At 36.3% G+C, this 72,089-nt stretch overlaps 3 protein-coding genes across 3 annotated transcripts in view; 2 read left to right on the top strand and 1 right to left on the bottom strand.

Annotated features, from left to right (window-relative positions):
• LOC121432239 (fatty acid-binding protein Fh15-like) overlaps positions 1–304 on the top strand; it is a 4,680-nt gene extending 4,376 nt beyond the window's left edge. Inside the window, exon 3 of the mRNA XM_041630092.1 lies at positions 1–304. This exon is cut by the window's left edge and continues 267 nt beyond it. The gene's annotated coding sequence lies outside the window, so the exon portion shown is untranslated.
• Positions 305–4,809: 4,505 nt separating this feature from the next.
• Positions 4,810–22,834, top strand: LOC121431922 (myosin-4-like). The gene is made up of 11 exons (XM_041629700.1): positions 4,810–4,900; positions 7,303–7,811; positions 8,184–8,342; positions 10,337–10,486; positions 11,459–11,638; positions 13,649–13,786; positions 14,651–14,791; positions 15,399–15,515; positions 16,351–16,448; positions 17,374–17,521; positions 22,498–22,834. The coding sequence occupies exons 2-11, from the start codon at positions 7,320–7,322 to the stop codon at positions 22,663–22,665; spliced, it is 1,791 nt and encodes a 596-aa protein (XP_041485634.1). The 5' UTR covers positions 4,810–4,900; positions 7,303–7,319; the 3' UTR covers positions 22,666–22,834.
• A 3,233-nt stretch (positions 22,835–26,067) lies between these two features.
• LOC121431646 (sphingosine-1-phosphate lyase 1-like) lies at positions 26,068–69,710 on the bottom strand. Its single transcript, XM_041629244.1, has 15 exons — positions 69,342–69,710; positions 67,842–67,989; positions 67,272–67,339; positions 66,064–66,214; positions 64,700–64,773; positions 64,275–64,403; positions 63,316–63,404; positions 62,076–62,184; positions 59,453–59,551; positions 57,482–57,628; positions 55,328–55,448; positions 50,778–50,895; positions 50,009–50,155; positions 48,135–48,252; positions 26,068–26,394 (listed from the first exon to the last, which is right to left on the bottom strand). The coding sequence occupies exons 1-15, from the start codon at positions 69,381–69,383 to the stop codon at positions 26,287–26,289; spliced, it is 1,668 nt and encodes a 555-aa protein (XP_041485178.1). The 5' UTR covers positions 69,384–69,710; the 3' UTR covers positions 26,068–26,286.
• Between the last annotated feature and the right edge of the window lie 2,379 nt (positions 69,711–72,089).

Raw genomic sequence — 72,089 nt, 5'->3', positions numbered from 1 at the left:
ATGAAATAGATATATATTATTATTATGTCAATATACTAACGTCTTTATAATGTCTCTGTTCTAATTTGGATAGTTTGCTAGGCTGATTCGTTTATCTTTTATTGTTGTTATTATCCAAATATACTTCACAAACTAATCTATCCTGTAAGATTAAAATCATATTTGACTGGCACTTACAATTATTTAATTCCGAAAGAATTATATTCTGCATCTATCACTCCATTGTTTAAGCATTTTTAAAGTTCCAATTGGCAAAAGACTACATGTTTCAAAGCCATTGAAATATTGGATTTTGTTCTACCTGCTGTAAAGAATGATTTTGATCACATTGAATAAAATTTGAAATAAAGAATTTCTATCCAGCAATATTCACGTGTAACCATCGTCTTTATCATGATTGTGATATCGTGTGGCAAATTAACTTGCAGAGTGTTTTTAATCAGAATTTTGTTAATGATATTTACCAAGAGGTTTTTTAGGGTTGTTGGGGGATCATCGCTAGACTTGGCATTCTTAATTGGATGGCACTTAACAGTTAAGTTAAAAATTGACAAGTTCCTTTCACGATTGGTTACCAGCTGCAGATTGCAGGTACTTAGCAACTTTTCAATTTCAAGTGTTTTTTTTTAATTTTAGAAAGAGAGAGAGAGGGGAGAGTGGAAGAAATACTTAGAGAGGGGTAAGGGGGTCAAGAGGCATATAATGGCATGGCCATGTGCGATACTGTGCTCAGTTGTAACGAAAATGATCTAAAATGGACAAAAGTAAATGCATAATATTATGTTAAGAAAATTGAGAGAAGGCCCAATGAAAGTTTACATATCCATGCAGTGTGATTAAAACTGAAATGAATAATAGAAAGTAGAAATGAGGGAGTCACTGTGATAAACACGATAAAGAGAGAGGTGGAACGTAGACCTGGTAAATATTAGGCAAGAGGCGAGAGAGTGGGAAAATACTGATAGAAAGGTATAATAGAGAGCGATAGGCAGATAGGGGAGAGTAAAAATTGAATGGAACATATAGAAGAGAGGACGTAAAAGAGAAGGTAAACAAAACATTCTTCAGTTTGATAAGCTGATATGATTTACAAGGTTTTTTTTTACAAGTTTACAATTTACAAGCGTAATCAATACAATCAAAATGGTGGACCAAGGAGAAATGCATATCTGTACCTTTTTTAAAAACATGTTGAAATATTTCCAATATATTTTGTCCACATGATATTTGCCCTAGTTATTAATCATGAACAAGTGTGTCGGTGTACAGGGAACACCGCCCTTTTTTCAAGTACCTGGTAAAATGGGGAAGACTGAGGAGAAAAGGGAGAAATAGAGGAAGACAAATGGGAAAGAAAAGTATAAGAGCATACAGGCTTTGGGAAATGTACCTTTATATTAAAGGACAAGTCCATCCCCCCAAAAAAATCCTTGAATAAAAAGAGAAAAATCCAACAAACTGAAAAATACTTAAAAATCGGATGTAAAATAAGAAAGTTATGATAATTTAAAGTTTCGCTTAATTTCACAAAACAGTGATTAGATTAGATTAGATTTATTTATTTCCGTTCAACAATGATGCACATCCTGGTCGGTATTTGCAAATGAGGAGACTGATGACGTCATTCACTCACTATATTTTTTGTATTGTATTATGTGAAATATGAAATATTCTAATTTTCTCTATATTGTCAAGGGAAACAATTATTTCTCTCTGAACATGTGGAATTGGCATTGTTTAATACTATATGGTTCAGCCAAGGTGGTACTTATTGTCAAATATGTAAAAAATAAAATATTGTATAATTCAAACAATACAAAACAAAAGAAATAGTGAGTGACGGACATCATCGACTGACCCATTTGCATGTCGCTGAGTTGTGCATATCACTGTTTTGTGAAAAATAAGCGAAACTTCAAAATGCCATAACTTTTTTATTTTACATCCGATTTTGATGAAATTTTGAGCATTATGTTTGTTTGATTTTTCCCTATTTATTCAAATCAACATTATACTGGGGTGGACTTGGCCTTTAACCATGGTATAGTCAATTTTGAATTAAAGAAAAACGTCTTCTTTGACCCGTCTTGCTCCAGCTCCCCATATCAAAATAACGTAAGGCTGTCCACTATAGATCATGAATACTATCTTCATCAGGACTTGCGCATATATGTTTTTTAATATGTTATAATAATGCTTTGATACCGAAAAAATTGTTCAATTAATCCGTTGCCTACGGGAACCGGATGGGCCGTGTACAAAGTCTATGGGGATTTTTTTAATCTTGTGATGAGCGGGTTAAGAAAAAATAAGACAAATTCATACACTGTTAGAAAAAATAAAAGAAGTTCCTGCAGCAGAGTCTCGAGAACACCTGTAATCTTACCGAATTGCGTAATCTTACAGCAAATTGGTATTTGATGTATGGAATCTTTCAAATTTCCTTGAATAAAACACCCTTTTCCCCTTTTTAAACAGACCTGTTCTGTTAAATTGCAGAAAATTCTTGTTTTATGAATTTACAGAATGATTCTGTTATTGCTTTCTACAAAATCTTCTGTTTATTTCCTGTAAAATCACGGTTTTTTTTTACCAATTTCCTGTAAGATTACGCAATTCGGTAAGATTACAGGTGTTCTCGAGACTCTGCTGCAGGAACTTCTTTTATTTTTTCTAACAGTGTAACAAATCATTATTTTAGTACCTTTTTCTTATCCCTATACGAGGAAGAATATCCTTACGGATCACAAATGGAAATATTTGACCTAAATTGCCGAAATTGGGAGAGGGCGTGATACAAAATTTATCGAGATTTTCGAGACCCTTAATTTTACCCTCTTGATTTTTCTTTCTTTGGTATTGCTTTTCCTCTCATCTCCACTTTTTTTCTCGTTTATACTCTTCATGAAAAATCATAACCGAGGGAGACTTTCGCCCATTGTAGTACCTCCCATATAAACACAGAATTGAATCGTATTTAGCCGACTGTATGAAAGAGCAGGGGCGGTGGAACGTATTTTCGAAAAACTGGACAATCTACGCATTTTTGTAACCATGAACAGGACGAATACTTAATACTAAACAATAATTGATGCAAGCGCGAAGCGCGAGCCAACAATTTTGTGATTTTCTAAATAAAATGTATTACATTTTACTTTAAAAAGGGTATTTCATTTTCAAAAAAGGGCACATTTCATTTCTTTGATATATTTCATTAAATATTTTGCGCGATTGATCGAAATAATTTTGAGCTGCTTTGTGTAGAAAGGTGCTGTATCAGTGGTGTCCGCAGGATTTTTTAAGGGAGTGGGATTCAAGCTGAATGAAATGTTGTCACCCCCCCAAAAAAATACAAGCAAAGAAAGCGTGACCACAAATTTACATCGTTTCGTACCTAAAAAAAAATGACAAGCAAAAATAAAAGTCTTCAATAAAATTTTAGGGGGGCGGTAGGTATCAAAACAAATTTAAGGGGGTTGTACCCTGTAACCACCCCCACCCTCGCGTATGCCACTGGGCTGTATTATTTTTTTTTGCAAGATCGCTCCTCCTTGGAGAAAAAAATGAATGAATAATATTAATATAAAATAAAATAACTAAATATGATAAATAAACTAACTAATTAACTAAATGAATGGATAAAGAAATAAATGAATAAATGAACAAATCAATCCAAATATCAATTATTATAAATAAAAGGAATGTGCATTAATGCAATGAATAATTAATGCAAAAATAAAATAAATTGATTAACCTATATAAAAAAAATACTGTATATATATTTTTTACTCAATGAATTATAAATAATTAATTGAATTCAACACAAAACTACTAATTTTCCTCTTTAAAAATTAAATGAAATGTTTTGAGCAACACTATTAATAACAGCTTGTTCGAAGTGAATATGCCGATAAATTTACAGACTACATTCTATATGAAATTAGAATTGATCCGCCATGCTCCAATGATCAGCAAATTTGTCATTCAACCCTTATTACCTTTGACTCATTTTACCCAACAACTGACGCCACATATGTTTCTGCTTTTGTTTCGTCTTGACAGTCAGACGGACGGACGGACGGATGGATGGAGGGATAGATTAATAGATAGATAGATAGACAGATAGATAGAAGATAGATGGATGGATGGATTGATGAAATAGATGGATGGATAGATGGATGGAAGGAAGGAGATAGATAGATAGATACATGTAGATAAATAGATAGATACATGTAGATAAATAGATAGATAGATAGATAGACAGACAGTCAGACGGACGGACGGATGGATGGAGGGATAGAATAATAGATAGATAGATAGGTAGATAGATAGATATATAGACAGACAGATAAATAGAAGATAGATGGATGGATTGATGAAATAGATGGATGGAAGGAAGGATGGATATAGATAGATAGATAAATAGATAGATAGATAGATAGACAGACAGTCAGACGGACGGATGGATGGAGGGATAGATTAATAGATAGATAGGTTGATAGATAGATAGATAGCGGGATGAATGGATGGATGGATGAATGATGGATAGATAGAACATGTAATCTAATTGTAATGCACCTAAATCTATTCGATCATTTGATTATGTGAGGGTGTAGATCTACATATTTTCCCGACTCCGCAACATTCCCTATGAACAAGTATTTTGAAATTCGGGGATTCCCCGTCAACGCGTGACCTCGGATACCCTAGCCGTCATACCAGAAGTTTTTGTTCGGCGACAAATAATTACCGGGACGTCTACAATTACAAAATAACAATAAGCGGCTGGCAACAAAGCCTATTAATTGGTATTTTGCTGGGGAATCCCACCCATGATCCCAGCCCACCAGTAGTTCGGCGCGTATTCCGATGACACATAACCGGGTGTGTGGAGAATAAGGTAAAGTCCAATCTTCAAGCTCTAGTTTCTCGATATTTTACAGGTTTTTATGATTTCTGAATTCTGTAGCTGGTTCCTGAATACATTACTAATACTAGAGCTAGAGCCAGGTCAAGACTTACCGGTACTTCATTCAATTGTGATTGTGGAGTGCAGTGCGCGGAGCTGTGTGATGCCCGTCGACGCGGCGTCGTTTTCGCCGAGCTGAGTACTAGTAGTACAGTAAGCCTACTTTTATTATTACATTGGTAGCCCAAGTCTAGTCTTTATCCCTCAACAAGATTACGATGTAACCTTGTTCTCGTGTTACTGTTAGGACTCCCTGTGTGGTGAAATGAGGTTGACAACGTTTGGCTTATTTTCTCTTGTTCTTGGGGCCCCGGTGGGGACAAATGCTTGATTTTTTACACTGTCCTTCTTGACTTGTGAATAAAAAAAAAGATCTCCAGAATGAAAGGCCAAGTTAGTCTACTAATGAAAAATAAATCACATCTAGATCTAGGCCTATATGGAAATATTTTTTTTCGGTTTTTATTACAGAAGCTGTGATATTTAACTCTTAATGCATTGACCTGTAAATGTTGCATTATTTTACATGCAGCAGTGATCCATTATATTTGCCATAATAGACCTAGACCCCTAGGCCTAGTTTTTTTTTTATATTCTCTCTGTTTTTTTAGACAGCTATATTTTATCTGAACATTTAGAAAAGAATGCGAAGAAAACTTGTAGTGTTTGATGGGCTTTCTTTTCATGTATGGATTTATTTCAGTACTAAAAAAAGCATTGCAATTTTTGTTCAAAACTTTTTCTTCTTACATTTCCAACAAACTGTAGGCCTAGCTTTTTATCTTGGCGCTTGGCCCTGGGTCAATGGCATGATTTTTTTGTATTCACCTGGGCAATTCATCATACAAATGATTATAATTATCATTGGTATTCTGACAAACATAGACCTTACTACAGTGAATAAAGAAAAGAGAATAGATCTTTGACTAGTCAAAGAAAAAAAAGCACCTCTTTCCTACAGGTGTCATGAGTCCTAACTCCTAACAATGAGCCTGACCTTGGACTTGGTATCATTTCTGAGGACGATTTTATTTCAGTGAACCTGGGTCTGCTGTAGGTTGTATTGATATTATTACATGAAAAGAAGGTAGATAATCTCCCATAGTGGCTTTGAAAGGGAATGTATCCAAAACAAAACAATACTCAGAACAAAGGGGTGTCAATTGGGAAATAAGTGGATGTGCAGAAATGCAAACGAAGCGCCGTTACGATGTGCAATAATGCGAATGGAGTGCATTAAGAGTTTAAGATTTTTTGAAGTGTGTGTTGTGTACTCTGTAGATCTACATTTGTACATGTAAGTAGATTTCCTATCTAGGCAGGGTGGTTGCAGTCAATCTGAGGTAGACTCAATTCAATTCATGGTTTATGAAAACATGAGTCGCAGCCAGATGGCTGAATTGGTAAAGACTCATTACGTATTTCAAACATTAAAAAGCAGTAGGCTAACCTTTGTGAAAACTGACATGAGAAATATTAAAGTTAATAAGGCAAGAATATTTAGGCTAGGAAAATTAATATACATATACATACGATGAGGAAGTGGTAAATCAATAATAATAAAAACAAAATAAGCAAGTTGTAAAAGATCACTTAAAAATATATGGATATTGAAGAAAAGTGTTGATTTCCTCATTCATTAGAAAAAAACTTGATATTACAAGTAGGCATATATGGTATTGCTTTCAAATGAGTAATGGAATTATTGATTGATCATGTCTTTATTCAGATCTATGAAATATGGTATGGACTAAATCGCAAAATCAATTTGTTTTACATGCATGCAATTTGTAGATTGACCACGGACAGGATGGTTGCACTGTGCAAGTGGTCAGATTTGTTGGTTGGTTGGTAGTGCAGCTGATGTAGATAGCCTAGGTGTTTGTCCAGGCTTTATTTTAATACAAAAGTCAAGGAAAGTATTTATTTAAAATTGGTTCTTCCGCTCTCGAGACTGATGCTATCATATTTCAATTAACTCTTTGGTTGCTTGCCAAGTTTTCGTCTCTGGATCAGTTCCAAGTCTGAAGTGCCAGTACTCATCTTATCCAGCCATTGGTGGTTTTATGATAATTACTTTTATTGAAAGACACATTTGTTTGATTGTGAAAGTAGGAGTAAAACCAAGCCATGGCCATGATGAATGCGTGGTAAGGATCTTTTTCATAATTGACACGTGTAAAATACACCCAGTACTACATTGTGCTCTAAGCTCTTCTTTCTTGAATTGAATTGAATTACCATAGGTTAACTTTTAACTATTAAGCAAAATAGCAAAATTAAGATAGAAGAATTATGACTTATTTTGTTCTCTTTCTAACATGTTTATTCAGAATAAATTTTCATAATCATGGCTGACAATCAGAAAGTTGCTGTTCTCGCACCAACCGCTCCAGGAAGTGACAACATGGTCATGCCACAAGATGCCAAGATGAGAAAGGAACTGAACGCCTATGCCGTCATGGCCTACGTGGCAGTGTCTGACCGCAATGCGATGGCAGAGCAACTGAAAGGTCTGACCCACCTTACGCAAGCCGTGAACGAGCTCCAGGAGAAGCTGGCAACGGCCGAGCAGAAGGCCGAGGATCTCCAGCTAGAGGTGTGGAGAAATGAGGCATTTGTCAATCGCAGCAGGATCCAGCTCCGGGTGAAGGATAGCGAATTGGCTGGTCTGAGGGAGGAACTTAAGAAGGGAAAGAAAGCTGAGGAAAGGAGCGTGGAAGGCGACGGGGGCGGAGAGAGGTCCAAAGCTGAAGAGGATGAATCTGTTGATGGATCAGCGGAAGAGAAAGGTGAACCAGATCAGAGGGAACATGCCAGTGGAGAAACGGAGAAGCCAAAGGTACACATCATAGTTTCTTAAGTCTTGAAATAATCCAAGGCAATAATGCCATTTGCTTGGCCATGATACCATTGGCGGATCAAGGAAGGGGCACTTCTTGCCCGTGCCCCCCACCCCTCTTGAGAGGCACAACAAATATTTTAAGAGAAAAATGTTGTGCATACACAAATTCACTGAAATTACCGGGAAACTTGATATCAAATTTGGTAACCAGTTATAAAGTAATCAAAATAAACAAAACTGTTTTTTTTTCTCTCTCTCTTTCTCTCCGTCCTTTCTAACCCCCTCCCCTCTTTCTGCCTTCTCTCTCCCTCTGTTTCCCTTCTATTCTCACCTTCTTGCTTAAACTTGGACCCATCTATTTGAATCCAGTCCCCACAGCCTGGTAAGAAGGACTATCTGATGAGTCATGGTTTGCACATAGGCGTCTCAAGAGAAATTCATGAAGCTGTCGTCCAAGAAAACCTTCATCTTAAAGGTCATCTGAAGCGCCTTTTGACCGATCAAGGAGCCAGTCTCAAAGATTTAATGGTAATGCTTTAAGCCTCCATCACACTTATTCGGGATCAGCAGAAATCAAGCAAAAGCTGGAACGAAAAAAATATTCCTAAAATCTAGAAATTTTGGGGAGGAATTCACCAAACTGGAGGTGAAATTCAGTAAATTGACCAGGTGAATCCTCATACACTTAGTCAAAATGAAAGATTAGACTACTCTAGTGTTAAACTGTTTCTGAACAGGTCTGAAATAGAACAATGTTCTACTTTCACATACCTGGGCGTACAATTAGACGAGTTTCTTACATGGGATTCTCACATTAATACAACAAGTACAAAAATATCTAAAATTACTGGTATTGTGAATAATGTTAAGCATATATTACCACTCAAACTTTTATTTACGATGTATAATGCCTTCATATTGCCCCATGTTTTGTATTGTAATGTTGTGTGGGCTTCTCTACATGCTTCTAAGTTATTAAGAATATGATGCACCACGCCGTACACCGGGGTACCGTAGTACCCCGGGGTACGGCGTTGTGCAGCGCCATCTTGTGTTGTAATAGTGTACAGTTACATTGTTGTCATGTTGATCTCGGTCGTACGATTAGTGCGACAATCATGACAATGAATGGGGACAATGATCACAACGCCTATTTCCTTTCTTTGATACAATCTAATGCCAATAATAGTAAACAAATTATGTTATACTTAAGAATTTAAGTATACTTTTCGACAGCTAACTTACACAAAAGATTAGCTTTTAATATAGTCCCAAAACTCGCCCTGGTACACGCGGTGGGGGTGGTGTTATTATTGAACAGTGAAGATTAGAACAGAACATGAAAATTAGAATAAAGTTATCATTTGCATGCATTAATTGTTACATAAGATCACTAAAAAGAAAGAAAAAATCTGTACAAAACATTAAAATATACTTGTACACATTTTTTGGTAACCCAGGGTACAGCGCAAAAAATAAAATAAATAATTCAACAAAATGGCGGATTATTATTTGGTACCCCAGGGTACCAAATACTGCATCATATATCGCTTACAAAAGATATGGGCAAATACCCATTACCTAGCTTCTTCCCTACCCTTGTTTCGCCGTATGTTTTGGTCATGGTCAAAACATTCGAGGGGTATTTTCAAACGGTGTTCGAGGTAGATTTGAATGACCAACTGGTGGTCAAACAATAGTCCTTTCATTCTGGCCAATTCTGCTTGATTCGCAATAAATGTGATGGGAGCTTAAACAATTTCCTTCCCAATTATCAAGCTTTTGTTTTGATCCAAAAATATCATATTTCTTTTCCCGCTAGGCAAGTCATCTGACAAAGCTCTCTGAAGTAATCAGGCAAAATATAATAATTTGGTCTTCAAGAATTAAAATTTTGGGAATAAATAGCATAATCTAAAATGGAAAACTTTCCTCCATTTTCCATAACAAAATGATGTCCTTAGTATCAATTAGTAACAAAGAAACAAGAAAATTATATATACATACAGAAGTAGGCAAGAGATCAATGTAACTTCATATAAAGCTACACAAGGGCAGAAATTGTATGCTGAGTTTTAAACTTTGCAATCATTAGTCATGAAGTCAGTGATTTTCATTGCAAACTAAAAGTGCGAAGTTTGCAACGAAAATCACAAACTTCACGACTGAAGTTGAGTGTCATGTTTGTGATCAACCTTACTTCAGAGCCACCATAGCCTACACTTTACTATAATTTTTTTTTATATGTATTTTCATTTAACTGGATACCATTAAGTGTAAGGATATCATTATTTGTCTTCTTACCCAATTTTACTTTTTTTTCCTTCTTTTTAATTTTCAATTCCATCTTACAGGATACCATTCAGTACAAAGATTGTCATGTCTGTTCGTATACCATTTTACTACAATTTTGCGTGTATGGGTCTTTTAATACAGGATACCATTTTTGGAAATCATTATGTGTATTCTTACTGCATTTTATGATTATTTCTCCTTTTTAATTTTTCAATTCCATCTAACAGGATACCATTCAGTACAGAGAAATCATCAAGCAGCTCAAGAGAAGCTTGGAGGAGAAAGAGGAAGAGATCGCAAAGATAAAACACACTCTTGAGCAGGCCAATAGCCCCAAGGAAGAAACCGCCAAGTTGCTTCTGGAAATGGAAGGAAAGGTATGGAGTGATTCACAAAAATGAATAATTTGTCAATCTTAGTGACCAAGGTGGAACACAAAGTCTCTATCATCTGGGTGCGCTGGCATGCACCTGTAATTGTCATCCAAGCCGCAATGTTTCAGAGAATGTTTACACAAAATCAACAGATTACTACATTGTAGAAGCCACATTTTATTTCCTGAAGTAGAGCAAATGACATAATATCATGCAAAAATTATCAAATATAAACTTCTCATATTAACATTCAAACGTATTCATGGTATTGCCCCTGCTTATCTTCAAGAACTTGTCCAGATTCATAAACCCAAGCGTAATCTCCGTTCTGGCTCACAAAATCTTCTCTCTGAAATAACTGTCAAGACCAAATCATATGGGGATCGGGCTTTCCAAAAAGCTGCACCAGCGCAATGGAATTCTCTACCACCTACATTAAGATATATTACCCAGCTTGAGAAATTCAAAGTTCAATTAAAAATACACCTCTTTCAGAATGTTTGATTTAGTCACTCGCGCATAGAGACCTGTAGGTGTTATGCGTATTTTAGAAATGTATTATTATTATTATTAATAAGTCTCAAATTCTTTTGTATGTAGTTTGGTCAATTACCAGCAGGTGACATATGCAAGAAAATTTATTGCAGTTGTATGATTGACGGTCAAGATCAAAGGCATGAAAGTACTTTCTATCTTTACTTGTAGATTCTTATATAAACAAACATTAATTAACGTATAATCTGGGGGGGGTGCACTTCCATTCACGAGTGGATACCATGCGTGAACATATTCTGAAAATGCACCCCTTAACAAGTATTGACGTGTGAAACCCTACCCTTAACAAGTATTGGAAATAAAACGATACTCTTGGCAAATATTCCCTGAAGTGAACCTCTAAACAAGTACAGTACGCCCCCCCCCCCCGGGCATACAATATGCATAATGTAAATTGGCATATATTACATACACTTGCAGGTGAAAAACTCAGAGAGGACTATCAAAATGAATCAAGTCATGAACGAGGCTCTGTCTTCCAGGGTCGAAGAACTGACTAAGGCTCTTCAAAAGCTACAACGAAGGGAAGAGATCCAGATGGCACATATGAGATCACCCTTCTCCGACGGCTCGACCTTGGCAATTATGGCCGATCCCTCAGTAAGTAGAAATTGTGGTGGTGTAAACCCGGCTCACACCTTTGCAGTTTGGGCTTGCGATCAGCTGTGTATTGCTTGAACATAGACAGTTGCAACAAAATGAACGAGGTCAATATGCAGACTAATGCAGAGCCTTTGCGGATTAGCTTGGTACATGTCGTTTGAAACTTTTTCAAACATCAGCAACTGAATACAACCAGAAGCCATACAAGCAAGGTCTAGTGGCAAAGAGCAAATGCGAGCAGAAACAAGCAACAGCGAGCGGATCGCGTTAATGCTTGGTTTACCTACATTAACCTTGCTTTAGCTTGTATCACCTCGCTTTGTTGATGTAACTCTGATCTCGTGAGCAAAAGTGTGATGAAAAACAAACTTTTTGTTGCACTTGGAATTAAACATTTTGGAAGTGCATTTCAGACTTTTAATGTATTAATTGGAGCGTTGTGGCCCAGTGGATTAGTCTTCGGACTTTGAAACAGAGGGTCGTGGGTTCGAATCCCAGCCATGACGTAAATTCCTTCAGCAAGAAACTGATCCACTATGTGCTGCACTCAACCCAGGTGAGGTAAATGGGTACCGGTAGGAAGTAATTCCTTAAGAAGCTGTGTGCGCTATGAACGCCTAGCTTAGCTGGGTAATATAGGAGCGCCTTGAGCACCTAACAAGGTGGATATGTGCGCAATATAAATATCTTATATTATTATTATTAATTCAATAGAGGTTCTGTTTTTAGCCAAATTCATCAATGTACCTTTGTTTCTCTTCCACTCATTCAAACCAAATATTATCATGATTGTAGAAGTGCCGGCTACCATTTCCATGAAAAAAAAATACTGGTAATAAAAAAGCTATAGAGAAAAAAGATATGCAATAAGAAATTTATAAAGCAATGAAATTAATTGTCATAATTTTTTCATGGTAAATTAAGAAAGAATGCCTTACGTAAAAAAAAAGAGAATTATAATTTTGATTGGAATAATATCATGCCTGTCTGATGGGAATTGTGAGAAACTTGCAAATGGTTGCAATATGCAAGTCAATTTTAGTTCCTAGACCAATAACAATAATTTTGATTGACTGCAAATTTGAAATTGATTACTAGGTCCCATCTTACAAAGATTTACGATTGATCCATTAACCGATTGGATCAATCGTAACTCTTTGTACAACAAGGCCCTGGTCTGCTCCTTCCAGTAACCAGAAAAACCTTTAGTTAAACTTAAGTTAAAAAACCTTCAGTTAAATATTTATTTCAATTTGATTTATCACTCGTAAGATTCTACTTGAATTTGCAATTGATTGCAAATGTGTTCTTTGAACACCCCCCCCCCCCCCCCCCGAAGAACATTGAAGTTGGCTTCATCAAAACCTTGGGCCTGTTTCACAAAAACTTAATATGGTGACAAATTTGAAATAGCAGTGTAAAGCTACTGAAATTCCTCTTCTTGATTGGCTGAGCGTAAACTTGTTATAGTAACAGATCTTTATGAAATGGGTCCCTTGACGTTAAGAACCAACTGCACTATTCATATAAGAGTAGGGGAAACCCGGTGTAGTGGTCCACCTGCAGACCTGCGGGTCACAGTGATTCAGTTCGCTTTTCGCCTCCCATCAGGCACAGGTGACACCAAACAAATTATAATGATAATAGTAATTGACTTGTCCCCTGTCACACACACACAGGGGCAGTTCCACGGTTATGGAGTGACATTCAGAAACAGGTTTTTAGTATTCAAACAAAGATATCACCCATATTTAAATAGTTATTTGCTAAGAAATGGTACCTGACAGTAGCTGCTGAAACCCACTTTTCAAAATAATGACATTTGTTATTTTGATCTTCTGATTCTCCTATGAGATGCGTAAGAAAAAAAAAATTGTGGCTAATTATGTTCCCCTTTTGTATTCATGAAATCCATACGTGTTTTGATAGAAAAATTTGATCCAGATTTGAAATAGAGCCAATATGAATTTTTGGAAAATGTCCACTTTTGCTTGGAATTGCCCACAGGTTGATCAGGTTTTGCCGTCGATGCAGATCAAGAATCTGACGAAGGAAAACGCAAGACTGATGAAGGTCCAGAAACGGCAAGAAACTGAAAAGGAGTCATTGAGGCAGGAAAGAGATGCAGCTGTGGCTGAGAAAACTGTGAGCTTAAAGCTATATGCCAGTTGTGGTAACAATCCAATAAAATGGCCACCCAAAAGTGTTTGTTTGTATGAATAAAGATATGTGCCAAAGGACTCTTGGAAAAAGAATGTGTAATTGCTGAGAGATTAGCAAAATAAGCACGGAATTCCATAAAATGTCTGGTATTTTTCCAAGTAATATTTATACACTGTCCCACATATGCCTTTTTGTGTCAGTGATCATCAGAATTATCGGTTTTCAGCTAAAATTTCATGATTTCACAGAAGAGTTGATTCGAATGTACCAGATCTAGGTCTGTGATAATGTTGTGGTAGTTAACCTTGATTTTGAAGGCTTTCTCATGAAATAATTGCTTGCTGCAATTACTTTTAACTTCTTTACAATAATGATAGTAATAAATAATAATTTTGATAATATAATAATAATGATAATAATAATAATAGGGCAATTCCATAAAATGATCAACCTTTTTGTATGTCCGACCCCCATTGTTCTCAAGTCTTACTTCACTTTATAAACTTACCAAATTATGGTCTTTTGAGAACATTACAGACTGTCAAAAGAAGAATAAATCAGTGATAGAAATGGAATGGATAGATTCAGAATGCTATTACATGTAAGTTCTTCCACAATTTGGCAGCTCTATATCAAAATTGGTTTTGAAAAGACAATCCAACCCCCTTTAAATTTTCTCCCAACATGTAGTAGAGTTTCTGCAGCGGCTGACAGTGAAATGAAAATTGAAAATAGCTTTGGTTGAAAGAAAAGAGAATTTTGATGGAAAATACTGATTTGGGAGATACAGAATATCAATTTCATCCAAAGGTTAACAATACTTTTATATTGTCTCTCAATTTGTAGGAGATTCAGCGACGTTTAACCGCCCTCTCACACATAAAATCTGAGCGATGTTCCTCCTGTCAGAATCTCAAGGCCGCAAAAGAACGCGCGGAAGACGAGCTTAATATTACAAAGGGAGAGATGACTGCAGCACTGTACCAGGTAGGCAATGGGTCTGTGGCCTTTGGGATAGACACTGAAATCAGAAGTAAAAGGTTCAATTTCTTGTTGAAATCTTTGATGATGATGAACCACAGCATTCATATTGTGCTATATTTCTGCTTCAAACATTCAAAAGTGCAGGCTCATCCAATTAAGCTAATTACTACACATCTGTTGAAATAAGTGAGTTTTTAGAGATGATTTGAAGAGTTCAATGTTGTCAATTTCACAGAGCGAAGAAGGGAGGGAGTTCCAAAGGAGTGGAGCAATGGATTAATAGGCACGGTCTCCAAATCCCCTTTTCAAATCCCATTTCTTTTTTTGCCTGCGCCCAATGTAGCACCAAAATATAGTACATTTACAGTAGTGTACAATACATGTATTGTATATAAAGAAGAGATAATATTTCCCAAGTTCAATAATATGGAATACATTTTGTAGAACCATTATAGATTGAATTGATATTCATTTTAATGAGACTGAATGTAATTCTTGAAGAAATTCAATTTCACTTTAGGTTGAAATACATTTTGGAATGCATGAAATTGAATCTAATTCTTAAAAGTAAGTAGCAATTGTACATGTATGTAACTTACTTTAATTTCAGGTGGAAACGTATAAATCTGATTTCAAAGAGCGATGCTCAGAGATGGAGAAAGAAAAGAGCGGTCTTCGCAATGAGCTAGACACCTGGAAACGGAACTATCATATGCTGAATAAACAGGTACCATGATTTCTAATCCTAATAATCCTGGGCTTATCTCCAGTCTTGTCAGTAAACTGCCTTTTGATCATTCATAACTGAATTCTGAAAACTTAATTTCTGAATTTTTCTTGGGCTGAAAAAAAGGTTGTTGAATTGGGTTGTAATGTCGGCAAAATTTTTTCTTTTTTCATCTCATAAAAGTGATTTAATTCAATTTGGGATGTGTGTGTGTGTGTGTGTGTGCAATAATACTTTGACTCTGATGTCTCATGTGTTCAAATATTTTATTTTCTGAATAAAATGAATGATTTTCAGAAGTTTGTGAGATACATGTATAGCAAAAGTTAATGTCCACAAATTTCCAAGTATTATATCTGTAACTGATATGTTAATGAAGTCCAAATACTTTTAGCCAACTTAATATAGGTTAAAGTGATTGGTTTGACTTTTAAAATATCTGAGCTAGAAGGTCACACTTGTCACCTCTGTCTGTGATATGTTACAAGATGAAGCCCAGAAAAAATTGCGTTCAAAATAATTATTTAGTGATTCAAAAGTTGAAGTATAAAGTGACCGGAAACACCATCTTAATTTCATCCCATACACTTATGTGTACTATTTAGGCGTCTATAAAATTGTGGTTTGCCTTGTAGTTTCAGCTTTTCATTCTCAATAATGGTTGTTTTCAGGGTTTATTAGGTCTAATACATGGACTTGTACACATGTTTCATCTTGGTTTGAGAATTTTTTAAATCGGCTGTTCACAAAGTTAAACAATACCTTTAAGAGTTATGCAATCACTATTATCAATATCAAATAAAAAAAAACAACTTCATTTTCTGAATTGCATTAGATGGAACGTTTGGTGGTTGAACTCGAGAAACTGAAGGGAGATAACAGCAAGCTACATGCAGAAAATCAATACTTATCTCAGACTTTGAGCCAATTAAGGTGAGGCCAGAATCCTCTTTTGATCTCCCATGGGGACTTTTTCTTGCAAGCTAAGCTAAATCCATACCTTACCCATTTACCAATAATTCAGGATTACCAAGATGAATGTTATTCAAGAAGTTTCAATCAAGCCTCCATTTTCAACCCAAGGACAATTTCATTTCCTTGTCCATTCATCATATAGAATTGGACATCGGTATCTACGCCTCTTCGCTGGCAATGATATTGGGATTAGTTAGATTAAATGACTATTTCTTCTACCAGCTGAATTACATACAGTTGAGGCCAGAAATTTGCATACACCCAGGAAATTCAAAGAAAAGCTGACACTTGCCATGTGTATGTAAACTTTGGGTTTCAACTGTACATGTACAAACATTTATATTTTATCATACACTACACAATCTTAGTATTTTCATGATTACCCAGTTTGTTCAAGAAGATTGATTGCCAGCCGCCATTTTTCTCCAGGGGGTACTTTTACACCCTTTATCCTTTCATCAAACAGAATTTATCACACACTACCTAATTCGTATGTGAGAGGATTTATTCAAGCCCCCCTTTTCCCTCATGTACACTCTTTCCCAATTTACAAGAATAATATTTTCATTATCACCAATTTTATTCAAGAGTATTGAAATCAAGCCTCCGTATTTTTACCCTCATGGACGTGTTTTTTTCCGTTTTCATTTCATCAAATAGATTCATCCCCAAAAAACTTGAAAAACTATCTTAGATTTCATAATATCTCCTAAAATAGCCTAGTAATCTTCTCCTATGAATTGCAGTATAATTTTTGCTTGCTCTTGTAAGATTTCATATATTTTCTACTTTACTGTTTATTATATTAAACTTATGTTGATTTGTTTGACACCTTGAGCAATACTAGATATATTGATATGTGGTTATTATTACCATCCAATAGAAATGAGTCGTCGGTATCCATGCCACTGATTGTTCACCAACGGTGTCAAGATGTCAATCCATGGCAAGAGACCCGTGGATACGCCAGCAGACGATCAGAGATCGCCGTCGGAGGAAGGGACAGAAGCGACATGTCGTCACCGCAAGAGGTAAGTCACATAGACATTGTTTGAGGGTTCAACTTCCAGCCTGGGTCATGTATGAATATGTGACCCCCCCATCATCAAACCCACAATAAGTCACCTAAAATGAATTTTGAGATATTTATGAAACTAAAAACAGAAGATCCCAAGCTTTAAAATTACATATGATTGGTTAAAAATTGATCAATAGTAACCTACACAAGTACTCAATTGAATATAGAATTTCTCTCAGAGCTTCAAAGAATAATTGAAAAAATAAAATTAAAAAATTTAGTGTGCACTCAGGCAAGAAATGTGCTCACTGTGCAATCTCTGAAATGTTCAAGCAGTCCATGAAAAATAAAAAAATTATGTCAAACAAACTCTTATCTCATTTCGTCATTACTTAACAACTTCAAATTTTGACAGAATGAAGCATATTTTATCTATGGGGTGGGGGTCATACATGTGAGTGCTGATAAGATTAGATTTTGAGATCACAAGGTCAATGGTCACAGAGGTCAAGGGTCACAGAGGTCATTGTTTGAAAAGTTATTGATCTAGCAAGGGTGGAGGCATAAGCTACAACTGCACGCAATCAAGCATCCATCTACATGTGCTATTGTGCTTGTAAAATGAACTAGATTCCAACTTACAATACAAGTAGTACTAAGATCTGTCAATCAAATGATAGCTATCTGTAAAGAACCATTTCTCTTCTCTTTTTTTTGTGTGGGTATTTTAAACTACCTTGAGACTTGATAATATTTGTTATATACGCTATGTAAGCCAAGATAATCTTTATATTATATTGAATGTCTCAGAATAGAATACCAGAAATATTCAAAGAGTTTGGGAAAATATTCCCAGAATCGCAGATGATAGGAATATTTCTAGTATTCCATAAAAGAAACTAAGAAAGCCATCCAGTTATCATCTATCCCTCCCCTAGCAATCAAAAAGAGAGAAATTAGATTAAACAAGTTATATCACTTATCACATAAATATCACTTCTTAAAGGAAACCGAAACCCTAGAAGAGAGAATCCATCTTATTGGAAAGAGTAAATTGAGAGGAACAATTTACAAAAAGTTTCATCAAAATCGGTTATGAAATAAGCAAGTTATGGAAGATTGAAAAGTCTTGTTGTACTTTCTATGTGGATCCTCAAATTGGCAAACGTGCTTCAAAATGGCTGATTTTGTGGACAGCTCTCCATTTGTTTTGTACACATATTTTCAGATTTTCCCTTTTATTTTACATATTTCACATTATCACCTCCTGACCTTGACATATATGGTGTGGATTATATTTTCCCATGACATATGTTGTGCTCAGAAGGAGGCAAGATGCAACTTGAAAGATGAGGAAAATCTGAAAATTTGTGTACAAAACAAATGGAGAGTTGTCCACAAAATCAGCCATTTTGAAGCACGTTTGCCAATTTGAGGATGCCCATAGAAAGTACAACAAGAGTTTTCAAACTCCCATAACTTGCTTATTTCATAACCGATTTTGATGAAACTTTTTTTAAATTGTTCCTTTCATTTTACTCTTTCCAATAAGATTGCCTCTTTTCTTGGGTTTTGGTTTCCTTTCAGATCAAATTTGGTCGCTGACATGCGACTTGCATGTAATTCATTATGACGTCATTGAGTGTCGTGCTCTGATGATGCGCATCGCATTGCTTTCATTGTTGTACGCGTTGTATATTTCCCGCATTCGCGCAAGCACACTATACTGTTGAATATGCTCTCATATTTAATAGCAAATTTTGTACAGGAGCCTATGGGATATTCCTCGGAATTTTGGCCATTCTAGGGATACGCTCTGATACAGCACAACCAATTGATGCAGACCAAAATATGCGTTTTCAAAAGTATGGCTAAAACGCTCTATATAGGTGATAATTACTAATATTCATTATTCATCATCATCACCACCATCTTCATTGTCACAATCATCATCATTGACTACTGTCACCTAATAGAATTTTTTTTCCTACCTTAGTTTGAGTCCACTTTCTTGATACGCCTGGAAATAATTGTTGAGCTGCTCCTTGCATATTACAACCTCACAGTGAGATGACGTAAACAAGATCAGGGGAGGGTTCCATGAGAGGATGTTTTATCTGACAAATCCTGTTTTATCTGACAGTTACCATAGTAACAGAGCTCCTCAGCCGATCAAAATCAAGGAAAGTCGTCGATTCGGACAACTTGTCCGAATGTTGATGAAACGTTCCCGAGGAGGTTCATATATTGCACAGTTAGGTTGCTTTGCTAGTCCAGGCCCCACATAGGAGGCCGTTATCATTACAGCTCTGTGGAATTCCTTATGTACACGTTTTAGATAGGGATGTCACAATTTTGTGATTCAGTTATTCTAAATGCACAGGAGCAAAAAATTCCAGGGTAGAGCATGTTCATTGTAAGAGGTTAGCATGCTTATCTCGCATTGGTGCGAGTGGGTCCAGACCACGATGATGGCGGTGATGACCTGCAGAGAGGATTTCGTTAACACAGTGGTGGTGTGTAACATTCCTGATGCGCGGCTTAAGTGCTGCGTTGAACATTTCTGTGATACATGCCCCCAAAATACACATAAACTAAATTGCAGTTTTTCTCATGTCACTGAAGCAACAAGGTCTTTTAAACTAGCCCGAAAATGAGCAAGATTCCATGATATGAATCTCATCCGTAGTTTATCAATGAATGTAGATACGGTACAGGTAAACACCTTTAAAGAGAAGGGTGCATGTCCCTCATATACATGTACATGTAGACAGAGTAGGAGCAGTGAAACAGGTGTGCCCTTCATTCCTGTGTAATTGTCTATACCGGGGAACTTTTCATGAAAAGTTAAGTCTTTAATTTTCACTGACTTATTTGTTCTTAGCCAATGGGATGCAAGGATTAGTGGTAGCTTATAACAATAGTCAGTGAAAATCAGTGACAGGTTGTTCCATGAAATGTTCCGCTTGTGCATGTGGTATCAAACTACAGATCACAATGCAATAGGATTTGGAAAGCACTTGGTGGAGTAACCATCCATTCAATGTAAGAGAGTTGAGAATGAGCTTGAATTGTCAAGGGTAATGATTATCCTAAATACAATAGGGTTTAGAATGTTTTTATCAGAATAGCTTGTTTAGAAGATGCCATAGAGTACATTCCAATACAAAAGGGTTTATAGATGTGCTGTCAAGTATCAACAATACACATTGTCAATGTATTTAGGCCTGGTCACTGCAACCAATTCTTTCCTTTTGAAATTCCTATTCTGATTCTTCTTCTTTAAGAAGCATAATCACTACCATTATCTTCCTATTCATCATCTTGATCCTCATTGCTTCATTGTAACTTGCCACCACCATCTTGCACCTTATTTTCATCATAATCTTCATCACCGTCACTATCATCACCATCATAAAAATCATCATCGCTATCAATCATCATCATCACTATCATCACCATCATCATAATAATCACTATCATCATCACCATCATCATCATCACCATCATCATCTTCACCACCATCATCATCATCACCATTGACATCATCCTCCCAATCATCATTACTGACAACCATCTTCCTACTATTTCTCATTATCATCATCACTATCATCATCGTTTCATCATTGTCAAATCACCACCACCACCACCATTGACATCATCCTCCTTATCATCATCATTCCTTTTACGATCTTCCTCCTATTTCTCATCACTATCATCATCGCATGGCAGGAATTCATTCCTTGAAACACAGTGCACGTAACAGATGCACTGCTAAAGCCAGGGTAATTATGCTGCATATACTGTAGAGCGCTTAGAGACTTCTGACAAAATAAGTATTAAGCGCTATATAAGCAAGTATAATTGTATCATCATTGTCACTATCACCACCACGATTGGCTGCTAGACCCTCGATTAATTGGGCAAACAAAAATTTCGTCGGAGATCTGTTTCGAACAATAAAATATGGATTTTCGACTTTGATTATTAACACTCACCACCATTATGATCCTCTGTCTCATTATCATCATCATCTTCATTATACTCTTCCTCATCACCATCATCAAATACTACATGATTTTTATCACATAATGATATACCAAGTATTTGGCGTAGTAGAATATGTACATATATATATAACCCCTCAAAAAAAGTTCTGCAACTCAAGTTTGAGTGCTAATAAATTTCTTAGTGTGCCATCATCATATGGAAAAGTGGTATCATTGGAAAGTATGATTATTCCTCTTTACGATCATGTGTCATTTGTAATGCTAGTGTTATCATGAAATACACAGACATGATCAATATGCAGCAATGTAAAAAATGAAATGTTGCAAAATTCGTTGCCATGTCATGTTTGAGTTCTGCAACTCAAACTGCAAGTTTGAGTGCTAATAAATTTCTTAATGTGCCATCATCATGTGTAAAAGTGATATCATTAGAAAGCATGATTATTCTTCTTTACAATCATGTGTCATTTGTAATGCTAGTGTTATCATGAATTACACAGACATGATAATACGCAGCAATGTTAGAAATGAAATGTTGCAAAATGCGTCGTTTCCAATAGCGAATTTCCAGTTGTCTCGAGGATGGACCGAGTGCATTCACTGTAACCTGCATGGTGGAAATTCTATAGAAATGGAGACTCTTGTTAGAAATCAATGCATTTTGCAACATTTCACTTCTGACTTTTCTCAATGTTCAGGGTGACTGCATATTCCATGATTACATAATCGCAGCAAATGGCATGTCATTGTAAAGAGGAATAATTCAGCTTTCCAATGATACCAGTTTCATCTTTTATACTTCATTAACCAAAAAGATATCCCCAAAAACTGAGAGGGGTTTATATACATACATGTATGTATTATATAATCTGTGCTCTAAATGGACCCATTATTGTTTCAATCATTGTTGCCACTACTACTATTACTACAAGTACTATTATTGTTATTATGTTATTATTATTTATTGTTATATCCTTAGGATGCGACCGCCCCCCAGAGCCACCAATGGACAACAGCCCGACCGAGCAGCAGTGGGGGCAGACGAAGGAGGAGCAAGCTAAAATGTCTGCGATGCACCCGAGAGTTCTCCCCAGAAAGGCAACAGGAATTTGAAGATCACCAGAGAAACTGTCCAGGGAATTCGTGAATTGAAATCATGGGAGAATGCTCACTTTACATATCAATAATAAAAACAATTCACAGATAGTGGTTTCATGCATTTGAGCTACATGTATATATTACACAGGTTTGTGGGTGGACTTTTAAACATGAATGCATACATCATGTTTAAAGTCCTGAATTTAAGCTTGAAGAAAGCATTTCATTCCAGTAGATTATGGGGAAATGATGGTCATTTGTTTATAGTATTGTAATCAGAGAATTCAGTTATATGAAAGGTTTTATTTTTTATAAATTTTTAATACATTTTAGTACTAATTTGGCAAATTGTGTTCATGTTTGAAGAAAAATGTTGTTACATAAAATGCTGAAGAAAATCTATTATTTTCATCGCCATATAAAATGTCTAAATCATAGACCTATACTTCCCAATTCATTGGTATGAATTACGTACTGTAATATGATTATACTTTGTGATATGATCTTAATATGGTACCATCATGAATATACATTCATTTGATTGAAACAGAGTTCTTTGGGTTTTGGTAGAATGTTTTGCACATTACAAATTGTGGGTATTGCATCCAATGTGCTTGTATTTCTTTTCATACGATTATTTAAAATTACTAATCTTAATTTCTTTTAATCCCGATGAACATCTCATTGTAATGCAGTACTGCATGAAAATCAGAGTATTATGTATGATTTTGCAAGGTCTACCAATAGTAATTATCTATTAATTTTATGCGGAACCTTGTCAACCGTCAGAGTTGCATCTTTTCAACAGGAAACATGTCAACAACCTTTCATTACAAATAAAAATAATAATGGTAATATTGTCCATTTGTATAGCGCAGCTGCTGTAATTGCATATACTCTACTGCGCCTGATACTTGTTATATTATTATCCCGGCTGTAGCTGAGCTGCTATATAGGCGCTAAAGCATACAAGTAATAAATCCTACCGGGTACCCATTCGTCTCTCCTTGGTCGAGTACAGCACATTATGTGGGTCAATTTTAAAAACGCGCCATGGCTGGGATTGGAACCCGCGTCCCTCTGATTGGAAGACGTTGAGTCATAACCACTAAACCATGACGCCCCTCATATCATATTTCATCAGATAAAACAATGGGGAATGCTTGCAATCTGCAATGAAAAGACTTGCGATGCCTTCAGTGAAGAATTCCTGCTAAAAGACACCACTCTCTTTTGACAAGTTGCCCAACAGTACGGTTTTAACCAAGCCATTGTGGGGACATTGTGGTCTATTGGTTACAACTCTTGTCTTTCAATCAGAGGGACGTGGGTCAGAATCTCGGTCATGGCGTGTTTTCCTTCAGCAAGAAATTTACCAACATTGTGCTGCACTCGACCCAGGTGAGGTGAATGGGTACACGGTAGGATTTTTTTATTGAATGCCTTTGCACCTATATGGCGGCTCAGCTACAGCCGGAGTAATGATATGATACTAAGTATCAAGCGCAGTAGAATATATGCAATTATAGTAGCTGCGCTATATAAATGGACTATATTATTAATTCAAAAAGTATATATAAAGGGCTCGGATTGGTTCATCTCCATACATTTCTTTACATGATTACTTCATTTCAAGAAATTATTTGTTTTATTTCAAGAAAATTCGCTCTCATGCAGAAATATTGATTTCCTCTGAAAAGAAAGAAGACACCCACTTTGTATTTTATGTAATTTGATATATGAATTTTATTCAGTACAATATAGTTTTTGTAATTCACAAAAATATATATATATCAGATTTTTACTTTAACTTTTAACACACTTTAAAAATGCATAGAGGCACATACAGAGGTAATTCTGGCAATTCAGTACTTGAAAATTTTTCATACAATACACATACATTTATAAATCGATAGATTAATGTATATAAGTCGATAGAAATTCATGTTTTGAATTCCAGTCACTTCATCTAACTCTACATTTACTGGGGGGGGGGGGGGTCAGACCATGAATGTACTTCCCTTCTATTTTATATTTTTTAATTTTTTTTTGGGGGGGTCAGTTGGAACCCCCGCCCCCTTTCAGATCTCAATCAATATAGGTCTGATCAACGCAGTAAAGATAAAGTAAAGATAACGACATTGGTTTTATGATTGCATATGGACAATTCATACTGAAAAAGGGTATCCTAGTGTGTTAACATAATAACATGAGAACAAAACATGTAGTTCTAATTCATTTTGATTGATCAAGATGAAAAGTTTACATGCGAACACTACAACACATTTCGTTATATGTAATAAATACAAACTAATGTATCCCCCTAATTTTGTTTCTTATAAAATTTCAATACAAGTATTTACATGTAATACTGAAAGGTTATGTATTTTAATAATCACTTTAATAATGGATTTTCAACAAAATTACTCCAAATCCATCTGTCATTCTCAACAAACATGTATGAAAATGTATGTAGTAAAAACATGAAGGAGTAACAGATCAATATAAAAATTGCACTGATTAATAGTATAAACAGTCATTTCATGAATTGTGTACATGTAAGGCAGAAATGATAGCTCATGGCAATGCATAATAAACTTATAACAACTCAAAACAGTCTCAAACACTAAACCATTTTCCATGTTTGTTATGTTGGAATATTATTATTGGAATGTACAGGTGTAGTGTTTTGCATGATTCAAAGATACTAGTAAATTATCCTCTTCTTCCACTGGAAGGGGAGTATAATTTGCAGACCGACGAAGAACACAACAGGATAAACTATGGTGAAGTAACATCAGTGGAACCCGCTAACTTTGCTGTCCTACATGTATGCGAAAGCATTCTTGTCCAAATATTAGGCAATATGTGGAATATACATGTACATGAATAGTGCATTACACAGTATCTGTCATAGTGTACCAAAAATCACAAAATTTAACTTCCCTTACATGATTATTTTTATTTTCTAGTTAAAATGAAAGTGTACATGGTATAATGCTTTTTAAATGATCATAGCTTGAGCAGTTCATGAAGATAAGAATGGGGGTTGGATGTACATGAATGAAGACGTGCCCAGGTTTGACATCTGAATTACATAGCTAGCAATAAAGTGTAGAGCAGGTGTCAAGAAATGTCATTATTTCAGACTTAGGTGTAACATCTAATTCACCATTGGTGGTAGAGCGTAGCAGGTTATAGATTCTCGACTGAAGGTGTCATTACTTCAGACTATGTATTAAATCACTATTGCCAGTTGGGGATAGGAGGTTAAAGAGTGAAGATCTGGGCAGTGTTTCATCAACATTTTTGTCCGACAAGTTGTCAGATCTGACATCTTTCTCTGACTCTGATTGGCTGTGAGGCACTGTTACTATGGTAACTGTCGGATAAAATGGGACTTGTCGGATAAAACGTCCGACAAGTCCTTTCATGAAACGCTCCCCAGGTGTCTCAAGCTGTCATTAGTACTCATTACGTCACAATTTGCTTGATGAGGACAGCAGCATTTAGAGTGTAGATTAGAAACCTCAGGTGTCGAAAGGTGTTATTTCAGACTTGGATGGAAATCACTGTTGCTTGTTGAGGATCTACTGTATAGCAGGATTTAGAGTGTAGATTAGAAACCTAAGGTGACGAAAGGTGTCATTATTTCAGACTTGGATGAAAATCACTGTTGCTGGTTGTCTGTAGTATAGAAGGCATCAAGATATCCACAAACGAAATCGGCAACCAAAGACCGATCGGGCAGAGTAGCCGCCATGCCATAGATTGCCGCCTGAAAATAGGAGAAGAGTTAATGGGCACAATAAAACTTTTTGCTTATAATCATATTGATTTAATATTTACTTTTTAACTCATTTTAACAATCTTATAGGCCTACTAAAAAAATATTTTTCTTGAATATACTTAAATTCTGATAAATTGTTTTTATATATGGTAATTCATTTTTTAACTGATTTTTTTAGTATCATGTTTTAAAAAATAATATAACATTATCTCAGAATTCTGATAGACTATTTTTATGTGATTTGTAAATTGAGATATATTTATCAGGAGTTCATATTCAGATAAATTCCTGCATGTATGATAAATGTACATTTGTGGCTCAGTGGATTAACTTCTGGGCTCTGAAACAGAGGGTCATGGGTTCAAAACCCAGCCATGGCATATTTTTCTCTTCAGCAAAAAAAATTGATCCATATTGTGCTGCACTCAACCCAGGTGAAATAAATGGGTACCCGGCAGGATTAATTCCTTGAATGCACCAAGCACCGTTAGTAGCTGGGGTAATGTCCTTGATAGTGCACCATTGAATGGGCAACTAGATAATTGGTGCCTCATAAATGCTATATATTATTATTATTATGACTGAAATCGTTCATTAAATGAACCATACTACGTAAATTTATGTGTAATTTTCATTGCCATGTTTCACTAAACATGCATTACTTTCATTACAGTAATTCAACCTTCATTTTTTAATGACTTTGTTGTTAATGTGAAAGTTAATACATTTTACCTTATATTTATTCAGAGTATACATGTAGTACAATACTTTATAAAAACCATATATTATTAGAGGGTTCTGAATCCTTATCCCACCCCCACCCCCCAAAAAAAGTGCAAGGCCCTTTTAAAAAGGATTTGTGAATTTTTAGTACAGCAAAGCCTTTTTTGAGAATCATCCAAATCTTAAAAAACAATAATAATAAAGAGGTAATGTCCCTGAAGTATCAGAAAAAGACAAAATGCACTTTGATAGAGAGTAAAGCTATTTCTTTTCATAGTATAGTATGACATTATTAAAGTTATTCATATCAGCTTTATTTTTAGTTTTAAAAACATCCTAATATCAGCTGGAGCAACAGAACCACTGCACCTAGAAACAAACTATTAGGCATGCTATATGTGTGACATATTGTCATCATCGAGGCAGATCTGGGGCCCCGTCTTACAAAGAGTTGCGATTGATCCGATCAATCACAACTACATGTATGGAAAGCCATCAATGTCAACATTCAATGCATATTTGCTCAATTTTTTTCTAGACATGAATGTATATCCATAAATTCATTGATTTCTTGACAGTTCAGTGTGTTCTCCTTTGTTTACAAAGGACATTTTGCACCTTTTCTGTAGAGAAAATTATGACACTGATGGATTTCTGTAGAATTACGATTGATTGGATCAATCATAAATCTTTGTAAGACAGGGCCCTGATGTCTGTCACTGGCAGATAAGAAAATATTGATATAATATAATGACCCATGTTTATGTGAAGTTTAGGAATTATACATAGGTTTTCATTATTTTTATGATTACACTTTTATACACAGATTGACTTATTTCTCGAAATTGCTGCTGCTGATGTGAGATATAACATTAAAATTATCTTTAAAAAACATTTCTGTCATATATTTTTCTTCTGTTTGATTTTGCTGATTCAATCTGTGTTGACTCAATTGTTTATAATGGGAACTTTTAATACCTGTTTGCTACTGGAAATCTGTGCATACGACCTGGGGAGCATGTCATGAAGCAAATAATGATTTTCACTGCCTTTTTGTTATAAGTCAGTGACGATCACTCTTTCTTTCTGATACACCATCCACCCAGGGCCCTGTCTTACAAAGAGTTACGATTGATCCAATCCATCTCAATTGTATGGAAATCCATCCATGACAAGTTTTTCTTCAGGAACTTTGCACAGTGTTCTTAGTAAACAAAGAGAATCACACTGAATCTTCAAGAGAATGATGAATGTATGAATATACATCATATCTGGAAAATATTTTGAACAAATTTGCATTTTAGATGTTGACGCTACCAGCCAACCAGTTGTGATTGAGTGGATCAATCGCAACTCTTTGTAAGACGGGGCCCTGGTGGTGTTCTATGCTCTAGGCACGACTGGTGACTTCATTGCATACCAAATCAGGGGGGGGGGGTGTTCACAAAGACCTAAGTGTAACTCGGGTCATGCTAAAACGGTAATAGTTAACAGCGTTCTCGCCAGTGTATAATACGCATGGTTCAAACACCATGCGTGCGGAAATGGAGACCAAGTGGAACCATGCGTAAAATTTCAGCGACATGCGTGGAAAAATTAAATGGAAATATTCAGAAAAAAATAATACACTCCATGAACTCATCTTATTGATATCAATTTCATTTATCGGGTTGCGCCGAAGTCCCACCAACTTAAGTCCACGTACAGGCCTACTACGGCTAGGAAAGTGGCAAGGCGCCCAGCTAGCTCGCGGCTGCTATTGCGGGCATATGACGGCACGGAACGGTCGTTCCGTTGCCTTTTCCCCGTCTGCCCCGCACATCACACCGGCTATGCTCCATGACCTACCGGTAGCTGCGCTTACTGATATGATCGGAGTGGAACTTGGAATAAATGCATTGTTATGTATATACAATTAAGGAACATGTACTTGTACTGTGTTTGTCATTTATCCCGCCCTCTATACACACAATGAACGAATAGCAAAGGAGTTGTACTGTGTTTGTCATTTTATCCCGCCCTCTCTGCACACAATGAACGAATAGCAAAGGAGTTTGAGAACTGTGCGTGACCGCTATGGTGCATGGATGTTAGGCCTGGGACGATTGTCATTTTTACCATTCAATTATTTCCTGAAAAAATAATCGAATGATTCGATTGTTCGTCGGGAATCAGGTCTTTTAAGTCACAATAGTTGACCTACTTTATGGTGAAATCTCCATCAAAGTCACATGTTTAGAATAAATGAAAGTAGGACCTTTTTCCCCCTTCTCCATGATATTTATATCAAAAGAAACTACATGAAATGAGATTAAAACTTTCAGTTTATTGTTCCAATGAAAATCCTTCCTAAATCCATGCTGGTACTCTGGTATTATGCATGCATCCCTCCAAGTGCCACTGTTAACAGCGTTCTCGCCAGAAAAAAAATTAACCCATGTCGGGGACTTGTGCTGCCACTCCCGGGGGGTGGGTGCTTGAGCTGATTGGACCTTCGGATAGCCAATGAAACTTTTGGGGAAACAAAGAAGGCAGTGGTTCCCTTATCAGGAGAGGTCATGACTTCAGAAATAAATTGACCCCTCCCCCATCTGTGTGTGTGTGAGGGAGAGAGAAAGATAAGGGTGGGAGCCGGAGAATTCCTTTCATGTTTCAAAACAATAATGCAACCTTTTTTCTATCCCCGTCACACAATGAAAACTACATTCCAACATGCGCCCGTCTTCACCGTACCGGTACTTTCTCGACTAGTCTCCAAAAATAGACCCAGTTATACATGTAGGTTCAAATGATAAAAAATCGTAAATTTAAAAGGTATTTCAAATTAAATATTTTGCAAAATATTTTTTTGAAATACATGTGGGCAATTCCATGGAAAATGTTCACTTTAGAGAAAAAATGAAGTTTCAGATTTCACTCAAGCAGTAAAATTTTCTTAAAAAGTAATCTATAAAGTCTCAATTTTCAATAGAAAAATCGCAATATTGATATAATTTGGTAGTTTTTTCCATCATCAAAAAAATAGAATAGTATATTGCAAAATGTAAAAAATTTGGCTATTTTTGAACAATTCATCTTTTCTGTCTCTACTAAAAGCAAACAAGGTCCCAGAGGTCTCTTTTAACTTTTGAATAGTTGATTAATGTTTAAATCAACAGAAAATAATTGTTAAATTTTATGACATTCATCAATTTTACAGAAATCTGTCTTCAGATTTGTGTGATTTCTTTACCATTATCAGTGTCATGTCCGTTACGTTTTTCACTTAAAGTTTTCACAGCTTACAGGAAATTTGTCTAAAGGTACTGCAGATTCAGATTCTATGTTAGAATTAAACCCCCTACCATGTGTAGCAATCATTTTCCCTTACCATTTCTCATTTTCATAAAAATGGCGTAACGGACATGACAATTCGCGTAACGGACATGACGCCTTATATATGGCAAATGGCAGCATTTACAAAAACAAAATATTAGGCTCAGTGTCACAGACTGAGGTTAGTCTCAATTGTTTGAGGATAGCTGAATGTAATATTTCATAGAATCTGCATGTCATTCAAGCTATCTTTAGAAGTTGGTGAATGATGAAAGTTCAGCTCTTGTTCTGGTAGATTTTTCTGAGAATTAACGGTATGTTACATAATATTAGGATAAGATGCAGCTAGATCTGGCAACATACTCAGATCACAATCTGCATCATTCGTGTTTGAACAAACATTTGATTATCTTAGGTTCTTGCACTGACAGTTTGGAGCATGATAAAACTCCAACTTGTGAATTAATGATCATTGATGATATTACTTCAAAGTATCTGACTTACACCAACCTCAACATGTACTTCTTCAGTGATGGCATGGGATCACATTTAAAAGCAAGTTTGTATTCGGATATCTGTGTTTCATGATGTACATGTAGCTCTATGAATCCATGAATCTACAGTGGCACTTCTTTGCAGTATCACAAAGCAAAGGGGCCGTGGAAAGAATGTGGCGCGATCAATAAATTATGTCATAGTATTTTGGTCAGCCATAATAACGATTCGAATGATGTATCTTCAACTGTACACAAGCAGCGCGGACAATTAAACAAAATTACATGTAGATACAGCCACGTTTGTCAGCAAGCAAGATTGTAAGATTTAGAACATCCAAGATTTGATGAAAGGATGATTATACTCAGGATGATAGTTATTTTGAATGAAAAAAATCTCAGAAGCTATTTACAAGCATTCCGATTACCTTTCAACTCGTACATAATCGATAATGAAAGACCGCTTTCCAGGTACTGCTATTAAATTTTAATACCATTTTTTGTAAAAAAACTGACATTAATACTAGTACATATTCTTTATCATACAATACATTCCATAATATGTTCTTCATGGATTTATACAGGTCTGGTAAATTTTGTTTTCTTCTCACAAAAAAAAGAGATTTGGTCTTCTCAGTGTGTCGTAGTGGTACGATAAATGTATTCAATATAAAATTATCACTTAGGCTATAGCTATTAATTTAATGATACCTGCTAATAATATCTACATATTTTTCATTAGATTGTCAGTAAAGGTACTTTGCTGTTACATAATTACATTCATTATTGATATTTCTTCCATTTTCAAACTAAGAAGTGCTGATGAAGTTCACTTCGTAAGGGTGTCATGTCCGTTACGCTAGTATTAGGGCATGAATAAAAAATAATCTTTTCTATCAACTTTTTTTCCTTTAATTAGGTGTGGCGGATGGTAGTAACTGGAAAATACTTATTAACTGTTGTTAACCGGTGTAAAATAAATTTTTCTAAATATTTTTTTGTTTTATAAATATTGTACAAAAAGACCCCCTCTCAAATTGCAAAATAATAGGAGATATTACAGATTACCAGTTATGATATGTGTCTCTAACCTCTAGCCTTAACATGTAAACAATTAGACTTGTACCATATCTTGTAATAAAATAATTATATTCGCTTACAAAAAGTGGACAAAACTGTCATGTCCGTTACGCTTCGTGTGTCATGTCCGTTACGCTACATTTTGAGCTCGGAATACAGAATGCACTGCAAAACTGTTGTTAAACACTATTTTATGGATAGAGCATGGTCTTAAGGTTAAATTAACACCAATGTCAGGTGCATGCAATCTAAGAATTCACAGGAATTTTGATAAGCAATAGGAGGTAAAAATGCTTCGTCCATTTCGTGTCATGTCCGTTACGCTCACAAAGAGTGCAATTTCTCCGCAACTGTTCAATGAAACGATTTGAAATTTTATGTGTATGTAACTGATACTTAAATGTGTCTGATAAGCTTAGTAACAATTATCAAAAGACTGCTAATTCTACTGTATAAACATTTGAATTACAAATATTTGTCTGAACGTCATGTCCGTTACGCTGGAATTGACCATGTGTAGAATCGTGGGCAGTGCCACAAGTGGGGGCGGGGACATGGTGTGGGCAAGGGATGAAATTGTTCAAGAAATGCTCCACCTGGGGGTCAGTCTCAAAGAATAGTTCATGAATGAGTTGTTTACATCTTTGGGCTCTGGACTTTGGACTGGCTGATCTGGGCTGATTCATTCATATGCAGGGTGTGGCTGTTGCTCATCTGTATGAACTGTGTATGTACTTGCATTGAAGTTCAATTTTCATTCTTTGGTATGCTTCCTCATTAGAAGTTGGCTATGTGTTTGTGTTCTGACATCTTTATTGGATACATGTAAGATCAATTTGAGTATAAACTTGATTTTCTTAATAAAATTGACAAATTTGTTAATGTGTTTTTAATACAGACTGTTGAATTTCATTGTCCTTACATAATCTTTTGCCCCCATAGTCTAAAAACAATATCCATGTCATTGATGTCATTATTTTATGTGAATCTTTTTTACCCCACAATCCAAGAACAACATCCAGGCCAACTTCAGTCGTCAGTTAGAGAACCTGCGGACCAGAGAGGTTTACCTTGTAAATCAAGTGGACACACTGCTTCAGGTCAAGCAAGAACACCTTCATCTCCAAGCCGATAGTTTGAAGAAGGAACTTGGAGCTCTCCAGGCCCTGCAGGAACACACCAGGTCTGCCAAAAAAGCTGTTGACTTGCAGGACATCGAAGACATCATGAAGAGGTATTGTTAGATAGATTGATGTTAACTATGTTGAGTTTTGTCAGATCTTTGTAAATATTGAAATCATATTGTTAGAGCAGGAATTCTGTTATAACATGATAAAAAAATAAGTGATTGCCAAGCCAAGAGGTGTTATTTTGTTACAGGAAAACTGTTGATGCGTACTGTAATCATATATCATGAAGATGTATTGTCTCATTTCGTAGGATTGTTGGACATACAGTGTAGAGTTTTGTGGTCAACATTTGGTATGACAAAATCCTTTGGGAGCATTACAATCATTGTTATAGCAGGGATTCTTTTCTACTTCAGTAAAATTAAAATGGACATTTTGATATGCAAAGAGTCATTACTCTGTTACTAGTGCAGACATCAGGAACATACATGTATGATAACAGACCACTTTGCATCAAGTTTAGAATTGAACTTTTCCACTCTTCATGTGCCTTTTCCCATCCTGTTTAAATAATGAATTTTGTAAATTGCCATTGCAATGTACAGAGACCACCTACATGTACGCACAGGTTTTAGCCTGAATAGATATCTCTAAAGCTCCCTGTCCTTTTTAAAGTGGTCAGACAAATGGGTCCACTTATAACACTTGAATTGTAACAAATGAGCATAACAGTGCTGGTGCATAATACAGCTTTTAGAAGAAAAAAATATATATAAAGTTACATGGGCAAAGTCTTGACATCACGATTCATTTCATTGTGATGTCATTTTGTTTTAATTATGATGTCACAAGTGTTTTCTCTTTGAAATATTTCATGTACCTGGTATGTTATTTATATAATATTGGATGGCCTTGAGGTTAATACAAGGAAATATTGGACGAGCTTTGCATAAATATTGGACGAGTCGAAGACGAGTCCAATATTTTGCAAAGCGAGTCCTATATTTCCTTGTATTGACCGAAAAATGGGACATCCAGTATTATGATTATTATTCATACAGAGAATTTTAGCAAATAATTTTTAACTTACCCTCCCGCCCTGAGACTCTGACTCTGCTGTATGATGGGGGGACCTAAAGGTACGCACTTTGTTTTCAAACAATAAAAACTGTCCCAATTTTAATATTTCAACAAATTATATTTCACTAATTTGTGGCAAACATTCTTAACCAAGTAGAAAATATCACAAAACTCACTAATACAAAAATCCCGTCGTGTTTTTCGAACACCTCTTGATTTCGCCGCCCGATGTAGAAGGGGTCCTAAAGCTCTGACTCGATTTATCATGCAAAAAAATAGTATGTAATGTGCCTCAATTTCTAAAATATATTCAAATTATTATAGGATAAAATGAAATTAAAGCGAATATAACTCCAAACTTCCTAACAGTTGTTGGTTTTCTCTGCATTTAGAGATTTACTGCAGCCTCTGTAGAAAAAATTTAATAGGAATTGTTCATCGCTCTGCAGTCACAGTTCGACGCAGAGTGCGCATTTGCCATTGAAAACTGCATGCGCGCGCGATGTGTGGTGCGTATCTTACCCCCCTACCATACAAACGTCGGGGATTACCCTTCTAGTCGTCCAATATTTTCAATATTGTGTCACCTCGGAAAAAAATATTAGGCGAGTTCAACAAACTTTTTAAGTGGGTCGAGTGCATCAACAAAATAACACTTGTATTTGGGCTCTAAAATTGTCTGTATGGATAATAATCCTCAATATTCTATTGGATCATGTTTACAGATTCCAAGAATTTCACCTTGAACCGGAGGAAAATGGAATTCTCAAGAAATGTATATTGACCCATGGAAGCATCAATCCAAAGCGCTTTTGCCCTTCCAAAGATGATGTACAAGGCGAACCAAGACAGGTATGTAATGCTAATTGATGTTATTATGGGTTTAACTATGTGGCCAGTTAGATGAATTGAAATGAGTCACATGTGCAATTTTTAGTTTTGCACTAACATGTACCAACGGTGTGCAGAAAAACATATAGCATACACTCTGAATAGGCATATGATATATTCTCATTTGATTATTTGTGCATGGATTTATTGGCCTAGAGTACGGTATATGAAACAGGGACTTGAACTTTATACAATAGGGGTGAAATGTACCTTTTGGTGTGATGTCTTTAAATTTACAGCACTCATCTGCATTATTTATGTGTTGCAGGATTGTCATCAGATTTTAGCATCAAAGAAAAGATTGATCGTGAGAATTAGATTGATAACCCCAACTAAAAAGAGACATACATTAAATGTGTTAAGCATTCAACAGAGTTATTTCAAAATCAAGTTTAAAAACTCTGGAGGTGTTTTTTTTAAAACAAATTCCATTCTGTACACACAGTTGCTTAAAAAATGATAGGTACATCGATTCTTTGTACATAAAAATTAAATGCAAAAAGAACCTGCTGAAAACTGCTTATCTAAAAAAAGCCAATGGAGTTAATTAGAGAGTCAAAAGGGCCCTAAGCTTTCGATCCTAGCAGAATCTTCGTCGGAGGCAAAATGACAAACATATAAAGTGGAACAACCATGATATAGACCACAAACATCCAACAGCAACACTAGAAACAAGGAGACAAAAGGGGCATTAGTGAGAAGAGATGACCAATCAGGTTAATGAAGGGGAAGAAAGAAAAGGAGTAGGCAGACACAAAGGGAAGTAGGTGTGAGTAAGGCCAAAGAAAGACCTCAAGCCAAGAGGGATTAAGATATGGGGCAGGCAACATCAAACAGGATCTGGAACAAAACAGTGATAGAGGGTACGATGAAGAGATGAATAACAAGAGAATTAGTGAGAGGTGGGTCAAACAGGTAACAAAGAAAGGCATAATAAACTGGTGCAAAAGAGTGGGGGGAAAAAAGGGAAAGAATGGGAAACAACTGAACATGTGCAAAAGACATAAGTATGTATGAAGGAGCAAAAAACAAACTAAGAGAAGAAAGTAAGTGTAAAAATAAATCTGTAAGTTTAAAAATTAAATGCATAAATTCCAGAGTAAGCCTAACCCAAAATGAAAATAGTGGGGAAACCAATTTTTCATATGATGTAAATTTTTTAAAATTTTCATGATATGATTGATCCACCTGTTCCTTGATGTATTTCACTTATAGATTATGGCACCATTTGAGAAGTATGCATGTGACAAGGTTTGGTTGACACCAAACGGTAGCAGTGGGATCAAGAATACACACACAGTCTTTCCCATCTTCCAAGAGAACCAGGATGCAGAAGGCTGGTTGGCCAAGGACCATGGTAAATTGTCTTGTCTTCTTGTAAAAGGGAATGTGCACCCTAACAATGAATGGTTTTTAATAGAATAATGATAATAATAGTGTATATTTGTAGAGTGCACACACCGTCAGTAGACGCTCATGGTGCTAGCCGATCAACAGTTCTCTTTTACAATGGAAAAATGAGATTTTATAGAAATTCATATATAAATACTGCACAAGAACCATGAACAAGTACAATGTAAGAATAATAATTTCACATCTGCTTCATTCACCCCAACCCATCCATCAGCCCATCATCATGCAGAGCCCAGTGCCCTCTAGCTGCCCCGTTCACTGATAATTTAACGGGTAAACCCAGTCAGTACATAACTCACAGGAGCTCTAGCAATCTGAGGGCACTGGGTCCCACATGAACAGCCAGTGAACGGGAAGGATGAATCATCTTTCTTTTAATCATATATGGAATACAATAGAATACATTTAAAATCAAGGGGAAATATATGATAGGAAATTTTCACATCCCTTCCCCCATGACATTACGAAAATTTCCCGTTTGATTCTCGACCTCACTTCGGACTGCAAACTGCGGTTTCATACCCCGATTTGCGTTTGGGATATCTCAAACAATTTTTCCAACCCCGATAAACCCATCTTGGCCAGGTAATCCCCTTGTCTCGATTTCACCACCACGGGCCAGCTAAATGAGCGTTGAGCCAAGGACGAAATGATAAACAACAGCTGTGCTATTACGTAAGACTTGTCTGCCTGTAGAAGGATCTTCGGAATGAAATTATTGTATTCGATATTAATCACGTTTTCAAAGGCATATTACATTCAGACATCCAATACTAGTCCATTTTCAATTTCGAACGAAGAAAATCGACCTTGAAATAAGGAAAGTAAGCGAATAAAAATTACGGTATGCTTAGCATGCAAGGACCGCGATGCATGCATAGTTTCTGTCCGTCCAGCAAGAAAATGGGTTCACTCGCGCAATGATACAGTCTTAACGTTCGAAAAATAGAAGTAATGGCATACCAACATACAAAGTATAATAATCATGCTGCTGATATGCACAAAAATATGAAATCATTATTCATTCTTTAGAGGTGTAGAAAGGGGGTGGATGAAGAAAAATAAGTCTAGAAAGAAAAAAATTAGACAGCCAGACAGAGAGAAAGAAGGAAAGAAAGAAAGGAAGGAAGAAAGAAAGGAAGGAAGAGAGAGAGAGAAAGAAAGAAAGGAAGGAAGGAAGGAAGGAAGGAAGAGAGAGAGAGAAAGAAAGAAAGAAGGAATTAGGAAAGAAGGAAAGAAAGAAAGAAAGGAAGAAAAAACTTTCTATCAACGCGTGTATACATGGAACTCCATGCGCTCGCCGGAACTACACACATTGCAATCCATCGTGTGTGGCCCCCTGCTGTGACCGTAGATGCTGGGGTGAATTATCTTCGGACCGAGGTCAAGAAACAGGTGTTTCTATACTTAAATTTCATGCTTGAGGGCAATAGGATTTGTATTACTGGGAGAAGAGATTTGATGATAAGGAAAAATGGGGTATACAGCTCTCAAACGCAAGATTTTCGTCATGAATGGTGATGGTCAAAGTGGTCTTTAGCATCTTGTACGGTCCTTCTCGGGATTCATCCTTGCCCTCTTCTTTTCTGGTTACTATGAATCACTGAGCAGGCCTTTGGAAAAGTAATCTCTATCTTGTGCTGTATGTGACAAATGTGCTTTTTCCTCATGGACTGTTGTTCATTTTATGATTTTATTGTACTTTTTAAATGAAAATAATTCCATATATACAGGAATATAGGTTTAAAAAATTCAGATTTTCATGAGGATTTTAAAAAATGGCATTGAAAATTGAAGATAGCAAACTAGGTATTCTTGACTTTGATTGGTCTCATAATAGAGTATAAGAAGTGGTCTTTATGATTTTAATTGGTGGTGCAGACTGAATTTAGAGGGCATTTGTAAAGCTTCGAAATCAAATTTCATTCATCAAGATAGATATTCAATCTCTGTCCCATACAGACATTCCAGTGATGGAGACATGCCAGAGTGAGAAGAGTGACGATGACCAAGATTCCTTCGTCATGATCCCCAAGGAGTATGAACAGAGCTCACGTAGTACCATCTTGTCTCAGTTTGCTAGTATCCTAAACTCACCAAACATCCAGTGGATTCGCCGAACCCCAAAAACTGATGGCAGTGGAGCAAGCTGCCAGCAACTTAACAAGCCTGCCTACTAGTAAGTATCCTATTAGCTCACTCGAAGCTGCTGTGCCACAGCTTTTTTGAATAGTATCATTTCAGTTATGTATAATTCGCTGACAAGATTTAATGACTGACCAATGCAGAAATAAAATATTGAAAAACTCAGTTTAAGGCTAACCCAAGTAGTCACAGCTTACAATGATTTGAAACAAGTATTACTGAACATCTTGCCTGAGTTACAGGTCAAATGACCAAGGTCAAAGGTCATTTAAGATCAATTAACTTTGCCCTTGTTGAGGGAAATCCACATCAACAATTTTTTTTTTTACAATCAAGATTAGTTGTTATAATAGGGACCTAGGTCCAATATTACAATGAAGATCTCCAACACAAACAGCACATATGGCTACATTATTATTATTGCTTTGAAAATTATCCATGGGCTGACAGGAAGGCCTTGCTTGTTTATACTAATTTTTCAAGAATGTTATGCTTATTTTTCTTAACAAGTAATCTCAAGAATTGCTTTTTCTTCAAGAATCATAAGGCAAATATTTTTAAGTTATACATACAAAAACTTGGGTTGCCATTTTATTTGAACCTTGAGATCGTTACCACGACCTGCACTTTATCATACAATTTACAGGTAACTTTGTCTAAGTCAAATCTCATGGGACCAGAAATATCTGGTTTACTTTGAAATTTGACCTAAAAGAGATAACTAACACATTTTTAATAATCTGGTCTAAACAATTGCTTCAACCTGGATGATTAAACAAAGTTCTGGAAGGTTGACTAAGGCAGTGTTACCTGTACGTTTAAATGGATTATATTTGTTTATCTGAATATTAATCCAATGATTGCCTTCTTTTTGTTATTTGTAAACATTGCAGTAGCCCATCAGGAGGAACTAAGGGTTGGTTGAAGAAGGAGACATGTCACCCAAGTCAAGTACCAGTGAAGGTAAACAAACTAAAATTGTTTAAGTTCACAATATAACAAATAAATGGCTAATTTTCTGTTAATTCCATTACTATTGGATAAATAACAGAACATTTGTGGAGCGCTTCATCAATAATTTCATCCGAGTGGTTAGATCAGAAATCTTATCTTGATTTTGATTGGATGAGAAGCACTATTACTGTGGTAACTGTTGAATAAAAAAAGACTTCTTAGATAAAACATTCAACAAGTCCTCTCATGAAACGCTTCCCAAGAATCAATAGAAGGTCAATTCTATGAATTATGTACATCGGAGTGTGGAACCTTCCTGAAGTAATTTCATTTTTAAGTAAAGTAAGAATGAAAAAAAAATAGGGGTGGGATGTACAAAAAGGTTGATTATTTGAGTTGAGCGATTTGCCCAGAAGTAAAACATTATTGAAATGATAAAAAATGAGCCCACTTTTTGTCTGGAATAATCTACAAGAATTCAGTTTTAGAAGAAAGACAGAGATAGTATAACATTTCAATGATTACATTAATAAAAAATAAATGTAGAATCACCCTTTTGTGATTTATCTTTACTGTAAGACAAAAAAAAATTATTTGAAAGAGAAACCAAACCAAATTAAGGTGCAATGCTATAACGGGGGAGGGGGATGAAATTATTCCTCTGTTGAATATGATTTTTATTTGGTTGCATCACATTACTCTTGTTGAAGATGTAAAATAGTAAATAATTCAAATCTACTGATTAAAGGAAGTAGCTTTAAATGTCAAGATTTGACTCCAACTGGTGAATTAATTCAGATTCTGGTATATTCCATTCTTTTCCACAGCCCATTGAAATAGAGGATCTGGCAGAGATGGCCTGTGTACAGGACACTCCATCTGGTGCTCCGAGTCCATGTGGCCCCAAGACAAGACCTAGACAACGTACCCAGCGCAACCAGAAGAACACATGCTGCTCATCCAAACTGGTCCAGGCCACAACCACTGATGTCAACATTGATGACGTCTGCAAAGGTAACGAGAAGTGCAAGACGTTTGACGAGTGCCTCTACGATGAGAACTGTGCTGATACTGCAAAGGGTGGCTTTGATGGCTTGCCAGAATCTTCCAAGAACCGATGGCTCTCTAAGGGACAAGCTGGAGAGGAGAATCGAGCTCAGGAGGCCAAGGATGCGAGACCAGATGAAGAGTTACCCAAGGAGGACTTTGTCAAAGAATGGCTTGCCAAAAAGACCGCCCCTGAAGAAGGCTACGAGTCAGTGATAATTTCATCCTTCCTGAAGTGGCAACTAGAGAAGAAACCAGCTTGGTTGAAGAAAGGGGATTTTGCCCCAAAAAAGTCAGACCAAACCTCTATCAGCCAGTGGCTCTTCAAGAAAACCAAAGCTCCAACAGAGCTGATGGTTGTCGACAACAAAGAGATCTGTGAGGATGCCCCTATGAAGACCAAATGGTTGCTTCCAAGGTCACCTACCTCTGATGGCCCTGCTCTGAAGGTACCCACGCATGATTCCACATCCTTGCTTCTGAAGGGAAAGAATGTAAAATTGCCACAAGAATCCAAGATGGATGGCTTACAGGAAAAGTGGCTCATCAAACAAACCACTGGAGGATTCGCCCTTCCAACTAACAGTGGATTCACTTTCGCAAGTATCCCCAAAGGCATCAATCAGTGGTTGAAGCAGTAGAGCAGTTATAATTTCGAAAGGATTCTGGGTTAAATAAGACGGTTTATGTTGCCTCTATGTCCATTATATAGCCCAGTCCATTCTGAATAATAATTTCCAATTAATCAAATTACATGGCATTTTCCTTTCTTTGATCCTGAATCTACGGAACAATTTCTGAGAATTTGAACAAGGCCTTCATGATTTATAAGATGAGAAAAAGGCAAAGAGCAGACTGAATTTTAGAACTTCCTGTAAAACTGCATATGACATGTAGGTAGCTAAATTCATACCTTTATTATTAAATGGGGTACAACACTTCCTCTATATTCTCTTGAGGGACTTTCATTTCTAGTAACCTTCTTAGATGTAACCTCTTATTTTATAACTGTTAAAAGCAGTCTGTTATAGTGTTGCATAATTACCCAGGCTGTAGCAGAACAGCTTTTATATACTCGGTGTCTCCAGTAATAGATTCTATCCGTGTTCCCATTCACCTCGCGTATATTCTCATGTATGTTGAGTGCAACACAGTAGAAATTAATATTATTATTGGACGAATATTTAAATCAGGGATATTTTGGGTGGTGGATGTGATGTCGATAATTGACTTACAGCTTAATGTCCTGTCATATGGTCCTTAACCTTGATGCCATGCTAAATGGCATAAGCTTTTCATTATTGTTTAGGGTCTCAGTTTGTAATAAATTCTTGGACCTATCATTGCTTTTCATCACATTTATGCTGCATATTTGCAAATTTGATGTTCCATTTTATGAAGAATCTTTGTGTCATTAGTGGTAATGTGTGGATGAAACTTCAGAAAAATAACATTCTAGGTCTGTGTTCTATATTCTATGGTATAGGTTACAAAATATGCTGGAAATATTCTTATTTCATGCCACCTGCTTCTCTGACTAATGAAATTGAGTATAGTATTGGTAGTTGGCATGGTATTTACCCTGACAAAGATAAAGTATGTTAAATTGACATTCATTGAATGTCAGGGAAGGAAAGCTATTAACATTCTTGATTCATTGTATTAGGAAGGGGGAAAGACTTCGAAAGAGTTAACTCTACTTGAACTCTTCTGATCTATCCTAATGCATATGCACTGTAAAGGGTTTTTGGTTTACAAGCATTGTTTGATCATCCAGTAGGGGAAAAATATTAATATCATGCATCCTTTTATCAGGCCAATACATGTCATGTGCATAACTCTACAATTTAACTTTTATCTATCTAGGAAAAAATGGGACTAATCAGTATCAAAATATTGATTTGATTGATTTTTTTAATGTATAAGTATTGTACCACTTGACACCAAAAATTATTCCTGACATTTTTAATTTTTAGGGGGAATGGGGATTACCACAATGAATTTTTGATGTTTTTATCATTTTATCTAATTTTGTATCATTTCATCTTTTTTTTTCTTAAAAAAAGGAATTGATGTACTTATTTGATAAAAACCATGAATTTCCATTGCGCTTGACCCTTGATGCTTTGGAAGGCATTTCCTTTCAAGGACCTCCCGCAGGCTTTACCAAAGTCAACATAGTTTTTCATGGTTTTTGTCTTTTTTTGTTACTTTTTAGACCAAATCGCATTGTTGGAATATGGGGTTCTGAAGATATTGTATGTAATCACAGAAGTACTCAAATGTCTCTGTCTAGAGAGGGTATAACACTAATTGTATTAATGATGAATTTCAATCAAATGTTATATCTTCTTTCCTTAGATATATCCAAATTAGATAAATTATCTGTGTAAATTATAAATGTTACTTGTGTCAATTGATTAACATGTATGATGAATGAAATGGTGTACAAATAGTTGTTATGTTTGTTGGTGTGTATTTAAAACAGAAAAAGAAAACTATATTTTTATCATCTGATTGAAGCATATTGCAGGCAGCGTTCTCGCCAGTGTATAATAAGCATGGTGCAAACACCATGCGTGCGGAAATGGAGACCAAGTGGAACCATGCGTAAAATTTCAGCGACATGCGTGGAAAAATTAAATGGAAATATTCAGAAAAAAATAATACACTCCATGAACTCATCTTAGTGATATCAACTTCATTTATCGGGTTGCGCAGAAGTCCCACCAACTTGAGACCACTTACAGGCCTACTACGGCTAGGAAAGTGGCAAGGCGCCCAGCTAGCTCGCGGCTGCTATTGCGGGCATATGACGGCACGGTACGGTCGTTCCGTTGCCTATTCCCCCGTCTGCCCCGCACATCACACCGGCTATGCTCCATGACCTACCGGTAGCTGCGCTTACTGATATGATGGGAGTGGAACTTGGAATAAATGCATTGTATATAACAAGGAACATGTACTTGTACTGTGTTTGTCATTCATCCCGCCCTCTATACACACAATGAACGAATAGCAAAGGAGTTGTACTGTGTTTGTCATTTTATCCCGCCCTCTCTGCACACAATGAACGAATAGCAAAGGAATTTGAGAACTGTGCGTGACCACTACGGTGCATGGATGTTAGGCCTGGGACGATTGTCATTTTTACCATTCAATTATTTCCTGAAAAAATAATCGAATGATTCGATTGTTCGTCGGGAATCAGGTCTTTTAAGTCACAATAGTTGACCTACTTTATGGTGAAATCTCCATCAAAGTCACATGTTTAGAATAAATGAAAGTAGGACCTTTTTCCCCTTCTCCATGATATTTATATCAAAAGAAACTACATGAAATGAGATTAAACTTTCAGTTTATTGTTCCAATGAAAATCCTTCCTAAATCCATGCTCGTACTCTGGTATTATGCATGCACCCCTCCAAGTGCCACACCCCTGCATATGAATGAATCAGCCCAGATCAGCCAAGTCCAAAGCCCAAAGATGTAAACAACTCATTCATGAACTATTCTTTGAGACTGACCCCAGGTGGAGCATTTCTTGAACAATTTCATCCCTTGCCCACACCATGTCCCCGCCCCCACTTGTGGCACTGCCCACGATTCTACACATGTATTTCAAAAAAATATTTTGCAAAATATTTAATTTGAAATACCTTTTAAAATTACGATTTTTTATCATTTGAACCTACATGTATAACTGGGTCTATTTTTGGAGACTAGTCGAGAAAGTACCGGTGAAGACGGGCGCATGTTGGAATGTAGTTTTCATTGTGTGAGGGGGATAGAAAAAAGGTTGCATTATTGTTTTGAAACATGAAAGGAATTCTCTGGCTCCCACCCTTATCTTTCTCTCTCCCTCACACACACACAGATGGGGGAGGGGTCAATTTATTTCTGAAGTCATGACCTCTCCTGATAAGGGAACCACTGCCTTCTTCTTTGTTTCCCCAAAAGTTTCATTGGCTATCCGAAGGTCCAATCAGCTCAAGTGAGCTTGGTTGTGTGTTTTCTTGTTTTGTGCACGCAGACAATGAACTCATTTTGTGTATCGAGGGCAAGGTTGGGTGGGATTTTAAAAAATTCGGAGCGCTTTCATGTTGGTGTGTAATTGTGAATGTAATACAATCATTGATTATTTTTGAAAAATTATCTTGGTAACATAATTTTCAAACCTGTATGAAGTGTCATCATTGTTTTCTTGTCATTTTGTTATTATTACTTGGGTATTCGAGTTCAAGTGTTCTCGCCAGTGTATAATACGCATGGTTCAAACACCATGCGTGCGGAAATGGAGACCAAGTGGAACCATGCGTAAAATTTCAGCGACATACGTGGCGACATGCGTGGAAAAATTAAATGGAAATATTCAGAAAAAAATAATACACTCCATGAACTCATCTTAGTGATATCAACTTCATTTATCGGGTTGCGCCGAAGTCCCACCAACTTGAGACCACTTACAGGCCTACTACGGCTAGGAAAGTGGCAAGGCGCCCAGCTAGCTCGCGGCTGCTATTGCGGGCATATGACGGCACGGTACGGTCGTTCCGTTGCCTATTCCCCCGTCTGCCCCGCACATCACACCGGCTATGCTCCATGACCTACCGGTAGCTGCGCTTACTGATATGATGGGAGTGGAACTTGGAATAAATGCATTGTATATAACAAGGAACATGTACTTGTACTGTGTTTGTCATTCATCCCGCCCTCTATACACACAATGAACGAATAGCAAAGGAGTTGTACTGTGTTTGTCATTTTATCCCGCCCTCTCTGCACACAATGAACGAATAGCAAAGGAATTTGAGAACTGTGCGTGACCGCTATGGTGCATGGATGTTAGGCCTGGGACGATTGTCATTTTTACCATTCAATTATTTCCTGAAAAAATAATCGAATGATTCGATTGTTCGTCGGGAATCAGGTCTTTTAAGTCACAATAGTTGACCTACTTTATGGTGAAATCTCAAGTCACATGTTTAGAATAAATGAAAGTAGGACCTTTTTCCCCTTCTCCATAATATTTATATCAAAAGAAACTACATGAAATGAGATTAAAACTTTCAGTTTATTGTTCCAATGAAAATCTTTCCTAAATCCATGCTGGTACTCTGGTATTATGCGTGCATCCCTCCAAGTGCCACACCCCTGCATGTGAATGAATCAGCCCAGATCAGTCCAAAGCCCAAAGATGTAAACAACTCATTCATGAACTATTCTTTGAGACTGACACAAGGTGGAGCATTTCTTGAACAATTTCATCCCTTGCCCACACCATGTCCCCGCCCTCACTTGTGGCACTGCCCACGATTCTACACATGTATTTCAAAAAAAAAATTTTGCAAACTATTTAATTTGAAATACCTTTTAAAATTACGATTTTTTATCATTTGAACCTACATGTATAACTGGGTCTATTTTTGGAGACTAGTCGAGAAAGTACCGGTGAAGACGGGGCGCATGTTGGAATGTAGTTTTCATTGTGTGACGGGGATAGAAAAAAGGTTGCATTATTGTTTTGAAACATGAAAGGAATTCTCCGGCTCCCACCCTTATCTTTCTCTCTCCCTCACACACACACAGATGGGGGAGGGGTCAATTTATTTCTGAAGCCATGACCTCTCCTGATAAGGGAACCACTGCCTTCTTCTTTGTTTCCCCAAAAGTTTCATTGGCTATCCGAAGGTCCAATCAGCTCAAGTGAGCTTGGTTGTGTGTTTTCTTGTTTTGTGCACGCAGACAATGAACTCATTTTGTGTATCGAGGGCAAGGTTGGGTGGGATTAAAAATAAATCGGAAAGCTTTCATGTTGGTGTGTAACTGTGAATGTAATACAATCATTGATTATTTTTGAAAAATTATCTCGGTAACATAATTTTTAAACCTGTATGAAGTGTCATCATTGTTTTCTTGTCATTTTGTTATTATTACTTCGGTATTCGAGTTCTCCCAATGTCATAATCGGGATCTGCCGAACATTCGATTTGTGTAAATTTTGCTAATCGATTGGTGATTGGCGGCATGCCAATCGAACCATTCGATCAATCGATGTTTACTCCCAGGCCTAGCATTTATGTGGGCTTAAAAATACGCCACAATGGGGCTTCCTTAGCGTCTCTATTTGATGAAAAGGCCGTTGCTTCCGCGCTCCGCAAGGGAAGGGGTGAACCCCCCCTCCCGCACCCACCCCCCAGGAGTGGCAGCACAAGTCCCCGACATGGGTGAATTTTTTTCTGGCGAGAACGCTGCTCCCAATGTCATAATCGGGATCTGCCGAACATTCGATTTGTGTAAATTTTTCTAATCGATTGGTGATTGGCGGCATGCCAATCGAACCATTCGATCAATCGATGTTTACTCCCAGGCCTAGCATTTATGTGCGGCTTAAAAATACGCCACAATGGGGCTTCCTTAGCGTCTCTATTTGATGAAAAGGCCGTTGCTTCCGCGCTCCGCGGGAGTGGCAGCACAAGTCCCCGACATGGGTGAATTTTTTTCTGGCGAGAACGCTGAATACGCACATTAGACACGTAATCTGATAAATGGATGCACAATAATCTAATCAATAATAGAAATCACCCCATTATCAATCACTTAGGTTTATGTTACTGGGTCCTGTAGTTGGTTTCACCTGGGCCCTGTCTTAAAAAGAGTAGCGACTGATCTTATCAATCGCACCTCTATGGAAATCCATCAGTGTCATAATTTTTTCTAAAGAAATTTGCAAAGTGCCCTTTGTAAACACAGGAGAACACACCAAAATGTCAAATTAAATTATGGATATACAATCATATCTAGATATTTTTTTTAAACAATCATGCGTTTTATATGTTGACTTTGCTGGCTTTCCATAGTTGTGATTGATCTGACCAATCGCAACTCACCCACCCAAATTCAAATGGTTTCAATGCTGGGGCCTCTCCAAGGTCACAAGCACCATGCGGTAATCTCATAACCTGCGTCCGTTGTCATGAAACATACAGCCAATCAGAACTCTGGATTTCATATTACTCAGAAATCTTATCTTGTATCTTGATCTTGACCAATTTCCAAGGTGCCACATTTCAAGTGTGACATTATGAGAAAGTACAGAGAATTAGCAGTGTGATGATATAAATAGTATTTGGACTCAAAATAAAAATTTTTGCACAATTTTTTTGCAAGAGAAAATAAATACATCTTTTCAGTCCTGAAACTAACTTATTTATCAAAATATTTCATTCAAAATAAATGACCAATATGAAAGAGCAACATCCTATGGTGCAATAAGATTAAATTCTATTTCAAGATGAAGTGGTAAAATTCTTTGAGAAAAAAGTCTCACAATTCACAAGATCTTGCAGGGAGGTGAATTCAGCCATGAAAGGATTTTGATAAATCTTGCTTAATTGTTCATTAGCATAGGGACCTGCAGTCATGACTGTTTCTAGATTGACCTCTACATGCTTACCATGCCTTGTGCTTTGGCATTGGGGTCTTTCATGATCTCTGCAGTGCATTCCTTGACATCGGCTACCAACTGATCAGCCGTATCCTTGCTCAGTAGATCAGTAACAGTCATACATAGACTAGAAGAAGAAGAGATAATAATAAAAGATTCAAGATTCAAATATTTATTGTCTGTAAAAACACAGAAATTTGGCCTCCGCTGGCACTGAAATTTACATGACAACACTTATTCAACATTACATACAAAATACAGACATAAATAATCAGTACAAAAATAACAGTATACAATTCCACCCATTTGTCAGCACTCTCTAGCACGCCCACACCACTGCAGATGCGCATAACAATATTATTTTATAATAATACTGGTTATGATGATAATGATAGGAACAGAAATTATAATAATATTGATAAGAGGAAGATGAGAGGAATGGGAAGAAGGAGGAGAAGAAGGAGAAGAAGATATTATATCACAATATTCAATATTTTGCAACAGATTCATAAACATTATCCTCAACAGAATGAAAATAATCAACACTACCATAAGAATCATCACACATATCACCATCAAGATTTCTGCATAACAAAAGAGTATGTAGTATGCAATGATACCGACCACCTACATCCCCCACCATCATTATCATTATCATCATATCCATCACCATCATAATCATCGTCATCATCATCATCATCACCATCATCATCATCATCATATCCATCATCAATCATCATCATCATATCCATCATCAATCATCATCATCACCATCATCATCATCATCATAATCATATCCATCATCAATCATCATCATCACCATCATCATCATCATCATATCCATCATCAATCATCATCATCACCATAATCACCATCATCATCATCATCACCATCATCATCATCATCATCATATCCATCATCAATCATCATCATCATCATATCCATCATCAATCATCATCCTTATCATCATCATCATCATCACCATCATCATCATCATCATCATATCTATCATCAATCATCATCATTATCATCATCATCATCACCATCATCATCATCATCATTATCACCATCATCAATCATCATCATCATCACCATCATCATCATCATCATATCCATCATCATTCATCACCATCATCATCATATCCATCATCAATCGTCATCATTATCATCATCATCATCATCATCATCACCATCATCATCATCATCATATCCATCATCAATCATCATCATTATCATCATCATCACCATCATCATCATCACCATCATCATCATCATATCCATCATCAATCATCATCATTATCATCATCATTATCATCATCACCATCATCATATCCATCATCAATCATCATTATCATCATCATCATCACCATCATCATCATCATCATATCCATCATTATCATCATCATCATCATATCCATCATCAATCATCATCATCATCATTATCATCATCATCATCATCATCACCACCATTATCATCATCATATCCATCATCATATCCATCATCAATCATCATTATCATCATCACCATCATCATCATCATCATCATATCCATCATCAATCATCATCATTATCATCATCATCATCATCACCATCATCATCATCATCATCATATCCATCATCAATCATCGTCATCATCATCATCATCATATCCATCATCAATCATCATCATCATATCCATCATCAATCATCATCATTATCATCATCATCATCATCATCATATCCATCACCATCATAATCATCGTCATCATCATCATTATCATCACCATCATCATCACCATCACCACCATCATCACCATCATCACCATCACCACCATCATCATCATCATCGGCATCATCATCACATCATCATCATACAAACCATGAACACCAGTATCTTTACTTACCCTGATGGATTTTGAACAGTGTACATTTGCCATCCCTTCTCTGTCAGGGCAGTGCCCAGGCGAAAGACGTCAAAGACAGTAGATGCTATGGTAAAAGCACTTACTTTAGGCTGACCAATCACATAGATGCCCTCAACCTCTCTAATTCTGTAATAAGAAATGTCAAGGTCATGCAAACAATTGAATGTACATGTGGGTAATTAGAATGTGACCAGCCAACCCCAAACCAACAATATGTCACATAAAATGTATTTTGAGTTTTTCATTGAGCCTGAAAGAGCAGAGAGGTCCTAAGTTTTAGAATGATGGATAACACATCAAAATTGATCAACAATTACATAATAATTAGATAATCTGGTAGGAGAAAACATGGTTTTAGTCAATGATAGTGTAAGGTGACCTGAAAATTGGATTATTTGGCAATAGTCCAAGTGGGTTTGGTCAATGAGAGTGTTGGGTGATCTGAGAATTAGACCATCTGGTAGAAGACCAAGTGGGTTTACTCAATGATACTGTAAGGTAATCTGAGAATTAGACCATCTGATAGCTGTAGACCAAGAAGGTTTTAGTCAATTATAAAGTTGGGTCTTGGATCTAAGAATTAGACCATCTTAAAGCAGACCACGTGGGTATAGTCAATAGTCGTGTTGGGTGCATGACCTGAGGATTAGACTACATGGCAATAGTTTAAGTCGGTTTAGTCAATGATGGTGTGAGGTAATCTGAGACTTAGACCATCTGGTAGTAGACCAAGTGGTTATGAGCCTACCTTTTCTCAATGGATTCTCTTGTTTTGATAACCCTGTCAGCATGCTGGATATATCCATCAAAGCCTTGGAGCATTAGAGCTGCCCATGCTGTAGCTATCACTGCACCAGATCGAGTTCCTGCACAGATTATTGAAAAGTTGAAAACTATTTCTAATAGTTGTGATAATGATAACAACAACACCAACAACATCCACATTACTACTAATATTACTACTACTATTACTTCTCCTACTACTGCTACTATTACTACTACTACTACTTCTACTACTATTACTACTACTACTACTACAGTCCGACCTCTCTTATCCAACCTCCCCTTATCCGGATTTCTCTATTATCCGGACGCACACTTGCCGATATATTTTTTTTTAATTCAATCTAGTACGTGGGGAAATGAGATTTCAATCTAAACTCAATCCTACATAAACTCACTTTGATTACATATATTTTCCTATATAGCCTACCTACAACCACATTATTTTTCATGAAAAAAATCTTACCCAAACCACGGAAAGAAATTAGACAGGATAATTTTTCAGTAAATCAGGGCGCAGCGCAAACATTTCATCACATTCTCTTTTTTTCCCCAGGGGAAAAAAAAACATAACGTCTCACGAGCTAGTGCTAGGCCTCAATACGGACAGCGCCATCTATCACGTTTGAGCCTACAGTCAGTATAACAATGGCTGAAATTGCGAAGCTGCGATATCTAATTGTAAACCGTCTGTATGCCCACTACAATAGATTACGTGTAGCTACCGCCGTTTGAGAGGCAGCTGCATGTATTTAATATTGGGTCTCCCAGATCCGGATGAATCCCTTATCTGGATTGGTGCTGGTCCCAACTTGTCTGGATAAGAAAGGTCGGACTGTACTATTACTACTACAACAAATAATGATAATAATGATAATATTAATGCTAGGGATATGTGACTCGGCATACCGAAATGAGAGAGAAGTCGCAAATCAAAATTCCTAGAAATTCGACAAACTAATAAAAAAGTCAAAATTTTGAAGATTTTTTTTTCATTTTTAGATTCTTCCATGTTTCATAATTACTGTGTGAAAAAAATGAGTGAATTTGATGACGGGAAAGTGATAAAAAAACAGTTTTTCTGCGAGTGTTTTTTTTCGGTCAGTTCGAAATTTTTTGATACTTGGCACGCTCGATTTCATCGAATTTCGCTTCATACTAAGCTCCGCCCCTAGCAACGTAACGCCATTGTTGATTGGCTATTCATTTAAACTCAAGTACAGCTGGCGGCGTCCGCCGACCGTCCGCTCGATCGATCGGTTCAATGAGCCTCAAAAGAAAGATCAAAAGCATCGCTTTCAATAGGTATTCTGAAATTGAAAAGGGGGCTTCTTGACAAAAGTTAACAAACGGGATTCAACTTCTAAGGGGCTATTTTTTGTAATAATGGTAGTTGGTACTAGGCGGGGGCGTTAGCGATAGATTGGTAGGCCTACCTGATTTAGAGTGTATAGCTTGTCTCGCGAAAAAGGTCATGCGTAAACGCAAAATGTTTATAACACGATTTGTTGGCGAGGATTAATTTCATAAAACATAACATGGACATGTTGAAGATTCTCTTTATTATTTGCAAGTAATAGGGATGTTTCGAAGAGAAAACTTTAATTTCAGAATAAAGGTTTTAAATACATAAAAGTGTTGTATGTTCGCAATGTGGATTAATTGATCTGCAGTATCATTAACAAAAGAAAAAAAAGTTCATAATGAAAGCTTTGTGGGCTTTATTATTTCCAATTATTTTTGCCTTCAATTTTTTTTATCATGTTTGAATGAACGATAGAGAAAGAAATAACTGTCAGAAATGACAGGAAGTCAGAGACAGTAGAATATTGACTTCGACAACTGAGGCACGGATCCAGGGGATGGCACGTTCCCCCCCCCCCCCCCCCCCCCCCCCCCCCGAGAAGAAAAGACAAAATTTGTAATGTAAAAATGCCATTGAAGCCGAGATGTACCCCTTTTTGAAATCGAAGACTTCTATTCTTTTTTTTTTTGCTTGTCAGTTTTTTGGCGGGTACGAAGTATCTATAATTAATGGTTGAAATCCTTTTTTGGAAAATCCTGGATCCGCCCCTGACTTTGACCAATGAAATATGAGATCATGCAGTAGGCCTACATTTTTAATTTTTTGATAATGGTATACGGGTCTTACGATATTGATTGAAAAATATTAGTCATTTAAAATACACCTATTGAAATTATCATTTCCTAAAAGTCATTGTCATGTTGTCCCATTAGACTTTGCCCAGATCTATTCTCTCTTTCCCTCTCTGTTATTCTCTTATTCTCTGGGAATGAATAAGCGAAAACAGGGCAGAAAGAGAGAGGGATGATAGGAATTAGCGAAAACAGGGGAGGAAGAGAGGGATGGGAAGGAATAAGCTACATGTCACAAGTTACCCGGGTGAGAGTAAATGCCTTTGACATTCAAACAAGCCGATGGCACAATGAAAATCATTGGAATACTCCCTCCTCCATGGTTTTAGGTCCAACCTTTTAACCCCGCCTTTTATTTCATTAATAAGGGAGATCATGGCATTCTTTTTTTCTTTCACGAAGATTATTATAAAACCCCGGTTTAACCAATGATGTGTACGTAGAAGATAAGTGATTGACGTGGAACGTTGTTTCCTCTTACAGTCGCGCGTGACTTGCAAGTTGACTATTGTTCTCAATGCAGCCTCCTCATTGGTTAATCGTTTCGCCTTTTTTGGCATGCGGTTACTAGGGCATTTCGGTTAGCTCGGCGGTGGCAAAATATATTTTTTCATGGAGCAGGGTCAAAACGGAAGTCAAACTTCGAAGGCGTTTTTCTCTTGATTTTTATTTTCAAGAGCCCAATTCTTCCTGCATTCTAAGGCTAATATCTCCACTAATATTTACTCCTAAGGGTCGAGTGATATATCAAATTAAAGGTAAAGAAACAGGGAATAATAATCACTAAAAAAGTTGGATTTGAAAAATTCTGACTTGTCTCTCATTTCGGTATGACGAGTCACATATGTGAAAATTATGTGACCATCATTACATGTATAATCAAATTTCTTCTACATGTACCATCCCTACTACTACCACCACTACAAAATAGTAATAATTTTTATAAACATTTAAGAAGAAATAAGTGCACAACCAAATAGATTATTTTCTACACTGTACATATATAAGGATTTTTACTTCATATTTTGTCGTTCATGTAGCTTTTCTTCTCTTTAATATCCTACTATGATTCTCCTATTTTTTATCCATATTCCCCCTTCCTATCCCTCATCTCCATCTTCTCCTTCCTCATAGATTTGGAATCTCAAAGTACATCAGACTTTGAAGTACACGCAAGAATGATATCCTTTTCTCACAGGCAAAATTTTTCTGAACCCCATAATATGGGAAGGGTTTAATGGCAAGTTAACCCCACTTATATTTTGAGGTTAAGCTTAGTGCACTTTCTTGTCTCACAATATTTTTGCAAAAGTTGGCTATCCCCCCCCCTACCAACTACAATATTATTTTGCCCTGAAAAATAATAGGGTGAGCCAGGCAATTCCAGTGTCAAACATGAAAGTCTGGGCTTAAGAGGTGTCATGAGAAAAGAAACCCGGCCAAGCTAAGGACGGTGCTTCATGTCTACCCTAGGGGTAACGGAACCATCGCTGGTGTCCAATCAGAGATAGGCACTCATGAATGGCTATTACTCGTCCAGGGGCCCGTTTTTATAAGGGTGTTCGTAAGTTAAGAGCGACTTTAAGAATGACTGGTGAACCGTTCTTACGCGCTTAACCGTCGCCAATGAATATACCATTACCACTATAAAGGATCACCAGTCGTTCTTAAAGTCACTCTTAACTTACGAACAGCTTTATGAAACACCCACCAGGATTATTGAATTTTGTCTGAGAAGAGCAAATATTTCCTTATCCAGGATTTGGCCCTTGCGAAAATGAAAACTTTGGTACAAGTTTAAGTATAGTATGGTACAATGCTGCAGTCACATTTCCCATACGGTGTCCCCACAGTGAGACCAAAACAGCCATTTAGCAGATTTCTATACAAAGGAAGCTGCCAAAAATTGATAAAAACTACTTTTTTCACTCACAGGATGGGCATTGCAGGCAAAATGTGACTGCACCATTAATAGTCAGGTGTTAAGAAAATGTCCTGAGAAAAAGGGTATAGATGTTAGATCAGGTGGGTGTTTCATAAAGCTGTTCGTAAGATACAAATTACTTCATTGAACGACTTGTGATCCTTTCTTGGGCTATGTGATATCCCTATATAATTGATTTATGACCTAAGAACATGTTACATACAGCTTTACGAAACGCCCACCTGGGACCTGTTTCATAAAGAGTTAGGACTGTTGTAACTTTGCCATAATGGCAACTACCATGGTAACCTTGATTTTGATTGGCTGCAACTGTTACCGCGGTAGTTGCCATAATAACAAAGTTACAACTGTTGTAAGTCCTTTATGAAATGGGCCCCAAGCCAGGAAGAAAGAAGAGGCAACCATGCACCAACCTGCCAGGGTAGGGGAAGCATAGATTCCTCCAATCCAGTCAGTCAACACAAAGAACTGTCCTTGACGATACTTCTGTTCACTGTACATGACAACAGAGCTTCCTTTTGGTGCTTTGCCATACTGGGTAAAGAAGAAACCAAAGAAGAATGTAAAGGCCACCACACATCTTATGATTGATCTGCAACCCGATTTCAGAATAAAACGTAGTCGATTATAAAAAAAAGGAATATTTTATTGAGTAATGTTCTAAATCATTGTACGATTTCCTTTGTTCAAATCGTATGACTATGCTATCATCCTTATTGAAATAAAAGCAAATTCAATGTAGTAATACATCTTAGCAATCGTACGATTGGCTACGATTTGAAACTAATTTTGCCTTGACTCAAAAATAAAGGCTTGCAATCATCAATTTTGTTATATTAGTATTCTTATTGTTAATTTGAACCTCAAGTAAAAGGATACTCTTTAAAAAATGAGCAAAATGCGATTTGTACAAAAATCGGATCGTGGACCAGTGGTAATGTGTGCAGTGGCCTTAAAGAGTAGAAGGCAAAAATGAAGAAATGCTATTCTCCTCTTATGAGATTATAAAGATTAATAGACAACGGAGAGGATCCTAATGAAATGACTGAATGCTTGCGCAAGTGACTGATCATTTATTTGCCCTAGCACATACTTGTAGATTGACTTATAACCGGTGATGAGTACTGATGAGCGGTCATGAGTAAATTACACTGTATAATGACCAGTCACTGTTTTGAGATGAAATAGATCCTGATATGATTGGCTGTGATTGGCCGATCATACATTTGAGATTGGGATGGGTTATCAAATAACAAGGATCCACATCACTTTATAACAAAACAAAATAAGTATCTTCTCACAATAAGAGCTCAAGATAGATTGCATTTAGGAACTGTGAGTGTTTTATATTCATACAGAAGCATGTAGTTAGTGTTCTATTACTATTAAGAACAGCTCATGGTATCAACCTATATGTAGAAATGTCACTTTGCATAACATTTCAGAAGCTTCCCATTTGAATTGTGATAAATTATTCAATTACAAAATGTTTCATAAAAAATATTTTTTCAATGATTGTTAGCTATTTGTTTCATACGACTTCCCTCTAGGCTGACCCAAAACTATTTGTAAATTCAGGTTGCCCAGTTAGCAGTGTACACATACTTTGCAAAAACTTGACCTATTCGGTCTTGAATCCCTAATTCAAATCCTTCCAAATACAATAAGTCTGCATGACAACAAATGCACTTATAAGCCTAAATGCATGTACACACACTTGTATGGTAAGTTTGGAAGTTAAAGTGCAATCAATCAAAATGTCATGTGATCCAATTTGAACAAATCAGATTACAGGATATCTTGGGATATTGTAAACCCCCCAAAAGACTTCAGGTTTATCAACTTGTAAATAACTCCAATCTAAAGACAGCTTTAGTTGTAGTTTATCTTCCTACAAATATAAACAAGAACTTGTCCTCTAGGTTTTTATCTTGTCCATGAACAGATTTACATTTGCATTTGATGATGAGACCCCCAGAGGAACTCCACGATCATTTAATTAATGAAAACTTTTCTCAGATTTTTAGGCATGATTTATCATTATCTAATTAGTTGGATCATTTTTAGGAGAAATCATCAGTATAGTTTTATATATTACGTTGTGGGTGACATGTATGTAGATTTTCAACGTAAACGCCTAGAGGACAGATTATTTGGGAACCCCGTCCCCTTAATTAGTTGGATCATTTACAGGAGAAATCGTCAGTACAGATTTGTATATTACGTTGTGGGTGACATGTAAGTTGATTTTCAATGTGAACGCCTGGAGAACAGATCATGAGGGAGGGTATTCTGACCCCCCCCCCCCCGGCCTTCAGGGCTCCGTAACACAAAGATTAGCGATCAATCGCTAAATGAACTGACCAATCGATATCAATGTTACACGCACGTTAGGTTTAAAATACTGACTAGGGACCAATCAGTGCGGTTCTTTCATATTTGCAATCCATTGCAAACCTTTGTGTTACGGAGCCCAGATGGGTCTAAACATATTGAACTTGCTCAAAGAATGGTATTAATTACATCACACTAGACACTTCTCGGTAATCCACACAGGAAGTTCCTACCTTGTGTAAATCGGCTGATATACTGGTGATCCCTGCCACGCTGAAATCCGCAGGGGGTATGTCATGCCCCCCTAGTCTCAAGAACGGGTACAAGAACCCACCCATGCACATGTCAATGTGAACGGGGATGTTGTACTTCACACCGAGCTGGGGTCAAAAAAGGTGAAAAAGTTTACAATGTTATCTGTAATTGTTGGTAAAACATAAAGTTCAATTTATCGTAAACTAACAAATATTCTGCAATCAATAGCAATGTCAGCAAATGAAGACATCTTTTCAATTGCTAAGTCTTTTGACAAGCTTTTGTAATCTGACAGATTACAGTGTTGTAACCATAAAATATCATATTTATATATTTATATCATATGTATCATATTTTGAGTGGGTACACAATCAAAATACATAGAAATTGCAAAACTTCATCCAATATAACATCTTTATATCACATCCTACACATAACTTTTTTTAGAGAATATCATACCAACTGAATTGGAATTGTAACATGTACTTTAGAATATGGGCATTAATATATCTATTTATATAGCACAGTTAAATGCGTATACGCCACTGCACTTGATACTTGGTATTGAGATTCGAGTGCAGCGCGATGTGGATCAAATGTCTTGGTGAGGCAAACTACAAGGGTGGGATTTGAATGCATAACCCTCTGTTTTAAAGTCCGGAGACTAGTCCACTGGGCCACAACGCTCCACTTTTGGAAGGAACTCACAGCATTCATGAATTCCTTCCTTGAAATGCATACTTGGGTGAAGAGTGGCAAATCTTCATTATTGTATAAGGAAAGTCGCATCAATAAAAGCAGGTGGGGGTTGGATGAAATGGTGATCAATCTTACCCTAGAAACCCATTACGTCAAACTTCCCTTTGAAAAAATACCGCAGTTCGGATTGCGAACTGTTGTGTTGTACCCCATTTTCCATTTGGATCTCCTAAAATCATTTCCAAGCCCTTATCAACCGCGCTTGGCCAAGTAATCCAGGGGTAATCCCCGCTGTCTCAATTTCACCCCCACAGGCCAGTATATGAGCGTTGAGCAAAGGACAAAAAGATAAACAACAGCTGCGCTATTACGTAAGACTTCTCTGCCTGTAGTAGGACCTTCGGAATGAAATTATTGTATTCCATATTTAATCACGTTTTCAAAGGCATATTGTATTCAGTAACCCAATGTTAGTCCATTTTCAATTTCGAACGAAGAAAATAGACCTCGGAATAAGGAAAGTAAGCGAATAAAAATGACGGCATGCTTACAGGGACCGCACTCAGCGCTGCGCATGCATCCCATCGTGTGTGGCCCCCTGCTGTGACTGTATATGCCGGGCTGTTGTTTTATCTTCGGACCAACGTCAAGAAACAGGTGTTTAGATACTTAAATTGCTTTCTTGAGGCAGTTACGGCTGGAGAAGAGAATTGATGAGAAGGGGAACTGGGGTATAGTGTTCTCAAATGGAAGTTTTTTGTCATGCTCTGATACATGTAGGATCAACGACTCCATTTGGAAAGCGTAGAAGAGGGCAATGAAAGGGATTGATTAATCTTACCCTGGCCACTTCTGAGTTAAATCAATGATTCAATGTGGAAAGCATATAGAAGGTAGGTGAAATGAATAAATACCCTGGCAACTTCTGAGATACCATGCATATAAATGACATAATGTGGAAAGCATGAATGGGGGGAGTTTGAAAAATGATTAATCAGTCTTACCCTGGCAACTTCTGAGATCAATTCAATGACTCCATGTGGAAAGCATAGAAAGGGGATGAATGGGATTACTTAATCTTACCCTGGCAAATTCTGAGATAGGATCAATGACTCCACGTGGAATGCATGGAACGGGGCGGTGAAAGGGATTAATTAATCTTACCCTGGCCACCTCTGAGATATGATCAATGGCTCCATGTGGAAAGCATGGATGAGGGGAGGTGGGTAAAAGGGATTAATCAATCTTACCCTGGCCACTTCTGAGATGGGATCGATGATTCCATGTGGAAAACTTGGACCAGAGACAACCAACATACAGGTATTCTTGTTTATCATCCGTTTCATGGCCTGCAATTGGAAAAAATAGCCAAAAAATTCAAATAACAAACAGTGAAGTGTACACAATGCTAAAAATAACAGCAAATATATTAGCATCATTATTACCAGAATTTGATAATACTTATGATGCCCCACACAAATTAAATTAAATTTTACAAATTAAGATATTTGTCAGATGAGAACATTCAAGTTTCACTGGTCAATGCAATTAAAAAACCGGATCTGTTGGGTGCTTCATAAAGTCATTTGTAAGGTTATGAATGACTTTAATGTCAAGTCCACCTCAGATAAGTGTTTATTTATATCAAAAGAGAAAAAAAATCAGGCAAGCATAAAAATTCCATCAAAATCAGACATAAAATAAGAAAGTTGTGATATTTTGAGATTTCACTTATTTTTCAAAAGATAGTTAGATGCACAATTTGGTCACATGGATATGAGAGAATCTATGGTGTCCCTCACTCACAATATTTCAATTTTTACGGATTTGACAATAATGATTTGGATATACATGTAATAAGGATTTTATTTTTATTGGCATAACTTTGTTTGCCACAGTTTTTTTGAGGCAAAAGTTTTATGCAAAAAGTTTCACTTTTTAGTCTTGAAAGAGTCTCACCTGCATTACAAGATTCAATATAGCAGCAGTGCTGACTTTGTAAACTACTATAAAATAATTATTCATAAAAAACACCATACATATGATACAATACAAATTGACCATAAATGATATTTCAGAGCTGCCAAGTTGTATTTTGCATTTTCAGTATTTTTATCCCCAAAATCAGTATTTTGACAAAAAAATCCGTATTTTTACCATGAGATAAATATGCATGCCTTATAATGGCAAAGTTCGATCACTTCTTACATTATTTTGCGCCGCACACCGTCACACACGAGACCGAAAGCTTCAGTCTAGATTTTGGTTGTTCCGCTGAACTGCGTTGGCTGACTCACCAATACATAGACTGAAGAATTTGGAGGCCCGTACGTACAGACAACGTATTAGCAGTAACGTTAGATCTAACATTCGACGGAAACCTGGTTTTTTCCGATCGTTTTTTTGCACATAAAATCATAAAATGTCACATTATGAAAAAGAAATTGCATCCATATTTACGGAAAAATGTATGAAATTCAGAAATATCGTACCTTAGACCGCAGTTACGGCTAATTCGTTTCAAATTATGATCGAAACATCGTCATCTTCGATCCTTCCGTCGGTCAACGTAAGTTGCCATCTTGGATGACGTCATCATCCTTACAGACGTATTTACCAGTCGCAAAATATTGGATTTGAGCCGCTGCTTTGCGCTTGTAAACTACATGCGTGCGCTCGGAACTTGTCACCCGCATTGATTCGCCAGGATATCGAAAATTCTAATCAGAAAGCCTTGATGAAAGCATAACTCATTGAACGTCAAGGGCAGCAACACACGGAATACCTTTTCTTCTCTAATTTGTTTTTTCCCGTATTTTATCATGAAAAAGCGTACTGCCGTATTTTAAATTGATTTCCGTATGAAATACGGAAAAATCGTACTACTGGGCAGCTCTGATATTTGACCTCGCTCATGTCACTTGTCAGTGATATTTGATCACCCTTATGTCAACAATTCATAAACTATATCCATTAATAATTACCTCCAACATGGCCAAGGTTCATTGACCTTAATGACCTTTGACCTTGGTCATGTGACCTGAAACTTGCACAGGATGTTCAGTGATACTTGATTACTCATATGTCCTACATGTAGTTTTATGAACTAGACCAATTCAATTGTTGATAATTCAAAAAATTCCCCCCAAAAGCCAAAGTTCATTGACTCCTATTTCAAGAACAGGTTTTTTTTTTCAGAGCCCCTGATTAGGTGGCATATACATAGGTCTACACATATTTATTACAATTCAAGTGACCCCCCTTCCTCACTACACATGTGACCAGCCACCCCGAAACCAACAATAAGTCGGCCAAAATGAAGTTTGAGATTTTTATTAAGTTTGAACAAGCACATCCTAAGCTTTCAATTGATATGTGATTTGTCAAACTTCATCAACAATAACTCACTCAAATACTTGATTGAATGCAGAGAAAACAAAGCCAGAGCTTCAGAGGATAGGAGGAAAACAACGTTTGAAGTTTATGTTGAATCAAGCATGAGATGTGCACTCTGCGCAATTTCAATGGAAACTTCCAAGCATTCCTCAAACACTTGTGTCAAACAAACTCAAACTCATTGTATCTTTTTTCTATTCAACTTTACAATTTGAAATATTTACAGTAGGAAAATAAAGAAATATTCCTTCAGACAAGCTCTTTTATTTATGTATTTCATTTTATTTATTCATTTATTTTTATTCTATTATTTATTATTTTTTTATTTTTTTTTTTATTTTTTTTTTTTGGGGGGGCTTTTTAAAGACCAATTTGCTATTTGGGCTCTTAAATGAGAATCTTCCCTGACTATAATATTAGTGGTTTTAGGATGGTAGGTCACATGTATGGCATTCACTATTTCGTCCCTGCATATACCTTTACATCAGCTTCATATGTGGTCTTATTCAAGGGAGTTCTTATAATTCTCATTCCAAATAGATGCGCAGCCTTCTCAAAAGCAGCATGTCCAGAGTCTGGAAGAATACTAGAAAATTTAAAAAATACAAAGTTTATGACATTTTGCATCAACAGCATTTGTAGGTCCGGATTCTGAAGTCAGGTTTAACTTAAACCACAGTCTAACTCTGTGCTATGAAAAAAAAATCTTGGGGAGCGAAAAATTCAAAAGTTCTGTTTTATATTGTATATTTCTCATGTTTACTATTTTGTTTCCTGTTGCTTTCATAATGGAGGAAAATACTTCAGTTATCATTCCCAGACAATTATGAGCAATATGAGTGTCAAATGAGTTAATAAATTGGATGTGTACTGTTAGGAATTTGTGTCCCAATTGGCTCTCCACTATGATACTTAAACCACAACTTTAACAAGGGTTTATAACTTGAACCCGAGTTCAGAAAACGGGCCATAGAGTTCAAAAACATCATTCTTATGCATGAAATTATAACAAACTGGGGACCCGTTTCATGAAGACTTAAGCTTGTTTTAATAATAAATGCGCAATTTCTATATCAAATTTACTATCGGCCAATCACACTGAATGATTCCAGTAGCTTTACACTGTAATGGCAAATTTTGTGAAACAGAACCCTTGTTTGGGACAATATCATTGTTACCTGTAATCATGCATTTAAAAAAAGAGAGTAAATTTTTTTTTTAAATACGAAAAGGATGGGATACTTTGTTGTATATGACACCAAGAATCTACATCATTTGATTGGTTGTTTGATAACAATCATTCAGCACATTTTCCATGGTCTCATCATATGTGCCATTTTGGATCCATACGATCTTGTCCTTTGCACGCTTGACAATCAAGAACACCAGCCCCAGTCGTAAAAAATACTTTTGCATCCGAATTAAAAGAAAAAGAAAGTCAAATGAGGAGAATCTATTTGTAGGTGTCATATAAATATAAAACAAATAATGTTTTCTTTTTTCTTCATGCAATGGACAGAATACTTCATTCAGTGAAAGATGAAATATTCTTTCCATTGCACTCACAAACATTCATCATTTCATCCAAAGGCCTTATTCAGCAAGATCAGAGGATCTGAATATTCTATGCAGTGATACGTAAAATGATGTGATATAATACTAAGAGACATTAAAGGCCTACGTGTATGAGACCTAACATGTACATGTAATATCTTACATTTCTGGTTTACGCACACCTCTTTCTTTCGCCATCTCTCTGTAAGCCAAACACGCTAGTAAGATGCTTTCGGTTCCTCCAGATGTGGTCTAGTAATATTATGAAAAGATAAAACCTTGTTCTGAGCAACATTTTTGTAGAGTTCAAATCAGATGTGGATGGCGAGACAAATCACTTCACCTTTGCTTGTAAATATGCAGTATATGATTCAAATCAAATGATTGGCCAAGTAGTTATAGAAGCTTTTAATGCTATCTCTATAACTTACCATTGATATCAAAATTATTATCGAAGTCAAATTGCATTTGGCCAATCATATTACAGGATTTCAGAAGCTTTGAAAAGTAAAATGTAATTTCTCGTTGATATCAAAATAAATATCTGTGACGAATTAGATCCTGGCAATTGAAGTCAATTGCAAGACTTCAGTAACTTATAACAGTAGCTTGTAACTTTTCATTGATATAAAAAAAAAGAGGACAAATTTATAGTATTTCACAAAATAAATTATCACAGCAACTTGTATAGACATGAATGGCAAATTTGCTCTTGGCCTATCAGAATGCAGGATTTCAGTAGCTTTGTAATCGTAGCATGTTACCCGACACTGGTATCAAGATTAATATCAAAGACAAATTGATCCTGGCCAATTATAATGCAAGGCTTAAGAATCTTACATTAGCTGGAAACTCATTGATATATATTTTGTTTAAATTAACAAATTTGCTCTTGGCCAATCAAGTTACATGATTTCTAAACAGCTTAAAAATGGTTATTGATATCAAAAAATAAAAAGAAGACAAATTGCAGTAGTTCATTAACAAATAACAGTAGCTTGTAATATTTCAATGACAAATTTTCCCTTGGCCAATCGTATTGCGGGATTTCTAAAACTTATAACAGTAGCAGTAAATTTGATATTGATGATAGGCTTTGAGAAACAGGGACTTGAGACTTACAGTACCGCATGAGTCTGGGCCACCTTTGAAGATATCACAGCACATAGCCACAATCTCGGCCTCCATCTTCCTAGCTCCAGGGAAGACACCAGGCTGAAGAAGGTTGGAGCTACAGAAGAGCTCAAAGATCTGTGCAGGGCAGAGAGATTACATGTAAGTAAAAAAAAAACAGATATCATCATCGTTATTATCATCATCAACTTTATGATGATGATCATCATCATCTTCATCATCATAATCAACTTTATCATAATCATCATCATCACCTTAATCATCACCCTAATCATCATCACATCACCATTATCATCATCATCACCCTAATCACCCTCATAACATCATCATCATCATCATCATTAGCATCATCATCACCACCATCATCATTATCGGCATCATCATTCAGCATCATACAGTATTATAATACTGACCTGTCCCATAATGCCATAGTTTTCTCCAGTGTAAATTGTCCCCGACACTTTGCCTTCCTGCCAATCTATCTCCTCTAAAGAAAAAGAGACAAGAACACATCTCCAATCTTGATCTCTGCCTTGACGATAAATGTCTTATGTCTAGGAAACCAAGACACTGAAAAAAGGCTAAATTTTGACAAAGCAATCTTACTTTCTTTAGACAATAATATCTGTCCATCTGTTTGGATGTCAAGAGCGTTCCGTGACATTTGCTCCGGCAACATTTGCTCCACTATAAATTCCACACACACATTGAATGACCAACTTCAGCCTTGGATTTACATGTAGCAGTACGCTCTATCCTAAGCCCAACATAAAACCACATTGCAACCCTAATCCTATATCTTAGACACAATAAAGCCTTTAGCAACTGTTGCCGAAGCAAATGTAATGTCGTCAACAGACATGACTCAACTTCGGTCTCATTCTCTGGGATAATTTTCTCGGTATCGTTCTCTATCCTATACCCTAACATTGGCATCCTATCCGCACTAATATTCTTATAATTTCAGAATGGACAAAAAACACAATGGAGATTGGACAAAAACTTTTAAATGTGCGACAGACTTTTGTCTACTTCAGGTGCCTATAAACTATATCGGTGTGACATAGAGATATTTTTAATATCTAAAATTCAATTGTAACTTTTTGTATATAATATCCCACAGATTTACAGCAATTGATTATAGCCTACACATTACAAGGCTGTGACAAAATAATGATCTCGATCTCCCTTTAAATCTGTCCTGGTTGGGCCTCAAAGATGAGATATGCTACTGGTAACAACAGAAACATAAATATTAACAAAGTTGAATAAACGTACCTGTGTACAGAGAAATCAAAACTACATTTAATGTTATCTACAATAAATGATTTTTTAGGAAAATGCTCATTACAGAGTAATGAAGATCAGAAAAATTACTGAAAAATGCCAGTCCATTTACAGTGTGCTCCTAAAGGTCGTTTCCTGTGTTATACCTCAGTCACATTTGTTTTACGGCGGCCATACCCCTAGTCGAAAACAGTTTTTTAAAACATTTTTTGTACCAGCTAAATATAGGTGGTTTGAATAAAAATGAATAAACAGCTGTTTTCGACTCGCCGTAGAGTAAATGTGACAGACATGTTAGCTACAACAGGAACAGCTTAATCAAATGAAAACGGTTCAAGCAAGTCGGAATTACTCTAATCAAGTTTGATGTTCTAAATAAAAATTCTGGCATATAATAAACACTTTAGGATTGCTTTATAGCCTTTTCTATAGAAATTGGATTACCATACCAGGACTTGAACTTCGCATTAAGAAGTTAGTCTTAGCTCACCTAAGCTTTTGTAGTTTTTCTTGAGTATTGCCATTATTTCTCCTTGACTAAGCCCCGCCTCTGGAAGCTTAGTCCTATAGCTCTCACCCTTGGGTAATTTGAAGGATGATTTGGCAATGTTATTCTTGGTGGTCTTTAATTCTTCCTTGATCTGCAAAATAGAATAGGATAATCTCACGTGAAAAATATATATATATATATATATATATATATATATATCAAGCATGCATGCCTCTTTGATATTCATATAAAAGACTTGATCATTGATAAGCTGGCATGATTTATATTTCACTTTCTTTAATTTCTAATATTTAAGTGGAGTTTGGGGGAGCAGGGGGATTTGATTTGGTTTTTAATATTTTTTGTGTTTTTCAAGGTGGAAGTACATCAACGGATTGGATCTTGGGTAAAATTTGAACGCACAACATCTTCTAGAAACAGGTGGGAATCTCTCATCAGGAACAATCTATATTCATCTTAAAACCTTTTGACACAAGGTATTTTACAAAGAAACTGTTAATTTAAATTATAAGTGACCTCCTCTTGGTTTTTCCTTTCATTCTATGTAGATTTGTTAAGCACAAACAGGAAATGTTAGCCAACTAACAATTATTGGCTTTGACTTTTTTTTTGTGAATATTCCGAAAACTTTTTGTTTGGTGAGCAACACATACGCGAGTGCGTTCATGCACATGTGTAAATACAGGGTGCCTGGTCGAGTGGCTCTCTGTATAGGTCCAGGGTGGTATTACATGTATGTGGACATGTCGTGGTCTAGTGATTCTAACACTTGCCTTTCGAATCCTAGCCATGGTGTCTTTTCCTTCAGCAAGAAATTTATACACAGTCACTGTCGACCAAGGTGAGGTGAATTGGTACCCGGCAGGATTAATTCCTTGAAGGCACTGAGCGCCGGTCATAGTAGCTTGAGCTAAAGCCCGGGTAATAATAGCAAGCGCTCTGTATCCTCATGCAAAAAGTGCCATATAAATCCAGCTATTATTATCAATCTGAGATCCATTTTTACCTCTATCAAGGGCAAACCACATTCACACAAGAATTTAAAAATGGATAAATCAATTAAAGGTGATTTCTAACAAGAATATGTTTAATGAGCACCTGTTTAACTGAAAGCCATACATTCTCAAAATTTGAGGAATTTGTGTTTCACCCTAAAAGGTATATTGCTCAAACTGATGAGTACTGACCTTGCTTCCAATAATCGGTGCACTCCTGAGCAGCTTGAAGAACTTTCTCTTTCCTCTCTGCATTAAAGCTATGATGAATTAAATGAATAACAAATATATTTGATTTAAAAATTTTAATTCACAATTTCATTTCCAACCCATTCAACCCTGTGTCTAATATAATTCTGATCAGAGTCCATGGAAACCTGGCTTGATTTACACTAAAATCAAGTAAAACGGTTAAAATTCATTGCAAAAATATTTGAAGATCCATTTTATGCATGTTCCAAATCCAAATCTACTGCTACATAATGTTCTGATAATTTGGTAAAACACAGTTAAAAATACATTCATGTACCTCGGACTTAGATAAAAGTTTCAGTGACCTATAAAACTAGTCCAGTTCTTTGATGTACACTCGTGTATACTTGCTGCAAGCTAGCTGGCAAATGTGACATTATCAGACAAGTTAACCGATAGTAAATATGCTAGAAAACATATACGAGTAAAAATATGCTAGCAAAATAGTGGGGAAGCATGAATGCTAGTGTACGTCATCAGAAGGATATTCAGGACTATTCAGATACTCACTCAGATCTGATTCTGAATACCATGCATACATTTCCATGGCAACAGTGACGACAAATGCAGTTATGGTAACCAAGAGGATGGGTGGCCATTCTGAGAGTGCATCATCGAGATCATCCAGGGCTTCAGCTAGTACAAGACCTGCTGAAGACTAGACATTTGCAGGATGAGCAGGAAGAAAGAATAAAAGAAAAATTGATGGATTATCAACTGCACAGAAGAAATGACGCCATTGCCAGAAAGGAGTAACATGTGATCCTGAAATCCAATCAGATCAATCTAAAATAGATCGTTTATTTTTAGACAAAAAATGTTTTCAGGTTGCAACTTTTTACCTAGACCAAAAATCTTTTTCGGTCAGGGGCAAATCTTAGGATTTTCCAGGGGGGGGCATTTTTTCCAAAGGAAAAGTTTGACAAGCAAAAAAAGGGTCTTCCCTTTCATTTTAACTGCATTTTTATATTACAAATTTTAATTATGCCTCTCAAGGGGGGGGGGGCATGGGCCGGTTGTGCTCCCCTCCCCCCACCTATATGCTTGTGATTTCGGTCAGGATATGCTCCGATTAGACTGGCTTTGCAGCAGGAGGACTGAAAAAAAATCAGAATTTTTTTTTAATAAATCTCTTCAAAAACAGAAGATTTTTCAGTCTACCTGTTACCTTATTACCCATAAAAATATTTCAGATCATTATTTTTGCAATATGCAGTTTGAATATTTCAATAAGTTGGCAAAATGAATTTTGAAATTTTCATTGAACTTGATTAAAGGACATCCTAAGATTTAAAAGGATATTAAACTTGTCGACATTGATCAACAATAACCCAGACAAGTATTTGATAAATGCAGAAAAAACCAAGCAAGCATTTCAATCAACCTGCTTACAAGTTACATTTTTAATTTTACCCAAGCATTCAAATATTTTTTTTTTAAAACCTCCTCTGAAACAACAGATTTTTCAGTCTAGGAAAAGAAGAGATAGGATGTAGATTGTAGGTTAACGTTGGGGCTTAGTTTTTAGGCAAAGAAACATTTGCTATAATTCCACAATCTGAAATTTGTTGCTCAGTATGACAGTCTGTAGCAATAACAAACTAAATGAATTTGTAGCCGGGATCGTAGACATCAAAGTGATCAAACATTGAAACTAGCCTGAAATATATTATAACACTTATTTATTAGTTATTAACAATTTTTTTACTGAAGTTCCATTTTGAAATGAGAAAACATTGCATAATCATGTAAACAAAACATACTACATTTAATAGACAAGTTCATTTTTATTTAGAGTTTTTAGACCTCTATAGATAGAGGTCTAATTTAATTTTGTCAGTCAAAACATAAGTCAAGACTCAAGTCAAAATAATCACAATTCAATTTTTTCAACATGTTCAATCCACCGCCACCCCAAGTTGAAATTAAATTAACCTAGGTTAGGTCCAGGGGAAAAGCATTTGAAAGGCTAGGTGTGATAGTATACAACTATGAAAATCAAACTCTTACCCCGTATTCTAAGATCGAATGAAAAAACGAATCAATGTCCATCTCCAGACTTTACTTCACGAAGATAGCGGGCAGCAACGAGAGTCAAGCAGACAATCGGGATACCCTGTGTATCACTAGCCCACAGTTCCGGCGTGGAGCGCAAGCTAGCTCCCGTATCACTATCACTCGATGACAGTTCAAAGCCAGTCTATGTCAGCTGATTTGGACTCTAATTATTAAAAGCACATTAGCCTGGAAAATTAGACTTTGGAACTGAAGCGATATTCGTTATCTATTTCCTTCTAATTCTTCTCTTATAAGCCTAGCGCCTCTGCATAATGAGCAGTCTTTCAAGTTGATGACTGGTTGCATATTTTATGTGTCACTCTCACTATATATCGCACGTTATTTACCAAAATGTCTCTCCCAAACCCCGCCCCCAGCTAGCCCCGCCCCATCGCCAATGCACTTGAGTTGTCAATCCAATTGTTTTGGTTCTTGGCAGAAAATGTTTGCATAAACCTAATTTCATATAATAAAATACAAAATAACAAGTAGGGATACGACATCATCAGCCCACCTTATGAATAGTCATAGAACCGTTTCACCGGAATAATTCAAATCTTTAAAATTCAATAACTTCGTTGTGATCCAATATTTTGATAAAATTTTCAGCATTTTGCTTTGTGAATTTTACTTTATTTATTGAGATATGTTTCCAGCCTGGACCATCTCTTTAATGAATCTTTGATGTTCCCTTTGCGAAGTCATGTTTCATAGTGGATAAAAAAATTGATATGATCTTGGATTTTTTTTTCATGAAAATCAATTATTTTCATATTCTTTTTAATTGCAGAGACAATGGGAAAATTTTGAATGAATACGCAATTCATTATGATATAGATAGTAGTAGAAATCATTTTCTGGACAGTCCTGTTAATATGATACTTGAAAAAAATGATAATATACTCCAAATTTTCTTGTCATTTTTGGTCAAAACAGATCTATCCTCGGCGTAAGGTCAGGCGAGGTCCCACGCGACAGATCTGACGTCACACGTGACTGAATGTCCTTTTCTTAACGGAAGCGAAGATTATTAAAGGAAAGTCGCTCTTGACCCCAGCTTAGAATTTTAGGAAGAGGCAGAACAAGATAAAAACATCCAGCAAACTATGCCAAGGACTATATGCGATTCATCGACAAGCTCGAGCATTAAACGACAAGTCCACTCCGACAAAAAGTTGATTTGAATAAAAACTGGAAAATCCAACAAACATAGCATTGAAAATTTCATCAAAATCGGATGTACAATAATTAAGTTATGACATTTTAAAGTTTTGCTTAATTTCACAAAATAGTTATATGCACATCCTGGTTGGGTATGCAAATGAGGAGACTGATGACATCATCCACTCACTATTTCTTTTGTATTTTATTACATGAAATATTGTGATTTTCTTGTCATTGTCATGTGAAACAAAGTTTCATTACTCCCTGAACACGTGCAATTCCATTATTTTAACATTTTGTGGTTCAGGCAAGGAGGTCCTAATTGTCAAATTCGTAAAAACTGAAATATTGTATAATTCAAACAAGAAAAACAAAAGAAATACTGAGTGAATGACATCATCGGCTCTCTCAGTTGCATATCACTGAGTTGAGCACAGAACTGTTTTTTTTTTTAAAGCGAAACTTCAAAATGTCATAATTTTATTATTTTCCATCCAATTTTGATGAAGTTTTCAGCGTTATTCCTGTCTGATTATTCTTTATTTATTCAAATCAACTGTTTTCTGGGATGGAATTGACCTTTAAGGATAATGAAACAAATCAAAGTAACAAATGGCATCTGTATCATTTGTAAATAATCATGATTTAATTTAAGTCACTGTAAAAGACATCTTCACAAGTATTATATGTAACAAATCATCATCACACAACTTTCAATTGTAACACATATCATATTTTTATACTTTTTTTATGTAAGTTCAAAAGTAAAGTACTCAGTAGTCATATATTTAAAGATCCAGACCGGACCCAAAAATGAAACTGACAAATTATATACCAATCGAAAGCTTATAAGCTACTAAATACAGCAAGGTATGCTTTATGCATTTTCACCGCTTCCCAGCTGAGTATTTTGCTTAAGAATATTCCAATTATCGGGCTTCGAACCCCGTTTAGAAAATAGGCTCTATTGTGCTTTTCACCTGCCTCGAGACTGTGACGTCACGTTGTGTAAGAAGCGTCGTGATTCCATATGATTGTACACAGAAAAACTGGGTGATTTTTTTGCTTTCCAGATAACGCATTTCATTCTCTTCACTTCTATCATAGAGGGATATCACATATATTTTTTCCCACAAGCTTGAATTTATGAAATCTACAGTTTTGAACTAGTTTTTGCCATATTTTATTTCCTGCTTATTTGTCGCAGATTTCAATTCTATCTGCATTTAGATTATGTATAACAACTTTTCCTGACATAGCAATTTAGGCCCAATAAGAGCCAAACAAAGAAATCACAAAAAAGGTAGTGAATAGTTGTAGGTTTACAACAATTTGAACAGAGAATAATTTTGAGTGCCATTTTCATCTAAAAACGAAAAAAAAATGGATTCATAACATGGAAATGGAAGAAAATACCCAATGCTTTTGTACACAAACCTATGGAATCACAACCTTCAGACACAACGTGACGTCATCATTTCCAGGCGACGTGGGGGTGCTCAATCAAAGCGTAATTTGAAGGAGCAGTTTCTTTGA

This window comes from Lytechinus variegatus, chromosome 18, assembly GCF_018143015.1.
Source record: "Lytechinus variegatus isolate NC3 chromosome 18, Lvar_3.0, whole genome shotgun sequence".
In the NCBI taxonomy this organism is placed as follows: Eukaryota; Metazoa; Echinodermata; class Echinoidea; order Temnopleuroida; family Toxopneustidae; genus Lytechinus; species Lytechinus variegatus.
Note: the sequence above shows the minus strand (reverse complement) of the source record. Positions and strands in the feature narration are given on the sequence as shown.

Coding starts and splice junctions, on each gene's coding strand:
- LOC121431646 (XM_041629244.1), bottom strand. CDS start 69,383: ATGGACATTGATTCGTTTTTTCATTCGATCTTAGAATACGGG. Junction 64,404..64,699: donor ACTATGGCATTATGGGACAG/GTCAGTATTATA, acceptor TGCCCTGCACAG/ATCTTTGAGCTCTTCTGTAG. Junction 48,253..50,008: donor ACTGTTCAAAATCCATCAGG/GTAAGTAAAGAT, acceptor TTCTTCTTCTAG/TCTATGTATGACTGTTACTG.
- LOC121431922 (XM_041629700.1), top strand. CDS start 7,320: ATGGCTGACAATCAGAAAGTTGCTGTTCTCGCACCAACCGCTCCAGGA. Junction 7,812..8,183: donor GAGAAACGGAGAAGCCAAAG/GTACACATCATA, acceptor ATTTGAATCCAG/TCCCCACAGCCTGGTAAGAA. Junction 8,343..10,336: donor CCAGTCTCAAAGATTTAATG/GTAATGCTTTAA, acceptor TCCATCTAACAG/GATACCATTCAGTACAGAGA.